The following is a 72,089-nucleotide window of genomic DNA, read 5'->3' on the forward strand; positions in this document are numbered from 1 at the left end:
AGGAAAAGGTCCGTTTACGACCGTACCGGGTACCGGAGGCTCGGCGACAAGCCATTTCTCACAAAAGGGTACTGGCAGGTACCTTTAACAGAGACAGCAAAAGAGAAGACCGCCTTTGTCACGCCGGAGGGGCTGTTCCATTATAGAGTGTTGCCCTTCGGGTTGCACGGTGCTCCAGCCACGTTTCAACGGCTGATGGATATCGTCCTCAGACCACATCTCCGGTATGCCTCAGCATATTTAGATGATATAATCATATTTAGCCAGGACTGGGAAAGTCACTTGTCGAAGGTTAATGCAGTGATAGACTCGCTCATGAAGGCAGGATTGACCGCCAACCCAAAAAAGTGCTCAGTGGGCCTGGAGGAAGCGAGGTATTTGGGTTATGTCATTGGACGCGGAGTCGTTAAGCCCCAAATAAATAAGATCGAGGCGATCCGAAATTGGCCTACACCCCTTACGACCAGGCAACTGCGGTCATTTTTAGGGATGGTAGGGTATTATATGCGGTTCATCCCACATTTCGCCACTATAGCTGCCCCGTTGACAGGACTCCTGAAAGGTAGGAAGTCGGTAATGGTTCGCTGGGATGAGCAGGCGGAAGAGGCGTTCTCCCGTTTGAAGTCGGCCCTATGCGGGTCCCCAGTTCTGGTGACGCCCGACTTCGGACGGGAGTTTATAGTCCAGACGGACGCCTCTGGAGTAGGCCTCGGGGCGGTACTCTCCCAGGAAATCAATGGTGAAGAACACCCCGTTGGTTTCCTGAGCCGCAAGCTCATCCCAGCGGAAACCCGGTACAGCGTGGTAGAAAGAGAATGCCTCGCCATCAAGTGGGCACTTGAATCTCTCATGTATTACCTGTTGGGGAGAAGGTTCCGTCTGGTGACTGACCACTCCCCTCTCCGGTGGATGAGCCAGGCTAAGGAGGGGAGCGCTCGGGTCACCAGATGGTTCTTATCCCTCCAGAATTTTAAATTCAGGGTTGAGCACAGGGCAGGTCGTCTGCAAGGGAACGCTGATGCCCTGTCCCGGGTACACTGCTATATGTGTGTTCACCCCGGTAGGATTGAACAGGGTCGTCAAGCCTTCAGGGGTGAACAAAGAGGGGGGATATGTAAGAGAATGTCTGGAGTGGTAGTGGATGGAAGGTATGTACCACCGGGGGTCGTGGCCCTGGTGGAGTAAGAGCAGGGTGGACGGGTTTCAGTTGTTGGTGTCAGTCTACACTGATCCTGGCAGGTTGGTTATCTCTGGCCTTAGTTGGGTAGGGAAGGAGTTAATCCTTCACTATGCTTGCTGGGTGTGGTCTGCCTGCTACACCCAGGGCTGTGGATATAGGTTTGAGGCTCACTGACTGTGGTGCTGCTGATGAAGTGTGGTTTCCTGTCTCACTGGAGGAAGCTGTATGGGAGGCTGATCGCTCGGTCGGGCTGAGCGCTGTAGTCCGCTCGTCTAACAAGAACTGCCCAATTGCTGCAGGCTCAGCGAAGGACCAAAAGAAGGGATCCTGTGGCCGGAGCCAATCCCTTGTCCAGGCCGACACGTGGCCTGTCTAACTTGCACGAACTTGGACAAACCCGCCCCATGACAAGGTGTAGTACTGACCACTGATGTGAGAGACTGTGTGAACAGGCACCAAGACGCCTGCAGCGTTTGGGGATCCGTTGTGGGAGGTGGGGTTTATGGACATTGCTGTTGTGTGAATTGCACAGTTTTGATGTGATGCACTGAAGTGAATAAAAGAGCACGGTTTGGACACAAAGCCTGTCTCCTGAGCCTCTATACTGCCACCGCTACCATCTGCCTACCAGAGCAAACCCCCACACATAACACATTAAAGGGATTCTGTCACCAGGTTTCACCCCTGTCAGCTAAAAATATGCTGATGTTCAGGGCGTCTTCACAATTCCTAATGTGGGCTTATAAATGTCATCTGTGGGCTTATTTAGCTAAAAAACAGCTTTTACTAACCTGTTAGTCAAACAAATTAGGTGCCCAAGGGGATGTTAATGGATGCAAGGTGCCGGCCGCACCCACCGCCGTTCGTGCCCAGCGCCGCCTTTCCGGACTTCTGCACCGCCTCTTAATCCTATGTGCCTCCCTCCCCCCTCCTCCTGCTGTAAGATCTCGCGCACACAGGGGTTGAGCGTAGTGCCGGCGCATGCACATTTCGCTGTAAGAAGCCAAATGGAGAAGTCCGCACGGGCGCATCACGGGCGCATCAGGCAGAGCCCTGTGCGCAAGCGCGAGATCTTACAGCAGAAGGAGGGGGGAGGGAGGGAGGGAGAGCGAGAGGCACAGAGGATTAGGAGGCGGTGCAGAAGTCCGGAAAGGCGGCGCTGGGTACGAACGGCGGTGGGTGCGGCCGGCACCTTGCACCCATTAACATCCCCTTGGGCACCTTATTTGTTTGACTGACAGGTTAGTAAAAGCTGTTTTTTAGCTAAATAAGCCCACAGATGACATTTATAAGCCCACATTAGGAATCGTGAAGACGCCCTGAACATCAGCATATTTTTAGCTGACAGGGGTCAAACCTGGTGACAGAATCCCTTTAAAGAAATTACTGTTTCTAGCTGTTGTGGACTGTGGACTGTGGACTGTGGACTAGCAGCTAGAAACAGTAATTTCTTTATGTGTTATGTTATTTAGACTGAGATCTCAGCATGCTTAGCCAGTCAGTAATTTCCATAGTGCTGTTATGATTTATGGACACAGCTCTCAGCATGCTTAGCCAGACTTCTATCTGGCTGTGCTTCTTGAGAGTCACAGTCCACAGGCTCAGAAACAGCTAAGCATGCTGACAGCTGTGTCCATAAATCATAACAGCACTATGATTGCCCTCCCTTCTAACTGGATGAGTTTATCTGATACCTGCCCTGCTCCAGAAGTTCCTGCTGTCTCGCGGGCTGGTGTGACTGAGCGCTGTGGGCCGTGTGATGGTCAAAACTGCTGAGCAGGTTGTACACAGCGCAGCGTGCAGGAGGGATAACCGCGGGCGCACTGAGGTCATATCCGGTAGGCCGGCATTACAGGAACCGCACCAGCTGCTCTGACGTCCTGCCGCCGGATATCCTGTGACGTATATCCGGCGGCAGGACGTCAGAGCAGCTGGTGCTGTTCCTGTTATGCCGCGGCCCGCCGGATATGACCTCAGTAGTGATGGGAAGTTCGGATCTTTCAGATGAATCGGTTCGTGAATCAGATCTTCGGTTCACTTGCTGAGTCACTGACTGCTGAGCTGACTCGCAAGTGAACCGAAGACTCTAGGTGCCGGTGCGCATGCGCAGATGCTATCCATTCGATTCACTTGCTGCTGCTGACTCAGTCGGCTCTTCAGCTCTCTATGAGTGAGTCAGGATCAGGAAGAGTGATTGATTATAGTGATAGTGAAGGGAAGCTGAGGCTGACGCCGGACAGGAGTGTTAAAGATGTGTGAATTTTATTCTATATTCTGTATATCTAGGACTGTAATGAGTTAAACTTTTTCTTCTCCAAGTGCCTCCCCCCCACCCTTCTCTTTGTTTCAAGGCTGGAGAGGAGAGAGAGGGGGGCAAAGTGCTGTGCTGTAAGAAGTGTCTGATTTCTCATCTTTATACAGGTGTCCCATAGAGTGTGGTGGAGATGCGTAAGCCAATCATATGGCTTGATGATATATATTATTCACTGCCTATAGAGAAGCACCTCTTTGAAGTGTCACATATGACGTATGCAGTATTATTGTTAGATTGTCCGCCATTACAAAATGGCGATGGTAACGAGATGTTTACATTAGCTCTATTTTCATATAGTACAAAACTACTGGTTGCCTTCTCTTGACATGTGTATATTGAGCATTGACATTAAAATATAGCTTTTATTACTCACTTGTTAAAATTTGAGTGTACTATCTAACCTACTATTAAAACTATCTAATAGAGCCTCTGATGTACTGTGTTATTTACTAACTGTGCTATTATAATAGTGGTCTGGTAGCGGCGCGCTTGCTCCAGTCACCACTTAGTTATTTAGAGCGGAGTCTACATTTATCACAGACAGAGGTCTATACAGTCTAAAACCTCATACACTGCCCCCCGACATGTTTCGCCATGTTCATGGTGTCTTCAGGGGCACGGGCAGTCCACGTAGACTGCCCGTGCCCCTGAAGACGCCATGAACATGGCGAAACATGTCGGGGGGCAGTGTATGAGGTTTTAGACTGTATAGACCTCTGTCTGTGATAAATGTAGACTCCGCTCTAAATAACTAAGTGGTGACTGGAGCAAGCGCGCCGCTACCAGGCCACTATTATAATAGCACAGTTAGTAAATAACACAGTACATCAGAGGCTCTATTAGATAGTTTTAATAGTAGGTTAGATAGTACACTCAAATTTTAACAAGTGAGTAATAAAAGCTATATTTTAATGTCAATGCTCAATATACACATGTCAAGAGAAGGCAACCAGTAGTTTTGTACTATATAAAAAATAGAGTTAAAAGTGCCTCTACATGTGTATGGTATACTCTTGGAACAAATGTTTACATTAGTTCACATTCCAAAGTGGTATTCACTTCGCAGATGCAGGTGTATTATCTCCTCTCTCATCTCTTCTTCCTTTTTGACCAATGAAACAATGTTTAAGCCTCAGTGAGGACTGCCCTCTTCTGAAGATGTATAATACGGCTTACCTGATTTAAATAAAGTTAGAGATTGCTTTGACTAACTTCTGTGTCAGTGTTCAGTCTCTCAGCCACGCGTGGATATTAACCCCCCTGGGGGGGTACATTGATCTGGAACACCAGAGTGTATCTAAAATGCCCTAATTTAGGGCTGCTTTAACAAATGGCGCCTCCAACGTGGGGCCCCAAGGCGAAGGGAGCATCGACAGCCGACACTCAAGAGGCCCTAGGACTTGACGAACGGCAGAGAGGAGATGCCCGGCTTTCATAGAACGGTAAGAATACTCTTACCTGCCTTTCTGCCATTTAGTTCGTCACTTCATGTTGGCTTAGTCTGCTGTGAGGTGGTACCCATGTAAGTATAGTAGTCGGCTGTAATGCTGAAAGCCTGGGGTCCATAGAACCATAGTCTGAAATCATAGATCACTCTGGTGTGTATATGTTTTGTGTGTGTCTGTGATATATGCGAGGAGTGAGTTGAGCACAGACGGTAAAACCACAGACAAAGGGAGGGGACAGTAACCTCCTGGTTTGGAAGGGGGCGCTGTAGCGCCGAGGTGTGGGACAAAGAAACTCTGGCTGACCTGACCTCAGGAAGACGCGTAGAGCCGTATGACCTTTTTGATCTAATGGAAGACTGTAGAGACTACCTGACCTGACCCTAGGAAGATGGTAGAACCTCTCATGACCTTTTGATCTGGGGAAGACTGCGGTGATATTCTCTACCTGACCTGACCCCAGGAAGACGTGACGAAGCCCCGCCTGACCCCTGGTTTTGGGGAAGACGTGCGGAGAGTCCCGGCTGACTAGTCAGATGTGATAGTCAGATTTGAGCAAACCAGTGGGGAGGGTGAATCCTTTGTCTGCGGAGGAAAGGGTTAAAGGTGCTGATCACTCCTCTGTTTTGTGTGTGTGTCAGTTTGTAATACTGTTGTTAAGATGGGTCAGTCCAGAGAATATACTGCTCCTCAGATTGTAGCGAGAGAAGAAGGAAGTCAACATGTGAAGAATGATAAGAAGTTAAGGGAGATTATAGGATGTGATATGGAGAATTGAAAGTTAAAATGTGACAAAGAATGTTAGAGAAAGTGTGGCCCCGGACAGAAGGTCGCCTGGCTGGCAACAGGGATGAAAAACTGTAAGAAACTGTGAAGTTAGAGCTTACAGATTGAGGGCTCCGGTGATGTTGAAGGGGGAGTTTTAACGAGTGAGAAAACAGAGCAGTGTCAGGGAAAGCGGAATGATGAAGGATTATTAGGTGCCGCACAGGCATGGCACCGAGCGGCAAGTCGATTTATGGCAACTGGAGGGACAAAAAGATGGTCAGGAACTGTGAAATAGAGAGATTCACTTCCCCCCCGCCTTCACACAGAAACATTCCTGAGATAAGAGGAGCAGGAAAATGGGGGGAGGGAAAAATGGGGGCAGAGAATCGTGCAGAGTAAGTGATGTTATATGTGTAATATTATTATTATAGAAGACAAAGAATTGCCAGGAAAGCTGTGTTTGTCTGTGCTGCAAGTTTTGGGATGAAACAATGTGGGTTGGAAGACATAAATGATTCAGTGGAATGTGAATGGGTGTGGCTTTGAGTTGTAATTGAGGTGAATATGTGTGAAGACTGATTATGAGCTGTTAATGAAAATGTATATGAATGCGTATGGAGTACGGTATTTTTTTTTTTAAATAATATGCGCATTGAGGATTTTATTTTATTTTTTCTTGGAAGTTTTGGGGTTTTTATTGGTGCCAACAGCATTGATCGAAGTCAATGAAAAGTTTCTTATGAGAATGAAATTCAAGGGGGACTGTTAAAGATGTGTGAATTTTATTCTATATTTTGTATATCTAGAACTGTAATAAGTTAAACTTTTTTTTCTCCAAGTGCCTCCCCCCCACCCCTCTCTTTGTTTCAAGGCTGGAGAGGAGAGAGAGGGGGGCAAAGTGCTGTGCTGTGAGAAGTGTCTGATTTCTCATCTTTATACAGGTGTCCCATAGAGTGTGGTGGAGATGCGTAAGCCAATCATATGGCTTGATGATATATATTATTCACTGCCTATAGAGAAGCACCTCTTTGAAGTGTCACATATGACGTATGCAGTATTAATGTTAGATTGTCCGCCATTACAAAATGGCGATGGTAACGAGATGTTTACATTAGTTCACATTCCAAAGTGGTATTCACTGCGCAGATGCACGTGTATTATCTCCTCTCTCTTATCTCTTCTTCCTTTTTGACCAATGAAACAATGTTTAAGCCTCAGTGAGGACTGCCCTCTTCTGAAGATGTATAATACGGCTTACCTGATTTAAAAAAAGTTAGAGATTGCTTTGACCAACTTCTGTGTCAGTGTTCAGTCTCTCAGCCACGCGTGGATATTAACCCCCTGGGGGGGTACATTGATCTGGAACACCAGAGTGTATCTCAAACGGAAAATGCAAATGTGATCGCACTCTACATCCAGCATTCTGTCCTGCCTCCATGCAGGATGAGACATTGGAGCCAAATGGCCACTGGTAGGTTCTATATAAGCAGACTCAGTTTTATACTGACTTTAAAACCAGCCTCCAGGACAGATTGACTGGTCAGGTGTGCATGACTCAAAGGAGATCACCACGCCTCCAATATATACTACAAAGAAAAAGTGTGGGGGGTTGAGTCCGCACAACCTGTATGTAGGTGCACATCACTATGGTGAAATACATATACAAACGGAAAATGCAAATGTGATCGCACTCTACATCCAGCATTCTGTCCTGCCTCCATGCTGGATGAGACATTGGTGTACATTTTGGCCAAAGCGTAATAAGCCACTCACCACGTCAAGGTCGCCTCATTTGAGTGGTCCCTAACACTAGTTCCTACCTGTTTATGGGCCATGATAGCCACATAAAGTCCAGGGAATGCAGGTCAGCATGCAAGCCAAGCACACTCTGCTTTTAACCCCGTCCGGTGCCATTACAGCTTTCATCGGATCCAGGGATGCAAGTACCAACATGCATGCTGAGCCTACCATATACTTCTCCTGCAGCCAAATGGCCACTGGTAGGTTCTATATAAGCAGACTCAGTGTTATACTGACTTTAAAACCAGCCTCCAGGACAGATTGACTGGTCAGGTGTGCATGACTCAAAGGAGATCGCCACGCCTCCAATATATACTACAAAGAAAAAATGTGGGGGGTTGAGTCCGCACAACCTGTATGTAGGTGAACATCACAATGGTGAAATACATATACAAACGGAAAATGCAAATGTGATCGCACTCTACATCCAGCATTCTGTCCTGCCTCCATGCAAGATGAGACATTGGTGTACATTTTGGCCAAAGCGTAATAAGCCACTCACCACGTCAAGGTCACCTCATTTGAGTGGTCCCTAACACTAGTTCCTACCTGTTTATGGGCCATGATAGCCACATAAAGTCCAGGGAATGCAGGTCAGCATGCAAGCCAAGCACACTCTGCTTTTAACCCCGTCCAGTGCCATTACAGCTTTCATCGGATCCAGGAATGCAAGTACCAACATGCATGCTTTGCCCACCATATACGTCTCCTGGAGCCAAATGGCCACTGGTAGGTTCTATATAAGCAGACTCAGTTTTATAACCTGTATGTACAGTTGCAAGAAAAAGTATGTGAACCCTTTGGAATGATATGGATTTCTGCACTAATTGGTCATAAAATGTGATCTGATTTTCATCTAAGTCACAACAATAGACAATCACAGTCTGCTTAAACTAATAACACACAAAGAATTAAATGTTACCATGTTTTTATTGAACACACCATGTAAACATTCACAGTGCAGGTGGAAAAAGTATGTGAACCCCTAGACTAATGACATCTCCAAGAGCTAATTGGAGTGAGTTGGCAGCCAACTGGAGTCCAATCAATGAGATGAGATTGGAGGTGTTGGTTACAGCTGCCCTGCCCTATAAAAAACACACACCAGTTCTGGGTTTGCTTTTCACAAGAAGCATTGCCTGATGTGAATGATGCCTCGCACAAAAGAGCTCTCAGAAGACCGACGATTAAGAATTGTTGACTTGCATAAAGCTGGAAATTGTTATAAAAGTATCTCCAAATGCCTTGCTGTTCATCAGTCCACGGTAAGACAAATTGTCTATAAATGGAGAAAGTTCAGCTCTGCTGCTACTGTCCCTAGGAGTGGCCGTCCTGTAAAGATGACTGCAAGAGCACAGCGCAGACTGCTCAATGAGGTGAAGAAGAATCCTAGAGTGTCAGCTAAAGAATTACAAAAGTCTTTGGCATATGCTAACATTCCTGTTAGCGAATCTACTATACGTAAAACACTAAACAAGAATGGATTTCATGGAAGGATACCACAGAGGAAGCCAGTGCTGTCCAAAAAAAACATTGCTGCACGTTTACAGTTTGCATAAGAGCACCTTGATGTTCCACAGCAGTACTGGCAAAGTATTCTGTAGACAGATAAAACCAAAGTTGTGTTGTTTGGAAGAAACACACAACACTATGTGTGGAGAAAAAGAGGTACAGCACACCAACATCAAAACCTTATCCCAACTGTGAAGTATGGTGGTGGGGGCATCATGGTTTGGGGCTGCTTTGCTGCGTCAGGGCCTGGAAGGATTGCTATCATCGAAGGAAAAATGTATTCCCAAGTTTATCAAGACATTTTGCAGGAGAACTGAAGGCCATCTTTCCACCAGCTGAAGCTCAACAGAAGATGGGTGTTGCAACAGGACAACGACCCAAAGCATAGAAGTAAATCAACAACAGAATGGCTTAAACAGAAGAAAATACGCCTTCTGGAGTGTCCCAGTCAGAGTCCTGACCTCAACCCGATTGAGATGACGTGGCATGACCTCAAGAAAGCGATTCACACCAGTCATCCCAAGAATATTGCTGAAAGAAACAGTTCTGTAAAGAGGAATGGTCAATAATTACTCCTGACCGTTGTGCACGTCTGATCTGCAACTACAAAAAACGTTTGGTTGAAGTTATTGCTGCCAAAGGAGGTTCAACCAGTTATTAAATCCAAGGGTTCACATACTTTTTCCACCTGTACTGTGAATGTTTACATGGTGTGTTCAATAAAAACATGGTAACATTTAATTCTTTGTGTGTTATTAGTTTAAGCAGACTGTGATTGTCTATTGTTGTGACATAGATGAAGATCAGATCACATTTTATGACCAATTTGTGCAGACATCCATATTATTCAAAAGGGTTCACATACTTTTTCTTGCAACTGTAGGTGCACATCACTATGGCGAAATACATATACAAACGGAAAATGCAAATGTGATCGCACTCTACATCCAGCATTCTGTCCTGCCTCCATGCTGGATGAGACATTGGTGTACATTTTGGCCAAAGCGTAATAAGCCACTCACCACGTCAAGGTCGCCTTATTTGAGTGGTCCCTAACACTAGTTCCTACCTGTTTATGGGCCATGATAGCCACATAAAGTCCAGGGAATGCAGGTCAGCATGCAAGCCAAGCACACTCTGCTTTTAACCCCGTCCGGTGTCATTACAGCTATCATCGGATCCAGGGATGCAAGTACCAACATGCATGCTGAGCCCACCATATACTTCTCCTGGAGCCAAATGGCCACTGGTAGGTTCTATATAAGCAGACTCAGTTTTATACTGACTTTAAAACCAGCCTCCAGGACAGATTGACTGGTCAGGTGTGCATGACTCAAAGGAGATCGCCACGCCTCCAATATATACTACAAAGAAAAAGTGTGGGGGGTTGAGTCCGCACAACCTGTATGTAGGTGCACATCACTATGGAGAAATACATATACAAACGGAAAATGCAAATGTGATCGCAATCTATATCCAGCTTTCTGTCCTGCCTCCATGCTGGATGAGACATTGGTGTACATTTTGGCCAAAGCGTAATAAGCCACTCACCACGTCAAGGTCGACTCATTTGAGTGGTCCCTAATACTAGTGCCTACCTGTTTATGGGACATGATAGCCACATAAATGCCAGGGAATGCAGGTCAGCATGCAAGCCAAGCACACTCTGCTTTTAACCCCGTCCGGTGCCATTACAGCTTTCATCGGATCCAGGGATGCAAGTACCAACATGCACGCTGAGCCCACCATATACTTCTCCTGGAGCTAAATGGCCACTGGTAGGTTCTATATAAGCAGACTCAGTTTTATACTGACTTTAAAACCAGCCTCCAGGACAGATTGACTGGTCAGGTGTGCATGACTCAAAGGAGATCGCCACGCCTCCAATATATACTACAAAGAAAAAATGTGGGGGGTTGAGTCTGCACAACCTGTATGTAGGTGCACATCACTATGGCGAAATACATATACAAACGGAAAATGCAAATGTGATCGCACTCTACATCCAGCATTCTGTCCTGCCTCCATGCTGGATGAGACATTGGTGTACATTTTGGCCAAAGCGCAATAAGCCACTCACCACGTCAAGGTCGCCTCATTTGAGTGGTCCCTAACACTAGTTCCTACCTGTTTATGGGCCATGATAGCCACATAAAGTTCAGGGAATGCAGGTCAGCATGCAAGCCAAGCACACTCTGCTTTTAACCCCGTCCGGTGCCATTACAGCTTTCATCGGATCCAGGGATGCAAGTACCAACATGCACGCTGAGCCCACCATATACTTCTCCTGGAGCTAAATGGCCACTGGTAGGTTCTATATAAGCAGACTCAGTTTTATACTGACTTTAAAACCAGCCTCCAGGACAGATTGACTGGTCAATATCTGTAAAGTGCTGCCCCCCAGGGCTGACTGTGTCCCAGGGCTTGGGGAATGCAGAGTGGTGATGTGGCCTTAATAGTTTTGTCTGTCACGGTGCTCCTACCTGGATACTGTCTCTCCCCATGGTTAGATTCCGTAGCATGCAAAGGAGCTGCAGTTGGAGGAATAAGTCGAGTCCAGATGGTAAAGTTCAACAGTTTTACTTAAATATACTTGCATCCAAGCAATATTCTTGGCTTCAGTCTGGTTACTGGACTTTTTAGCAGTTCTGGTACCTTTGAGTGGGGTAACTTTGACCGTTGACCCCGTCATAATACCCAGTATATGAACTGCCTGGAGTCGGGGTGCTCTATTAGCTGCTTCCTCCTGCTGTAGTAGGGCGCGGGGGGGGGGGGGGGGCACTCCCCTCACTGCGCCATGTCTGCTCTCCTTTCAACTCACAACTCAACAATAGGGTCCTGCAACCCTTCCCTTGGTTGGAAGCAGGACAAACCCACTTCTGCTCAATAGGGAGGAGAATAGAATGGTAAGTTCCATTCTATCTAAAGTTACTCTCTGCCAGATACAATGCCACCTGCTGGACAACCATGCACAGTACATGAACATAACAGTTTTATAACAATATTATTAAAGTACAGTATAGGTGGACCTGGAATTACATACAGAGATGACCTTCTTTGCTAGCCATTACAGACAGTAGATAGGTGTAAGAATGCTAGCGCCCCCTCTGCGGTACTACACATCCAGTTGTCTACCTAAGGTGGACGCTCCTGCACAGAGTGGTGGCACGTGTGTGTTGTGATTGTTTCAACCTTTTCTCTATAGATGCAACTTCACTGTGATCACAGTCTTCACAGATTATAATTAGAGATGAGAGAATTTTAAAAAAATTCTATTCAGACGTTTTTCTGAATTTTTCGGAAAAAATTGCGTCGATCCAAATTTATTTGCGGCAAATTACGTTGAAAAAGGTTATTTCTGGGCTGCAGAGAGCCTTTATACAGTAGTGGTGTAGAACACTGTGCCTTGCAGTAACACACATAGGGAGTCTTCTGTGGTAGTAAAATAATACTGTGAGTCCGTATGACATGCAGATGACTGGCGTCGCTCTTATAATCACTGCACACTTCACTTATTTGGGCAGTCATGGAGCCAAAACTGACAAATAAGTCAAGTATGAACTTAGCCTCACAGGTCGATGTTAGCACCAAGAAGAAGCTCACTCCTTTTACACCGTCATCAGCTGATTCCACATAGATGTCTACAGAACCTGTTCTATTAAACACTTATACAAGTAGAGCCCCTGACAGAGTGGAGAGGGTGTCAGCAGTAAGTTTGTGTTGATATCACTGATTCATTTTCCCCATTCTCTGATATGTCAGAACAATAACCCACAAAAAACGGATCCTGTCTGTGGAGCATCCGCCTTCACTCGGTCAGCATTTGCTCAGTAATCCATCAGTATTGCTAATGCAAAAAAACAGGAGTGGATCTAAAACAGAGATGACACGTGAATATAAAATTTGCATGTCTTCAGTCTTCTGCTTTTGGCTACCAAATCATAAGTCAATTCTGATCGGACCATACAGGCCTTAAAGCTGCTACACAGACAGGATCCGTTGTGCCCCTCATTTTTCCTTCCTTCTGACAGATCAGAAGAAGTGTCAAATAAATGATGATGTCAGCCAGGCCGAAAGCCAAAATAGTGGCCCAGTCATGAAGTGGGGAGGATGGGAACAGCACGAGAAGTCCACAGAGTGGACCTATGACAAAGTGGTGAGGTGGAAGCAGCATGAGGAGACCACAGAGTCTGTAGGGGGCGGAAGCAGCAGCATCAGGAGGAGGCCACCGAGTGAAACAATGACAGAGTCTGGAGGTGGCAGCAGCATGAGGAATTATGTATGAATGGCGTGGCACTCTTTTCTGCTATGTTTCAGGTGCATGTCGTTATGGCTTCCCAGCCTAAACTTAGTAGTAGATGTCCTGATAAGTTCTATATATGTCCTTAACTATACCATTCAGACAAGAGGATCTGCATACGATATACACTAGGGTGGATGCATCTGTTTTGTCACATTTGCCTTGTAGTTAACTCTTTCTATTAGTTATCCTGTATACTGAGCATACCACGAGCTAAAATATACATAGCTGCTAACATCAATTTGTAACCCTGCAATTTGCAATTTTTACTTATACGATAAGTCCGGTGGACACATTCTATGATAGGAAAACAATGTGGAGACATTGTAGTTTGAACTTGAGAGCTGTAATACTACATTGGTGTTTGTATGAATATGGTCGCCCTTGACGTCGTTTCAATATGACTATTTTGTATTGTTTGTATTATTTTGCAGTGTTTGAAAAAGGTCATTGTTTGGACCGAAATGTCACTTGAATGTGAAGTTGCCTTACAAATAAAACCTCTATTCTAGCACCATGAGAGCTAGGAAGAAAGACGAGACAGAGGGGATATGATAGAAACTTTTAAATACATAAAGGGAATCAACAAAGTAAAAGAGGAGAGAATATTTAAAAGAAGAAAAACTGCTACAAGAGGACATAGTTTTAAATTAGAGGAGCAAAGGTTTAAAAGTAATATCAGGAAGTATTACTTTACTGAGAGAGTAGTGGATGCATGGAATAGACTTCCTGCAGAAGTGGTAGCTGCAAATACAGTGGAGGAGTTTAAGCATGCATGGGATAGGCATAAGGCCATCCTTCATATAAGATAGGGCCAGGGGCTATCCATAGTATTTAGTATATTGGGCAGACTGGATGGGCCAAATGGTTCTTATCTGCCGACACATTCTATGAATGCAGGTGCAGCATGCACGCCAAGCACACTCTGCTTTTAACTCCGTCCGGTGCCATTACAGCTTTCATCGGATCCAGGGATGCAAGTACCAACATGCATGCTGAGCCCACTATATACTTCTCCTGGAGCCAAATTGCTACTGGTAGGTGCTATATATGCAGACTCAGTTTTATACTGACTTTAAAACCAGCCTCCAGGACAGATTGACTTGTCAGGTGTGCATGACTGCATGGAGATCGCCACGCCTCCAATATATACTACAAAGAAAAAATGTGGGGGATTCAATCAGCACAACCCTATATGCAGGTGCACATCGCTATGGCGAAATACATATACAAAGAAAAAGACACAAATGCAATAGCACTCTGCAACCAGCATTCTGCCCTGCCTCTATGCTGGATGAGGCATTGGTGTACATTTTGGCCAAAGCGTAGTAAGTCACTCACCACGTCAAGGTCGCCTCTATGGAGTGGTCCCTAACACTAATTCCTACCTGTTTGTGGGCCATGACAGCCACACAAAGTCCAGGGAATGCAGGTGCAGCATGCACGCCAAGCACACTCTGCTTTTAACCCCGTCCGGTGCCATTACAGCTTTCATCGGATCCAGGGATGCAAGTACCAACATGCATGCTGAGCCCACTATATTCTTCTCCTGGAGCCAAATGGCTACTGGTAGGTGCTATATATGCAGACTCAATTTTATACTGACTTTAAAACCAGCCTCCAGGACAGATTGACTGGTCAGGTGTGCATGACTGCATGGAGATCTCCACGCCTCCAATATATACTACAAAGAAAAATTGTGGGGGATTCAATCAGCACAACCCTATATGCAGGTGCGCATTGCTATGGCAAAATACATATACAAAGAAAAAGACACAAATGCAATAGCACTCTGCAACCAGCATTCCGCCCTGCCTCTATGCTGGATGAGACATTGGTGTACATTTTGGCCAAAGCGTAATAAGCCACTCACCACGTCAAGGTTGCCTCTATGGAGTGGTTCCTAACACTAGTTCCTACCTGTTTGTGGGCCATGACAGCCACACAAAGTCCAGGGAATGCAGGTGCAGCATTCGCGCCAAGCACACTCTGCTTTTAACCCCATCCGGTGCCATTACAGCTTTCATCGGATCCAGGGATGCAAGTACCAACATGCATGCTGAGCCCACTATATACTTCTCCTGGAGCGAAATTGCTACTGGTAGGTGCTATATATGCAGACTCAGTTTTATACTGACTTTAAAACCAGCCTCCAGGACAGATTGACTGGTCAGGTGTGCATGACTGCATGGAGATCGCCATGCCTCCACCTGGAAAGGTTACATAGCGTGGAGATGGCAGCAGCAGCATCAGGATACCACAAAGTGGCTAGGAGACATAGTGTGGATAAGGCGGCGGAAGCAGCAGTATCAGGATACCACAGAGTGGCAAGGTGACATAGTGTGGAGATGGCAGCAGCAGAACCAGGATACCACAGAGTGGAAAGGTGACATAGCGTGGAGATGGCAGCAGCAGCATCAGGATACCACAGAGTGGCAAGGTGACATAGTGTGGAGATGGCAGCAGCAGCATCAGGATACTATACAGTGGCAAGGTGACATAGTGTGAATAAGGCAGCAGCAGCATCAGGATACCACAGAGTGGAAAGGTGACGTAGCGTGGAGATGGCAGCAGCAGCATCAGGAAACCACAGAGTGGAAAGGTGACGTAGCGTGGAGATGGCAGCAGCAGCATCAGGATACCAGAGAGTGGAAAGGTGATGTAGCGTGGAGATGGCAGTAGCAGCATCAGGATACCACAGAGTGGAAAGGTGACATAGCGTGGAGATGGCAGCAGCAGCATCAGGATACCACAGAGTGGCAAGGTGACATAGTGTGGAGATGGAAGCAGCAGAATCAGGATACCACAGAGTGGCAAGGTGACATAGTGTGGAGATGGCATCAGCAGCATCAGGATACCACAGAATGGAAAGGTGACATAGTGTGGAGATGGCAGCAGCAGCATCAGGATACTATACAGTGGCAAGGTGACATAGTGTGAATAAGGCAGCAGCAGCTTGATACAAAAATTTGTTCGCAATCAGTCGTTTGCTGCTGTATATCGGGTTCCCACCCCAGGCAATATATACACAAAATTACAGCAGATAAAATGTTTTTTTTTCTGTGTTTGCTCTTTTATTTTGTTTTCAACAGAAGCAGAGTAACATACGGCAATATGTGTGAACGTTTTTGGCTATGCAAAGCCTTCTTCAGACACTGAGAGATTACAAAATAAAGCCATATGTAAATACTACATTCAAATAACAACATATTGTTATAAATGTAGAGTAAAAAAATAATAATAAAATAATATACAAAAATAGTACAATATATATTACAGATGTCAACACAATGAAATAACCGAAATATAGATAATTTCTTGTCCGGATCTCGAGGTCACTGGAGCGATATCCACTTTTTCACATAAGAGGGAATGTACGTCGTAGCATCCTAAATAACTCACAGCGACACAAAATCATCTAGAAACCATATCTTAAGGATCGGCCTAATGTAAGTGCACCTAATTCAATAAGGCTGCGTTCAATAATTCCAAAGACAAAAACTCAATGTACTATTAATGACATGAATGACGCCATATATACCAGGTCATCAGAAATGAGCATTTATTTCCATTATGCGATTTATCAGACAACAATAATTCTCCATATGAGGAGGAGACCTTCCATCCACCTTCCATCCCTTTCCTGTGCCGCAGTGGGTGTAGTCAGAAAAGAAGTGAGGTCACGCCAAAGGTATAGGAGCTGTGCTCCAAAACTTGAAGGGGTGTGCATCCCTGTCTCCGCAAGTAGTAGGTGAACTTGGTCAGGTGGTACCAGAGTAAATGGATCCAACCGTGACCTAGTTCAAAAATAAAACACTGTAGAAGGCGCCACTCCCAAGAATGTGGAAGAAGTGAATGTAGTAATTAATGCCCCCTTGTCTCCGGAGGGTGGTGGTAATACAGAATATTCTCCAGGGGAGGTAATGTAATTCTGAAAATTTGAGTACTCACTTCACAGAGGGGGGATAGTCACAGGATAAAGCTCAAGACACCCATGACTAACTGCCCCCCTGGCCAGAATCGCATATCAGATGGTACCAATTGATGGCAGCCGACACCAAGGCTTCTGATCAATGTAGTTTATTGCAGTAAAAAAATGGCCCAACGCGTTTCAGAGGTCTCACAACCCTCCTTCTTCAGGGTTCTTTTTACAAGGTCTCCTGTCCTTTAGGAGAAGATGCTCTCCTAAAGGACAGGAGTAGGGATGAGCAAACCCGAACTGTATACCGAATTTTGGGGGTGTCCGTGACACGGACCCGAACATTTTCGTAAAAGTCCGGGTTCGGGTTCGGTGTTCAGCGCTTTCTTGTCGCTTTTTGAAAGGCTGCAAAGCAGCCAATCAACAAGCGTCATACTATTTGCCCCAAGAGGACATCACAGCCATGCCTACTATTGGCATGGCTGTGATTGGCCAGTGCAGCATGTCACCCAGCCTCTATTTAAGCTGGAGTCACGTAGCGCCGCACGTCACTCTGCTCTGATCAGTGTAGGGATAGGATGCAGCTGCTGCTGTTAGGGCGAGATTAGGAAGGGATTTACTTACTGAAGTGATCGATATACAGCTGTGTATCATACAACCTCTGCTATTCAATTGCTCACTGTTTTAAGGCTGCCCAGAGCGTTTTTCAGTCACTTTTTTTTCTGGGGTGATCGGCGGCCATTTTGTGTCTTGTGGTGCGCCAGCACAAGCTGCCACCAAGTCCATTTTTAACCATCAATAGTGTGTTGTTTTTTTTGCTATATCCTACATCAGGGGCTTGGCTGTGCTTGCTATTTTATTAAAGGGGCAAAATATAATTGCAAAAATAGCAGTACCCTAAATCTGGTGTTTCAGCTGTGGCTAGCCAATTGTAATACTGTCTGCTGTCTGCCGAAGCCCAGTTTTTGTTCTGGGTTGAATACAATTCCCAACTTAGCAATTCCCTAAATATTTTTTTTCTGCTGTATCAGGCCAAGTTTAAATCTATCCATAAAAGGGTATATTACATTGAAGGTGCGGATAGTGTCATCCTCAATAACTTCACACGCTACCGTGCATTTCCAAGTCTAATTCTGTCCGTAAACGTATATCTGTCATCCAGCGCCTAAATACTAGGCCTACAATTTATATTCAGCTAAATCTGTTGTTACTGCTGTGGCTGGTCAATTTATTTAGTGTCCGCCAAAGCACAGTTTTTGTTCTGGGTTGAAATACAATTCCCAACTTAACAAGTACCTAAATCAGTGGTTTCTGCTGTATCAGGCCAATATTAAATCTATCCATAAAAGGGTATATTAGATTGAAGGTGCGAATAGGGACATCCTCAATAACTTCACACGGTACCGTGCATTTCCAAGTCTAATTCTGTCCGTAAAAGGGATACATGTCATCCAGGGCCTAAATACTAGGCCTACAATTTATATTCAGCTAAATCTGTCGTTACTGCTGTGCCTGTATTAGTGTAATACGGTACCTAAATAGATAGCCAGATAGTGTTAGGTGCCTGAAAAAAAAGGCCTGAATTTGAATTCAATACATTGGGCCAAATAATGTTTTTCTTATTGTGGTGAAAGGTAACAATGAGGAAAACATCTAGTAAGGGACGCGGACGCGGACATGGTCGTGGTGGTGTAAGTGGACCCTCTGGTGCTGGGAGAGGACGTGCCCGTTCTGCCACAGCCACACGTCCTAGTGAACCAACTACCTCAGTTCCCAGTAGCCGCCAGAATTTACAGCGATATTTGGTGGGGCCCAATGCCTTCTGAGGATGGTAAGGCCTGAGCAGGTACAGGCATTAGTCAATTGGGTGGCCGACAGTGGATCCAGCACGTTCACATTATCTCCCACCCAGTCTTCTGCAGAAAGCGCACAGATGGCGCATGAAAACCAAGCCCATCAGTCTGTCACATCACCCCCATGCATTTCAGGGAAACTGTCTGAGCCTCAAGTTATGCAGCAGTCTCTTATGCTGTTTGAAGACTCTGCTGGCAGGGTTTCCCAAGGGCATCCACCTAGCCCTTCCCCAGCGGTGGAAGACATAGAATGCACTGACGCACAACCACTTATGTTTCCTGATGATGAGGACATTGGAATACCACCTCAGCACGTCTCTGATGATGACGAAACACAGGTGCCAACTGCTGCGTCTTTCTGCAGTGTGCAGACTGAACAGGAAAACAGGGAGGAAGACTGGGTGGAAGACGATGCAGGGGACGATGAGGTCCTAGACCCCACATGGAATGAAGTTCGTGCCACTGACTTTCAGAATTCGGAGGAAGAGGCAGTGGTGAGACCTAGCCAACAGTGTAGCAAAAGAGGGAGCAGTGGGCAAAAGCAGAGCACCCGCCGCCAAGAGAGTCCGTCTGCTACTGGCCACCGCCATCTGGGACCGAGCACCCCAAAGGCAGCTTCAAGGAGTTCCCTGGCGTGGCAGTTCTTCAAACAATATGCTGACGACAAGACCCGAGTGGTTTTCACACTGTGCCATCAGAGCCTGAAGCGAGGCATTAACGTTCTGAACCTTAGCACAACCTGCATGACCAGGCACCTGTATGCAAAGCATGAACTGCAGTGGAGTAAACACCTTAAAAACAAGGAACTCACTCAGGCTCCCCCTGCTACCTCTTCTGCTGCTGCCGCCTCGCCCTCTTCCTCCGCCTCTGGAGGAACGTTGGCACCTGCCGCCCAGCAAACAGAGGATGTACCACCAACACCACCACCTCCGTCACCAAGCATCTCAACCATGTCACACGGCAGCGTTCAGCTCTCCATCTCACAAACATTTGAGAGAAAGCGTAAATTCCCACCTAGCCACCCTCGATCCCTGGCCCTGAATGCCAGCATTTCTAAACTACTGGCCTATGAAATGCTGTCATTCAGGCTGGTGGACACAGACAGCTTCAAACAGCTCATGTCGCTTGCTGTCCCACAGTATGTTGTTCCCAGCCGCCACTACTTCTCCAAGAGAGCCGTGCCTTCCCTGCACAACCAAGTATCCGATAAAATCAAGTGTGCACTGTGCAACGCCATCTGTGGCATGGTCCACCTAACCACAGATACGTGGACCAGTAAGCACGGCCAGAGACGCTATATCTCCCTAACTGAACACTGGGTAAATGTAGTGGCGGCTGGGCCCCAGGCGAAGAGCTGTTTGGCGCACGTCCTTCCGCCGCCAGGGATCGCAGGGCAACATTTTTTGCCTCCTGTTGCCTCCTCCTCCTACTCGGCTTCCTCCTCCTCTTCTTCCACCTGCTCATCCAGTCAGCCACACACCTTCAACACCAACTTCAGCACAGCCCGGGGTAAACGTCAGCAGGCCATTCTGAAACTCATATGTTTGGTGGACAGGCCCCACACCGCACAGGAGTTGTGGCGGGGTATAGAACAACAGACCGACGAGTGGTTGCTGTCGGTGAGCCTCAAGCCCAGCCTGATGGTGTGCGATAATGGGCGAAATCTCATTGCAGCTCTGGGACTAGCCGGTTTGACGCACATCCCTTGCCTGGCGCATGTGCTGAATTTGGTGGTGCAGAAGTTCATTCACAACTACCCCAACATGTCAGAGCTGCTGCATAAAGTGCGGGCCGTCTGTGCGCGTTTCCGGCATTCACATCCTGCCGCTGCTCGCCTGTCTGCGCTACAGCGTAACTTCGGCATTCCCGCTCACCGCCTCATATGCGACGTGCCCACCAGGTGGAACTCCACCTTGCACATGCTGGACAGACTGTGCGAGCAGCAGCAGACCATAGTGGAGTTTCAGCTGCAGCACGCACGGGTCAGTCGCACTGCGGAACAACACCACTTTACCACCAATGACTGGGCCTTCATGCGAGACCTGTGTGCCCTGTTGCGCTGTTTCGAGTACTCCACCAACATGGCCAGTGGCGATGACGCCGTTATCAGCGTTACAATACCACTTCTATGTCTCCTTGAGAAAACACTTAGGGCGATGATGGAAGAGGAGGTGGCCCAGGAGGAGGAGGAGGAGGAGGAAGAGGGGTCATTTTTAGCACTTTCAGGCCAGTCTCTTCGAAGTGACTCAGAGGGAGGTTTTTTGCAACAGCAGAGGCCAGGTACAAATGTGGCCAAACAGGGCCCACTACTGGAGGACGAGGAGGACGAAGATGAGGAGGAGGTGGAGGAGGATGACGATGAAGCATGTTCACAGCGGGGTGGCACCCAACGCAGCTCGGGCCCATCACTGGTGCGTGGCTGGGGGGAAACGCAGGATGATGACGATACGCCTCCCACAGAGGACAGCTTGTCCTTACCTCTGGGCAGCCTGGCACACATGAGCGACTACATGCTGCAGTGCCTGCGCAACGACAGCAGAGTTGCCCACATTTTAACGTGTGCGGACTACTGGGTTGCCACCCTACTGGATCCCCGGTACAAAGACAATGTGCCCACCTTACTTCATGCACTGGAGCGTGATAGGCAGATGCGCACGTTGGTAGACGCGCTACTGAGAGCATTCCCAAATGTCACAGGGGAACAAGTGGAAGCCCAAGGCGTAGGCAGAGGAGGAGCAAGAGGTCGCCAACACAGCTGTGTCACGGCAAGCTCCTCTGAGGGCAGGGTTAGCATGGCAGACATGTGGAAAAGTTTTGTCACCACGCCGCAGCTAACTGCACCACCACCTGATACGGAACGTGTTAGCAGGAGGCAACATTTCACTAACATGGTGGAACAGTACGTGTGCAGGGGGCGTCATTACAGACAAACGCAGCCGCCTGTCTACAGCCAATGTGGACAAGCTGACGTTCATAAAAATGAACCAAGCATGGATCCCACAGGACATGTCCATCCCTTGTACAGATTAGACATTTATAACTACCTCCCCTTAACCATATATTATTGTACTCCAGGGCACTTCCTCATTCAATCCTTTTTTTATTTTCATTTTACCATTATATTGCGGGGCAACCCAAAGTTGAATGAACCTCTCCTCTGTCTGGGTGCCGGGGCCTAAAAATATCTGACAGTGGCCTGTTCCAGTGTTGGGTGACATGAAGCCTGTTTCTCTGCTATGACATGAAGCCTGAATCTCTGCTATGAGACCTCTCTCCTCTGTCTGGGTGCCGGGGCCTAAATATCTGACAATGGCCTGTTCCAGTGGTGGGTGACGTGAAGCCTGATTCTCTGCTATGCCATGAAGCCTGATTCTCTGCTATGGGACCTCTCTCTCCTGTCTGGGTGCCGGGGCCTAAATATCTGACAATGGCCTGTACCAGTGGTGGGTGACGTGAAGCCTGATTTTCTGCTATGACTTGAAGCCTGATTCTCTGCTATGACATGAAGCCTGATTCTCTGCTATGGGACCTCTCTCCTCTGTCTGGGTGCCGGGACCTAAAAATATCTGACAATGGCCTGTTCCAGTGGTGGGTGACATGAAGCCTTATTCTCTGCTATGGGACCTCTCTCCTCTGTCTGGGTGCCGGGGCCTAAAAATATCTGACAGTGGCCTGTTCCAGTGTTGGGTGACATGAAGCCTGATTCTCTGCTATGACATGAAGCCTGAATCTCTGCTATGGGACCTCTCTCCTCTGCCTGGGTGCCGGGGCCTAAATATCTGACAATGGCCTGTTCCAGTGGTGGGTGACGTGAAGCCTGATTCTCTGCTATGCCATGAAGCCTGATTCTCTGCTATGGGACCTCTCTCTCCTGTCTGGGTGCCGGGGCCTAAATATCTGACAATGGACTGTTCCAGTGGTGGGTGACGTGAAGCCTGATTCTCTTCTATGACATGAAGCCTGATTCTCTGCTATGACTTGAAGCCTGATTCTCTGCTATGACATGAAGCCTGATTCTCTGCTATGGGACCTCTCTCCTCTGTCTGGGTGCCGGGGCCTAAAAATATCTGACAATGGCCTGTTCCAGTGGTGGGTGACGTGAAGCCTGATTCTCTGCTATGCCATGAAGCTTGATTCTCTGCTATGGGACCTCTCTCCTCTGTCTGGGTGCCGGGCCCTAAATATCTGACAATGGACTGTTCCAGTGGTGGGTGACGTGAAGCCTGATTCTCTGCTATGACTTGAAGCCTGATTCTCTGCTATGACATGAAGCCTGATTTTCTGCTATGGGACCTCTCTCCTCTGTCTGGGTGCCGGGGCCTAAAAATATCTGACAATGGCCTGTTCCAGTGATGAGTGACATGAAGCCTGATTCTCTGCTATGGGACCTCTCTCCTCTGTCTGGTTGCCGGGGCCTAAATATCTGACAATGGCCTGTTCCAGTGGTGGGTGACGTGAAGCCTGATTCTCTGCTATGACATGAAGCCTGATTCTCTGCTATGACTTGAAGCCTGATTCTCTGCTATGACATGAAGCCTGATTCTCTGCTATGGGACCTCTCTCCTCTGTCTGGGTGACGGGGCCTAAATATCTGACAATGGCCTGTTCCAGTGGTGGGTGACGTGAAGCCTGATTCTCTGCTATGACATGAAGCCTGATTCTCTGCCATGAGACCTCTCTCCAATTGATATTGGTTAATTTTAATTTATTTTATTTTTATTTTAATTCATTTCCCTATCCACATTTGTTTGCAGGGGATTTACCTACATTTTGCTGCCTTTTGCAGCCCTATAGCCCTTTCCTGAGCTATTTTACAGCCTTTTTAGTGCCGAAAAGTTTGGGTCCCCATTGACTTCAATGGGGTTCGGGTTCGGGGCGAAGTTCGGGTCGAGTTCGGATCCCGAACCCGAACATTTCCGGGAAGTTCGGCCGAACTTCTCGAACCCAAACATCCAGGTGTTCGCTCAACTCTAGACAGGAGACCTTGTAAAAAGACCCCTGAAGAAGGAGGGTTGTGAGACCTCTGAAACGCATTGGGCCATAAACTACATTGATCAAAAGCCTTGGTGTCGGCTGCCATCAATTGGTACCATCTGATATGCGGTCCTGGCCAGGGGGGCAGTTAGTCACGGGTGTCTTGAGCTTTATCCTGTGACTATTCCCCCCTGTGAAGTGAATACTCAAATTTTCAGAATTACAACACCTCCTCTGGAGAATATTCTGTATTACCACCACCCTCCGGAGACAAGCGGGCATTACTTACTACATTCACTTCTTCCACATTCTTGGGAGTGGCGCCTTCTACAGTGTTTTCTTTTTGAACTAGGTCACGGTTGGATCCATTTACTCTGGTACCACCAGACCAAGTTCACCTACTACTTGAATCTTCCCATTGAGAATGAAAAATATTTTTTTCATCTCCCCATAACACTTGTGCTGCCTTCCCTCAATCTCTATCAAACAGCACTTAGATTGTGGTGCTACTTTAATTTAACCTACCCTCACTATAATTCTCTCCACCCTTCTGGCGCCTTTTCCCCAGGGCTCTTAGCCCTGGTCGAACCTCTCAACCTCTTTTTTTCTTTCTCCTATTGCGTCTCCACCAGATTCAGTTTTAAAGGAAGGAGCAGGATCGCACCATAAAAGGTGACCGGATCCTGCTGAGAACACATGGGACACCGTGCGTTTCACTGGCCGGATGTACATCGGCCGGTGGAACGCATCGGGACTCATTTCTGATGACCTGGTATATATGGGGTCATTCATGTCATTAATAGTACATTCAGTTTTTGTCTTTGGAATTATTGAACTCAGCCTTATTGAATTAGGTGTACTTGCATTAGGCCGATAGCATTACTATTTTGCTGGATTTCCAATCCTTAACATATGGTTTCTAGATGATTTTGTGTCGCTGTGAGTTATTTAGGATGCTACGACGCACATTCCCTCTTATGAGAAAAAGTGGATATCGCTCCAGTGACCTCGAGATCCGGACAAGAAATTATCTATATTTCCATGATTTCATTGTGTCGACATCTGTAATATATATTGTACTATTTTCGTTTCGTATATTATTATTTTTTTTTTTTCCTCTTTATTTATAACAATATGTTGTTATTTGAATGTAGTATTTACATATGGCTTTATTTTGTAATCTCTCAGTGTCTGAAGAAGGCTTTGCATAGCCGAAAACGTACACACATATTGCCGTATGTTACTCTGCTTCTGTTGAAAACAAAATAAAAGAGCAAACACAGAAAAAAAAATTTTATCTGCTGTCATTTTGTGTATATATTGCCTGGGGTGGGAACCCTATATACAGCAGCAACCGACTGATTGCGAACAAATTTTTGTATCAAGTTGCCTTCCCATATTTGGAACGCATCAGTCCTTACAGATGGCAGACAACACCTTGTCCTTTGCTGATGAAGAGGTCTCAAGAGCTCTGTCACAAGTTACGCTATGAAGCGAATTCCTACAGACCCCTGCTGCGGAACTGCAGGCACGAGATCTAGAACGCGAGGCTAAACGGCTCCATAATTACGAACTGCACAGCGTAATGCTGGCTAAATACATCAAAACAAAGAAGATCCCTCGGGGCTTACGTATACGTACTCGCCCCACCTTCTTTAAGGATAACTCTGAATACTGTTCAAAATTTGAACAAATTCTAAATAAGTGTTCAACGGACATAATGACACTAACATTGATGTACCTACAAACAGCAATCTCTGACATGAGAGATAAGATCCAGGCTATTGAGTCCCAACTCCAAGATCTAATGCCTAGAAAAAAATACACCAAACTTCAAGACAAAATTACATGTATCCTCACGGAGAGACGGAAGGAAGTAGAGAGCACTAAAAAGAAAAAATTCCTTAGAGACACAGAGGATTACCGCAATAATAGAGTATATCATTGGCCCGACTCTACAAACCGTAACCGATACAATGTGGATTCAATGATGTCCAACTCCAGCATTGAATCACTACGTCGGGAGTGACCGAAAGACCAACAACGCCCGACAAATCCATGGAGGGGCTACAGGAATACACCATCCCAAGCTCAACAATCCACATTGGTGACTGCAAGATATCAGGTAGGACCTTTCACCTTTATTACTGACTCCTCTACACCAGAATCCCTGGTTGTCAACATTTCATCAGTTTCCCTGAGCCCGGCGGAACTTATACTGTTACAAAAAGGTTTATCCTTTTGTCCCTCCTACCCAATTAACACTTTTCAATTGGATCTTGACCTACAACCTCTTTATCGGAATATTCGTCTCAGGGTACATTTCTCTGAGACGAATACCACAACCAAGAACAAGGAAGAAAGAGGAGCATTGATCTCCTCTTTAAACCTGGGATTACGTACTAAAAGCACCTATATGCCACCCAAAAACTACCCAGTGGTTGAGACTTTTGTTCAATTAGTACAGAGAGATGTTTAAATTTTCTGTAAAAAGGTTAAGGAGGGACATTTTAGATACATTAATAACATGCAAAACACAGAAAGACAGGCATTGAATTCCTTAATACGCTCAAAAGACTTAGTTTTTAAACTAGCGGACAAAGGTGGAGCCCTAGTAGTAATGGACAAGAGCCAATATACTACAGAAGTAAACTGCAAACTAAATGACAAAACGGTATATCAAAAATTAGATTATAATCCATCACCAACAGTCTCTACTTCCATCAGGAATACTCTTCATCACTACCTCGATAAGGGGGTAATAGATAGTTCCACAGTCGAATACCTCACCAAGTCACACCCTATAATTCCGGTCTTTTATATCTTGCCCAAGATACATAAGAATTTACAACATCCACCAGGACGGCCGATAGTGGCATCAACCGAGTCCATTTTGTCACCTCTCTCCATCTTTCTGGAAACGATCTTTACCCCTTTGATCAAGAAGATCAAATCTTTCCTACTAGACACAACATCCTTTTTTACTTTAATTCAAGAGCTAGGGCCCCTACCAACAGGGATCATCCTAGTAACCTGGGATGTGTCCAGTTTGTATACCTCAATACAACATGAGAAAGGTATCACGGCAATTGAAAAACTACTATCCAATTCCGATTTGCACACAGAAGTCATATCTTTATGTATTGAGCTCCTCAAACTGGTTCTTTTCAATAATTTTTTCATGTTTCAGGATAGTTTCTATTTACAAAAACAGGGTACCGTGATGGGTCCAACGTGGCACCTCCCTATGCAAACAGTTTCATGGCCCATTTTGAGGAAACCTACATATATACCAACCAGCTATACATCAAACACATAATAACATGGAAAAGGTATATCGATGATGTTTTCTGTATTTGGGCAGGCCCAGAAGAATCCTTACTCTCCTTTCATCAGTATATGAACTCAATTTGGCCAGAATTACAATTTACTATCCATTACAGCAACACTTCCATTGCTTTTTTAGATACAAGTATCTCCATTAATAACACAAGAGGAACACTCTCCTCAGATCTTTTCTGTAAAACAACTGATAAAAACAACTTACTCCATTACACCAGTTTTCATCCCCCCGCAACATTGAAATCGCTTCCTATTTCTCAATTCAAAAGAATTGATATGATTGTCCGAACCCCCTAATACACAAAATTAGACAAAAAGAGATGGAACCACAGTTCAAAAATAGGGGTTACCCACATCATATTTTACATAAAGCAAAAGAAAGAAAAGCCAGACAACCAGGTATAAATAAGAAAATTCCATTTGTACATACAGTACAGACCAAAAGTTTGGACACACCTTCTCATTCAAAGAGTGTTCTTTATTTTCATGACTATGAAAATTGTAGATTAACACTGAAGGCATCAAAACTATGAATTAACACATGTGGAATTATATACATAACAAACAAGTGTGAAACAACTGAAAATATGTCATATTCTAGGTTCTTCAAAGTAGCCACCTTTTGCTTTGATTACTGCTTTGCACACTCTTAGCATTCTCTTGATGAGCTTCAAGAGGTAGTCCCCTGAGATGGTTTTCACTTCACAGGTGTGCCCTGTCAGGTTTAATAAGTGGGATTTCTTGCCTTATAAATGGGGTTGGGACCATCAGTGGCGTTGAGGAGAAGTCAGGTGGATACACAGCTTATAGTCCTATTGAATAGACTGTTAGAATTTGTATTATGGCAAGAAAAAAGCAGCTAAGTAAAGAAAAACGAGTGGCCATCATTACTTTAAGAAATGAAGGTCAGTCAGTCAGCCGAAAAATTGGGAAAACTTTGAAAGTAAGGGCCATTTGACCATGAAGGAGAGTGATGGGTTGCTGCGCCAGATGCCCTGTCCTCCACAGTCACCGGACCTGAACCCAATCGAGATGGTTTGGGGTGAGCTGGATCGCAGAGTGAAGGCAAAAGGGCCAACAAGTGCTAAGCATCTCTGGGAACTCCTTCAAGACTGTTGGAAGACCATTTCAGGGGACTACCTCTTGAAGCTTATCAAGAGAATGCCAAGAGTGTGCAAAGCAGTAATCAAAGCAAAAGGTGGCTACTTTGAATAACCTAGAATATGACATATTTTCAGTTGTTTCACACTTGTTTGTTATGTATATACACTCACCTAAAGAATTATTAGGAACACCTGTTCTATTTCTTATTAATGCAATTATCTAGTCAACCAATCACATGGCAGTTGCTTCAATGCATTTGGGGTGTGGTCCTGGTCAAGACAATCTCCTGAACTCCAAACTGAATGTCAGAATGGGAAAGAAAGGTGATTTAAGCAATTTTGAGCGTGGCATGGTTGTTGGTGCTAGACGGGCCGGTCTGAGTATTTCACAATCTGCTCAGTTACTGGGATTTTCACGCACAACCATTTCTAGGGTTTACAAAGAATGGTGTGAAAAGGGAAAAACATCCAGTATGCGGCAGTCCTGTGGGCGAAAATGCCTTGTGGATGCTAGAGGTCAGAGGAGAATGGGCCGACTGATTCAAGCTGATAGAAGAGCAACGTTGACTGAAATAACCACTCGTTACAACCGAGGTATGCAGCAAAGCATTTGTGAAGCCACAACACGCACAACCTTGAGGCGGATGGGCTACAACAGCAGAAGACCCCACCGGGGACCACTCATCTCCACTACAAAAAGGAAAAAAAGGCTACAATTTGCACGAGCTCACCAAAATTGGACTGTTGAAGACTGGAAAAATGTTGCCTGGTCTGATGAGTCTCGATTTCTGTTGAGACATTCAAATGGTAGAGTCCGAATTTGGCGTGAACAGAATGAGAACAAGTATCCATCCTCTGATGGCTACTTCCAGCAGGATAATGCACCATGTCACAAAGCTCGAATCATTTCAAATTAGCTTTGTGCCCTGGATGTGCATCCCTCAAATCTCCATCAACTACAAGATGCTATCCTATCAATATGGGCCAACATTTCTAAAGAATGCTATCAGCACCTTGTTGAATCAATGCCACGTAGAATTAAGGCAGTTCTGAAGGCATAAGGGGGTCCAACACCGTATTAGTATGGTGTTCCTAATAATACTTTAGGCGAGTGTAATTCCACATGTGTTAATTCATAATTTTGATGCCTTCATAGTCATGAAAATAAAGAAAACTCTTTGAATGAGAAGGTGTGTCCAAACTTTTGGTCTGTACTGTATATATATATATATATATATATATATATATAGTTCATAGCACACATTGTGATCAAATTGTGTGAACCCATCTGTATGAGGTGATCTCCTGCATATAAGACCCTACTTAGGGTATGGCCACATGATTAGGTTTCCTGATGCAGTTTTGGAAGCCAAATTCAGGAATGGATCATAAAAGGAGAGAAAGTATTAAGGACAGATGTGACTTTTCTTTTTGGAATTCACTACTGACTGTGCAGCCAGACCTTGAACAGACTCACCTCTGCTGGGTCCACTAGAAATGACCTCAGGTCAGATAGGATCCAGAGATATTCTGCCTTAAGTAACAGCCTTGTACAGATTGGAGGAGAGCACAACCAAGACTAAGACAAAATGTGCTATGAACTTTCTATTTGTATGTACAGTCGTGGCCAAAAGTTTTGAGAATTACATAAATATTGGAAATTGGAAAAGTTGCTACTTAAGTTTTTATAATAGCAATTTGCATATACTCCAGAATGTTATGAAGAGTCATCAGATGAATTGCATAGTCCTTCTTTGCCATAAAAATTAACTTAAAGGGCTTCTGTCACCCCACTAAAGTCATATTTTTTTTTTGGCTAGTTAAATTCCTTACACTGCATAATATATATGAATATATAATGCTCTTACTCACTTTCCTTCAGCAGTTTCTTAAAAAAATGGACTTTTATAATATGTAAATGATCTCTCTACCAGCAAGTAGGGCGGCTACTTGCTGGTAGCAGCCGCATCCTCCTATCATGATGACGCCCCCTCCTCATGTTGATTGACAGGGCCAGCGAACGCGCTCGTCCTCTGGCTGGCCCTGTCTGCGATCAAAATCTGGCACCTGCGCCGTACCTGTCTTCAGTCGGCGCAGGCGCACTGAGAGGAGGACGCTCGCTCGGCCGCTCCTTCCTGAGTGTGCCTGCGCCGGGTGTAGATGTGACGTCATCGGCACAGGCGCATTGAGGATGGAGCGGCCGAGCGAGCGTCCTCCTCTCAGTGCGCCTGCGCCGACAGAAGACCGGTACGGCACAGGAGCCAGATTTTGAACGCAGACAGGGCCAGCCAGAGGACGAGCGCGTTTGCTGGCCCTGTCAGTCAACATGAGGAGGGGGCGTCATTATGAAAGGAGGATGCGGCTGCTACCAGCAAGTAGCCGCCCTATTGACTGGCTAATGATACTCCTCATGTATACTCAGTGCCCCAAATGAGATGAAATAGTACCTCAATGAAGCAAGCAGCCAAGCAAATTTTCTTTGCTCAGCTCTGTTAAAGGGTGGTTACCCAGAAAGAGCTGGCTTCCTGGTATGAGATGCTCTTTTTTTCTTCCCTTTTGGGAAGGAGACCAGCTTGCATGTCTCTTTTCCTCTCTCTCTCTCTCTCTCTCTCTCTCTCTCTCAATCTTGCCCAGAGTCTTTCAAGAAAAAAAATATATCAGCCTTAGGAGACCAGAGAGTGTTACATACTAACTTTCAGGGCAACTGGTACTGTACATATTTGATTAGGGTAGAATGGATTTGTAACCAAATTAAACTTAAAAAATCAAACAAACAGGGAAACTGACCCAAAACACATTTTAAGAAATTTGCTCATCTCAACTATGAGGCTGTTTTTACTTTGGACAGAATATAGTTGGATCTCACCTGCCATGAGATCATTTTGAAGACCTACAACCAGGAGAGGTGAGTAGTGATGGACGAACATCGGCCGGGACAATCAAATATTCGCGAACCGAGCGTTCGCGGTGGACCCCATTGACTTTAATGGCAGGCCACCAAATACTTACTAGAAGTGCACAAATAGTCCCACAACATGGACAGTGACATACCAGAGGGGGAACAATGGCAAACATTTCCACAAAATATATATATTTTAATCAGGGGCCGTTTTTATGTGTCTTAAAGGGAAACTCTCATAATGTGCCCTGCTGGAGCATAGAAATTTTTTATTTTAGGCTACGGGAGTACAGGCCCCAAAAATTACGCATACACCTGACAGAAAAGAACAAGTGATTATGTTGCTGGAGGTACATTAGGCAGTCACTGGTTAACAATTTTACTGTAGGCCAGTGGAGTACAGGCCCCAAAAAATAGGCATTCACCTGACAGAAAAGAACATGTGATTATGTGGCTGGAGGTATATTAGACGGTCACTGGATAACTATTTTGCTGTAGGCCAGTACAGGCCTCAAAAAAGGCCTTTTATGCCGCTGTATATACATAAGACAAGGACCATTCTTTGTTCTGTGTGGTGGCTGATATGTGTGGGCTGGCATGAGGAAATTCAATTACACATGGTCGTCACAGGTGTTAAATTCCTCCGAGATCCATGCCTCATTCATTTAAAAAAATGTGAGGTAGTCCACACTGTCGTGAGCTAGGCTTATCGGTTACGATCCCCCCTGCTGTGCTGAACGTCCTTTCGGACAGTACACTCGACGGGGGGCAAGCCAAGAGTTCCATGCAAATTGTGCCAGCTCTGCCCACAGGTCAAGCCTGCACACCCAGTAGTCAAGGGGTTCCTCGGTTCTCAGAGCGTCCACATCGGCCATTAACCCGATGTAGTCGGACACCTGTTGGTCTAGGCGTTCCCTGAGGCTAGATCCGGAGGGCGGATGTCGATGGGTTGGCTGCATGAATCATCTCATATCGGAGGCTACCAACACATCTTGAAACCGGCCTCTTCTTGCAGGCACTGTAGGATTAGTACACGCACCTGGTCCACAACAGCAGAATGCAGCATCTCTCACAGCAAGGGCTAGAAATGCTGCATTCTGACAGCCCTCTGTGATGCTGGTAACATGTCCACCATTTTGTGTTTGTACCGGGGGTCTAAGTAATTTGACACCCAGTACTGGTCCTTGCCCTTTATGCTTTTTATACGGGGGTCCCTCTTCAAACACAGGAGCATGAAGGCCCCGATTTCCTTGAAAAGTTTAAAGTCCCCTCAAAGCCTGCTCTTCTTGCTCCTCCTCTTCCAACCAGCCACCATCCTCCTTTGACTCCTCTTCAAACTCCTGCTGACTTGTCTCAGATGGAGTAGCCCCCCCTGGGAATTCATTCAGCATTGTGACTTCCTCATCTTCCAGCTTCTGTGACTTCCTCATCTTCCAGCTTCTGCTCCTCGACGGCTTGATCAATGACACGATGCAATGCACGCTCAAGAAAGAAGGTGTAAAGTACGATGGCGCGGTGAAAAGAAACCAAGCTCCACAGAACCTGTCCTGTTGCAGAGTTCATACAGTTAGTAATTAACGGCACGTTGCTGCTGGAGCAGTCTATCAAGCATATACAAGCTGGAGTTCCATCGCGTCGGGTTGTCACAAATCAGACATCTGACGGGCAGGTGTCGCTACTGAACGTCAGCAAGGCGAGCTATGGCCGTGTAAGATCTTCTAAAATGGCCCAAGATTTTCCTGGCCTGCCGCAAGATGTCCTGGACCCTGGGGTATTTGGCATCGAATCGCTGCACGACTAAGTTGAGGACGTGTGCCATGCACGGCACATGTGTCATTTTGCCCTTTTTCCAACGCGCTCAGCAGATTGGCACCATTGTCGCACACCACTTTACCAACTGTCAAATTAAGTGGGTTTAGCCACTGATCGGCCTATGACCGCAGAGCTGAAAAGAGTGCAGGACCGGTGTGGCTTTTGGCTTCCAGGCACAACAGACGCAGCACAGCATGGCAACGTCTCACCTGGCATGTCAAATAGGTTCTGGGGAGCTTGGGGGGGCGCAGCGGAAGAGGCAGTAGCAGTGGAAATATAGGAGTCAGCCGAGTAGGAGAAGAAGGATGGAGTAGGAGGAGGAGAAGAAGAGGAAGGCCTGCATACAATCCTTGGAGGTAAAACCAAATCCACACGGGTGCCATGGGTTACATGATTGATGGCCGTCAGAAGGTTCACCCAGTGAGCAGTAAAAGTTATGTACCTTCCCTGCCCGTGTTTGCTAGACCACTTGTCTGTGGTCAGATGTATCTTGGCACCGACACTGTGTGCCAGAGATATATTCACTTGCCGCTAAACGTGGCCATATAACTCTGGGATACCCTTCTTGGAGAAATATTTCCTTTAGGGAACTTTCCATTGCGGTGTGGCCACAATTTTTTCTAAAGGCCACCGACTCCACCAGTTTATATGGCAGTAGTTGGCAGGCTAGCAGTTCCGACAAGCCAGCGGACCACGGAAGCCTGCCTTCTGCCAGATGAACGTGACGACGGCACGGTCAAAGGTGGACAAATAGGAGGAGGACAAATAGGAGGAGAGAGGAGAAGGAGAAGAGGCAGGACGTGGAGCGCCGGGAGTATGGCTTTGTGGGTTCTGACGGCGTTGCTCCCACTGGGCTCGGTGATGGGAGGCCAGTTGCTTTCTTATGGCGATCGTCCCTAGGTGAGTGTTGGGCTTACTGCGACTTATGCATTGACAGCACAGGCTGCAGATAGCAGCACTATTGTCAGCAGCTGACACGTTAAAAAAAAGTCCACACTGCAGAGTCATGTGCCAGTATTTTGTGGAAGCATTCATAACAATCCCCTTAATTAGTATTTTGTGGAAGCAGGTGTATCGCAGGCCTCAATCAGTATTTGTGGAAGCAGTTATATCAAACCCCTTAATCAGTATTTTGTGAAAGCAGGTATATCGCAAGTCTCTATCAATATTTGGTGGAAGCAGGTATATCGCAACTCTCAATCTGGATTTTGTGGAAGCAGGTATATCAAACCCCTTAATCAGTATTTTGTGGAAGCAGGTATATAGAACCCCTTAATAAATATTTGGTATAAGCAGATATATTGCACCCCTCAATCTTTATTTTGTGGAAGCTAGTATATAGAACCTCTTAATCAATATTTGGTGCAAGCAGGTATATCACACCCCTCAATCAGTATTTTGTGGAAGCAGGTGTATTGTAGGCCTCAATCAATATTTGGTGGAAGCAGGCATAGCAAACCCCTTAATCAGTATTTTTTTTAAGCAGCTGTATCGCAGGCCTCAATCAATATTTGGTGGAAGCAGGTATATCAATCCCCTTAATCAATATTTTGTGGAAGCTGGTGAATTGCAGGCCTCAATCAATATTTGGTGGAAGCATGAATATCAATTCAATCAAACAAACAGTATTTTGTGGAAGCAGGTGTATCACAGGCCTCAATCAATATTTGGTGGAAGCAGGTATATCAAACCCCTTAATCAGTATTTTGTATAAGCAGGTATATCGTACGTCTCTATCAATATTTGGTGGAAGCAGGTATATAGCAACTTTCAATCTGTATTTTGTGGAAGCAGGTATATCAATCCCCTTAAATAGTATTTTGTGGAAGTAGGTATATCGCAGGCCTCAATAAGTATTTTGTGGAGGCAGATATATCAAAACCCTTAATCAATATTTTGTGGAAGCAGGTATATCGCACCCCTCAATCAGTATTTTTTGGAAGCATATATATAGAACCCCTTTATCAATATTTTGTGAATGCAAATATATCGCACAGCTGCTCAATCAGTATTTTGTGGAAGCAGGTATATCAAACCCCTTAATCAATATTGTGTGGATGCAGTTGTATCGTAGGCCGCAATCAATATTTGGGGGAAGCAGTTATATCAATCCCCTTCAGATTGGCCTCAAAATGGGGAACTCAGTACAATCTGCTCTGTCCAATTTATACGAATTGGTCCAGGCAGTCTGTAAACCGCCTTTAGGGCGTGACATATGGGTTGGCTGTGACTTTTATGACCGGTCAGTCACGCTGAAATCTGGTCTAAAAAGGATTTCTGCCCATAACTCTACACAGGAGAATGCCTGCCCAATAATTGTGGGCTCATTTTTCATCTCTCAGTTTTGGGGTCACAGGGGTACCAAACACAGGGTGTCCACGTGACCCCAATGAGAAGAACAGATTTTCTGATACAGGATTTAACATAAGAGGGTGGTTTTTGGTATGTGTGGCACCGTCACCTCCTGACCGTTAAATTGGCATACATGAATAATCTCTATTGAGCTGTATTTTTGAGTTATGACCGGAGTAAGATTTTGGGATTTTCCCAATGACAGCAAGGTATGGAGAGCAGCTTGCCCCCACCCTCCGGAAGCTTGCCCCTATCATAAAGTAATAAACCCCTTTGAAGCTGTCCACTATACAGGCATGTTTATATAAAGTGTCGTGGAGGCCAGTGATGATTGTCACCTCTGGGTCAGGGACTAAGAACTTTATGGCGGTGGTCTGGTTTAGGATGTGGGGGAAGATGGAGAAGGAGAGAAGGGACAGTTATTTGTTTGAATAAGGGGGAGCTCCGAGTCAGAGAAGGGACAGTTATTTGTTTGAATAATGGGGAGCTCCGAGTCCCCAGAACACAGTTCAAGCACTCATGCTCAGTGTGCCACAGTGTACGCAGGTATATCAATCCCCTTAATCAGTAATTTGTGGGAGCAGGTGTTTTCTACCCTACACCCTGGTCTCTATGTGCACCATCTTCCCATCCTATAACATAATTACCCTCCCCCCAGTCCCTAGTTTAAACACTCTTCCAACCTTCTAGCCATCTTTACCCCCAACACAGCTGCCCCTTCCCCATTGAGGTGCAGCCCGTCCCTACGATAGAGCCTGTAGCTGTCAGAGAAGTCGGCCTAGTTCTCCAGGAACCCAAACCCCTCATTCCTACACCCGTTCTGGAGCCACTTGTTAACCTCCCTAATCTTCTGCTGCCTTTCTTGTGTGGCTCGTGGTACAGGCAGCATTTCGGAAAACACTACCTTTGATGTCCTTGCCTTAAGCTTTTGACCTAAATCCCTAAAATCATTTTTAAGGACTAACCACCTTCCTCTGACTTTGTCATTGGTTCCGATATGGACCATGACCGCTGGATCTTCTCCAGCCCCCCCCCCCCAGTAATCTGTCATCCCAATCCGCGATGTTTTGAACTCTAGTGCCAGGAAGACAACACACTGTTCGACGATCACGGTTTTCGTGATAGATTGCTCTTTCTGTACCCCTAATATCGCACCCCTCAATGTGTATTTTGTGGAAGCAGGTATATAGAACCCCTTTATCAATATTTGGTGGAACCAGGTATGTCGCACCCCTCAATCTGTATTTTATGGAAGCAGGAATATCGCAGGCCTCAATCAATATTTGGTGGAAGCAGGTATAATGCAACCCTCAATCAGTTTATTTGGGGGCAACAGGTATATCACACCAGTTGCAATTAGTTATTCCAATAGCGTTTGACCCTCTATATAGCTGCGGTATCGCAGCAGAACCAGACACAACATTTGTGGCCCTATTAGCTAGCGTTAGGTGTCCCTAACAGTCTGTCCCTGCTCCACAAAGCAACCTCTCTCTACACTGGCAAAACACAGAATGTAAAATGGCAGCCAATGTTTGGTGTTGTGTTCCCATATCTATGAGGTATTCTTGATGGGACAGATAGGCTCAAAGATAATATGTGCACAATAACCTCACAAACGTGTACAGTGAACATATGCAGTGTCCCACTCACTGATGGTCGTGAACCCCTGTATAACTTTGGGCATATGTAAAACAAATGAATTGTTGTATCAAGCTGTAATTCCTTTATAGCAGGCTGTTTTAATGTCATTATATATATATATATATATATATATATATATATATGAGGGTTTGCTAATGCAGTGGAGAACAGTAGAGTAGAAGGAAGGAAGTTAGTTATGTGTGAGGAGGTGAACAGTACCAGTCCAATAGGTAGCTGCCACTTTAGCCCCTTGGCCCCGATCAAGCTGAGGTTGTGTGGACAAATCTCTTACAGCTACCTAGCACAGACCAGAGAGTCAATGTATGGATATAGAGCAAGTCTAGTGGAGGTAGATGCAGCATTAGTTTATGGACTCCACAGCACCAGTGACCGGGAGAAGCCTAAAATCGCCTGGACACAGCCGGACGACTAGGCGCAAAGTTGTCTGTTACCACATGCCTCTATGGACATTGTGGACCAGAGTATATGAAGGCATCCTATACAAATTATGGAGCAGAGGTTTTTGCCTGGGAGACCGCCCTGAAATTATTATATCCAGTACCTGAGTGCTAGAGTGTGGACCTAGTGTAGACAGATTTAAGAAAGAACCTTTCCTGCCTTTGGAAGGACAATCTTAAGAAACCCATTGTCAAGCCTGTCACTAGGATTACAGCTGAGATAATATTTGGAATATAGCCGTTGCCATATAAATGAACTGTACTGATGACCCTGAGGCAAGTGACTAAGTAAAGGTTCAATTGCTTTATCCATTGATAACTCGTCCATTTTACCACTTTCCTTTGCACCTAACGGTGCTGGTGTCACGAACACAGGGACCCTGCCTCCAAGGCACCTAAAACCCATTCCACCAAGGGCACTTCAACCACCATCTGGTGGGAATCCCTGGACAACAGAATGTGCCCCGAAGGAACTGGTGCTTTTCTTCCATTCACTGCACGCCGGCCCAGGGAGCGCTGCTAACTATAAGTAAAAACTACTACTACCCCCATCGGCCCACTGTAGCTCACGTGTTGCCCCTGCGTCCCGGTCGCTGCACATATAGTAAGGCATAATAACCCATATCTTCGTATCAGTGTTGATGTATACCTTAATGAGAATCTGTCACCAGTTTTATGCTTCCCTAACTAAAGGACACTGGGCCAGTTTCTTTAATTGACCCATCCATGCCAAAATCTCGTATTAAACCCCTTCAGTGCATCATAATGAGTCCCAAATATTCAAGAGCTCCTGGCTTTCCCCACCCACCTGCTGTTGATTCCGCCTGCTGATTGTCAATCAGAGGTAGGTGGGCGAGGAGAGCCGTGAGCTCACGAATATGGGGACTCATGCGCATGCGCTGGAGCTGCTAGGATTTAAAAGTGAGGGCATCAGAAAACTGGTGACAAATCTTTAATGCACGCAGAGAGCTGCTGCTCCTTGTGTGATTATACTTGTGGGGGGGGGGAGATTCTCTTGACTTTATACCTCTATATACAAAATCTGGTGAAAAAAGATGACATTTATGTGCCGCAAAAATAACACTTGAAAATTACTAAAACAATGACAATGAATAAACCAATTAATCTGTAGGACTTCAGCTCTGAAGCCAAAATAATTCTAAATGAAAAAAACAACACAGGATAAGTAATGTATGTACACAGTGACTCCACTAGCAGAATAGTGAGTGCAGCTCTGGAGGATAATACATGATGTAACTCAGGATCAGTACAGGATAAGTAATGTATGTACAGTGACTGCACCAGCAGAATAGTGAGTGCAGCTCTGGGGTATAATACAGGATGTAACTCAGGATCAGTACAGGATAAGTAATGTATGTACACAGTGACTGCACCAGCAGAATAGTAAGTACAGCTCTGGAGTATAATACAGGATGTAACTCAGGATCAGTACAGGATAAGTAATGTATGTACACAGTAACTGCACCAGCAGAATAGTGAGTGCAGCTCTGGAGTATAATACAGGATGTAACTCAGGATCATTACAGGATAAGTAATGTATGTACACAGTGACTGCACCAGCAGAATAGTGAGTGCAGCTCTGGAGGATAATACAGGATGTAACTCAGGATCAGTACAGGATAAGTAATGTATGTACACAGTGACTGCACCAGCAGAATAGTGAGTGCAGCTCTGGAGGATAATACAGGATGTAACTCAGGATCAGTACAGGATAAGTAATGTATGTACACAGTGACTGCACCAGCAGAATAGTGAGTGCAGCTCTGGAGGATAATACATGATGTAACTCAGGATCAGTACAGGATAAGTAATGTATGTACAGTGACTGCACCAGCAGAATAGTGAGTGCAGCTCTGGGGTATAATACAGGATGTAACTCAGGATCAGTACAGGATAAGTAATGTATGTACACAGTGACTGCACCAGCAGAATAGTGAGTGCAGCTCTGGAGTATAATACAGGATGTAACTCAGGATCATTACAGGATAAGTAATGTATGTACACAGTGACTGCACCAGCAGAATAGTGAGTGCAGCTCTGGAGGATAATACAGGATGTAACTCAGGATCAGTACAGAATAGTGAGTGCAGCTCTGGAGTATAATCAGGGCTTTTTTTCTGGCGGAATGCACCGGAACGGCGTTCCGCCACCTTTTGACATCGCAGCCTGCGATGTATCAGCGGGGAGGGACTGGGAGGAGGAGCTGGGGGCCGGTACGTTCACTGTGCTCCGGCCCCGCAACTCCAGTAGAGAATTATAAAATGTGTAATTAAATGAATAATGATTCATGCTGCCCCCTCAGTAGTATAACTTTCAATATATTGTACTCACAGGGCTACTGTTATCGTAATGCAGGCCGGCCGGGCAGACGAGTGGCAGCGTCACTGACTGACGTCACGTGCCTGCGCCGCCTACTTCATTCATAAAGTAGGCGGCGCAGGCACGTGACGTCAGTCAGTGACGCTGCCGCTCGTCATGCTCGGCCAGCCTGCATTACGATAACAGTAGCCCTGTGAGTACAATATATTGAAAGTTATACTACAGAGGGCCAGCATGAATCATTATTCATTTAATTACACATTTTATAACTGTACTGGAGCGTCAATGGGGGGTCTGTGGATGACACTGTTATGGGGTCTGTGGATGACACTGTTATGGGGTGGGGGGGTCTGTGGATGGCACTGTTATGGAGTGGGCGGGGGTCTGTGGATGGCACTGTTATGGGGTGGAGGGGGGTCTGTGGATGGCACTGTTATGGGGTGGGGGGGGTTGTGGATGGCACTGTTATGGGTTGGGGGGGTCTGTGGATGGCACTGTTATGTGGTGGGGGGGTCTGTGGATGGCACTGTTATGGGGTGGGGGGGTCTGTGGATGGCACTGTTATGGGGTGGGGGGGTCTGTGGATGGCACTGTTATGGGGTGGGAGGGTCTGTGGATGGCACTGTTATGGGGTGGGGGGGTCTGTGGATGGCACTGTTATGGGGTGGGGGGGTCTATGGATGGCACTGTTATAGGATGGGGGGTGGGTCTGTGGATGGCACTGTTATAGGATGGGGGATCTGTGGATGCCATCCCCAGATCCTCCACCCCATAACAGTGCCATCCCCAGATCCCCCATTAACAGTGCCATCCCCAGATCCCCCATTAACAGTGCCATCCCCAGATCCCCCATTAACAGTGCCATCCCCGTCTGGGGGGTTTCTTTGCTGGGCTGGACTTTTATAGCCCCCCCCCCCCAAATTTTACTTGTATCCCTGTTCTCTAAAGGGACGGTTTTAGGGGGCGGTCCTAGGGGTGGGTAGGGGGCGGTCCTAGGGGGTGGGTAGGGGTTGTCTTAGGGGCGGGTAGGGGGCGGTCCTAGGGTTGGGTAGGGGCGTGGTCAGGGGAGGGGGGTGAGTTCCACCACCTTTTCTCTGAGAAAAAAAGCCCTGAGCATAATATATGATATAACTCAGGATCAGTACAGGATAAGTAATGTATGTACACAGTGACTGCACCAGCAGAATAGTGAGTGCAGCTCTGGAGTATAATACAGGATGTAACTCAGGATCAGTACAGGATAAGTAATGTATGTACACAGTGACTGCACCAGCAGAATAGTGAGTGCAGCTCTGGAGTATAATACAGGATGTAACTCAGGATCAGTACAGGATAAGTAATGTATGTACACAGTGACTGCACCAACAGAATAGTGAGTGCAGCTCTGGAGTATAATACAGGACATAATTGAGGATCAGTACAGGATAAGTAATGCATGTACACAGTGACTCCACCAGCAGAATAGTGAGTGCAGCTCTGGAGTATAATACAGGATGTAACTCAGGATCAGTACAGGATAAGTAATGTATGTACACAGTGACTGCACCAGCAGAATAGTGAGTGCAGCTCTGGGGTATAATACAGGATGTAACTCAGGATCAGTACAGGATAAGTAATGTAATGTATGTACACAGTGACTGCACCAGCAGAATAGTGAGTGCAGCTCTGGAGTATAATACATGATGTTACTCAGGATCAGTACATGATAAGTAATGTATATACACAGTGACTCTGTCCACTACACATAACAAATAGAGCTATGTAGTACCAAAAACTGCAACCCCAAAACAGCTGATTGACAGAGGGTGTTGGACCCTTTCTTATCCTATCTTGTTGGTCTATCCTGAGGCTAATGGCGGGTTTAGACGGGCTGATGGAGCGGCCAATTGTCAGGAAGGGTGCATTCCTTCCTGACAGTCAGGTGCTCGCTCAAAGACACACTTACATGCAGTGATCTCCTTCACAGTATGAGGATGAGGGATCTCTCTAACGATCCCTCATCCCCATATAGAATCATTTTTTCAGGGCAGCGGATCACTGCCCAGAAACAAGGACTGGTGGTGCCTGCACAAATGACAGTATCACCAGATGAAGAGTGTTCAGCTCGTTCATCGGGTGATCGTCGGCAGATTTACACGGGCAGATTGTTGGGAACGAGCATTCACATGAATGGTTGTTCCCGATAATCTGCCCGATAATTGGCTTGTGTAAATTCACCTTTAGCCATCAATAGAAAAATCTTGGACAACCCCCTAATGACTGCCAAGGACAGAACAGATGGACCCTGTATCTTATGTCTCAAATTTACATATTTTTATTATTAGAAAATGTAAACTTTATTAACATTTATTCCTTTATTAACATTCATTCCAGATGGCCTTGTTAAATAATGTCACCTCGGTCATCCTTCTGGGACTCCCTAACCTTCACAGTTTCACATTTCCATTGTTCTTTCTATTCTTTATTATATATTGTGGGACCATCTTAGGAAACTTTCTCATCATGGTCTTGTATGTAGTGAGCAAAACCCTTCGGTCACCCATGTACTTCTTCATTACACAGCTGTCACTCTGTGACGTCCTGGTGACTTCCGATATTCTCCCGATTATTCTTCACACTGTCCTTTATGGAGAAACTACTATCACTCTCACCGGCTGCTTCATTCAGTTTTCTATTTTTACCACTTCTGAGTCTTCAGAATGTCTTCTGCTGTCACTGATGTCTTATGATCGATATCTGGCCATCTGTAACCCCCTCCATTATAACGTTATCATGAATCATATGTTCTGTGTGACATCAGTACACATTATTTGGTTGGTGGGATTTTTGGTGATGTTGATGTATGTCATTTCTATGTACAATTTAGAGTTCTGTGGACCATGCGTTATTAACCATTTCTACTGTGATTTTGAACCCATACTGCAGCTCTCCTGCTCTGATACATTTATAATTCACACCCAAGGTCTTATATTGGGATTTTTTTTTGCAATTGCACCTTTTTTAATAATTATGATGTCCTACGTGTACATCGCCATCACTATCCTGAAGATGTCATCCAATACCAAAAGACATAAAGCCTTCTCCACCTGTAGCTCCCACCTCATTGTAGTTTCAGTATTTTATGGAACCTTAATGATTGTTTATATGTCTCCTACAACAAGACAATCCTTGATCCTGAGTAAGGTCTTGTCTCTGATGTATACTGTGCTGACCCCTCTACTTAATCCTATCATATACACCCTGAGGAACAAAGACTTCAAAGAAGCTTTTCATAAATTCAAGCATGTTTTAAAGGGTCTGTTTACAATGTGATTCCCATGTGAGCCGGAGGTATACCTCAGGATAATATCCTAACATATGCTGTATCTTAACAGGATGCTGTTATCACACAATTGTATAGTGGTGTATGTCATCCATAGGTTCCTATTAAAGATTAATACATTTGTTAAAAATTGTTCGTTCTGATGTGCCTGAAGAAAGAAATTTGATTGGGGTACAAATCAATTTTAGCCAAGTATTTTTAATGGCTGAGAGAGGGAAAGAGAGAGAGAATGAGAGAGAGATTGAGAGATTGAGAGAAAGAAAGAAAGAAAGAAAGAAAGAAAGAAAGAAAGAAAGAAAGAAAGAAAGAAAGAAAGAAAGAAAGAAAGAAAGAAAGAAAGAAAGAAAGAGAGGGATAGATAACACTTTTCTCCTTATTGAGATTACTTTAAAGGCCAGGGGACAATACTCTGACAGAAAATAGGAAAAGAACAAAGTTCATCAGAGACGCGGAAGACTATCGTTCCAATCGAGTCTACAGGTGGAGGGATCCCAACTTTCGGCCACTACGAGACAACCGCCAACAACACTTCTCCGCAAGTTCCTCCGGATCCGAAAGCGACCGATCCTACAACCAATACAACTCCCAACCTTTTTTAGGACGAGGACGGACACGCCAACGCTACAACAGAAACGAACGCGGAGGGACAAAAGGCACAGACACCGACAACAGAATCCAGACTCGCTCTCAGGTAAAGTTGAGAACTTAGTTGTCAATATTTCCTCCATGAACCTATCTCCAGCACATATCTCAGTCTTGCAAAAAGGATTAACCTTTTGTCCTACCACTCCTCTTGACACATTTCATTTGGAATTAGAATTACAGCGATTCTTTCGCAACATAAGATTAAAGGCACATTTCAACCAAGCAGATCCCATACCTATCCCATCACAAGCCAGGATTCCAGACCCCCTATCATTGAAGAACTTAGATCTGAGACTAAAAAGCACATTCATGCCTCCCAGAACCTACCACCCAGCAGAAACCTATATCTCTTTCACATACCAATCCATTCAACAGATCATTAAGGCCCAACAGACTGGTAAATTTAAACACACCAATAATCTCCCCATAGAAGAACAAAGGGCTATCATGGAATTACAAACTAACCAAGACATCATCATTAAACCGGCCGATAAAGGTGGCGCAATAGTAGTCATGGACAAGTCCATGTACATTACTGAAGTGCAAAAACAATTGAGTGACTCTACTACCTACCTGCCATTACCATCCAACCCAACATTAACGTTAGCAAAAAAAATTCAGTCCACCTTATCGCACTATCAAGAATTAGGTATAATTGATAGCAAAACAACAACTTATTTAACCAAACAACATCCAATAATCCCAGTTTTTTATATCTTGCCCAAAATACACAAGAACCTCGAGAACCCCCCTGGAAGACCAATCGTTGCCTCCACAGAATCTATCCTGTCCCCCCTCTCCATTTACCTAGACCGTATACTTACCCCACTCATCAAGACGTCACGATCATTTTTATTAGATACCAATGACTTCATCTCCAAAATTAAACAGATCCAACCAGAACCAGATACCATTCTGTTGACCATGGATGTCAACAGCCTTTATACGTCCATTGAACATGATAAAGGCATCAAAGCCACAGCACACTTACTTGCTACTGCCTCTACTTTATCCCCCACACAACAGGAATTCTGCCTATCTTTGCTCACATTAGTGTTGCAGGAAAACTACTTCCTCTTTGGGGATCAGTACTATGTTCAAAAACGGGGTACCGCGATGGGGGCTAACGTAGCCCCGCCCTACGCAAACGCTTTCATGATCCACTTTGAGGAACAGTTTGTCTACACACATCATCTTTTTCAAGAACATGCGAAAATATGGCTCCGATTTATCGATGATATTTTCTGTTTGTAGAGAGGTCCCTTATCGAGTGCTTTGCACTTCCATCACCACCTTGACAATGTCTACCCAGAACTTGGTTTTACTATCATAACCAATACCGAGAAAATTAGCTTTTTAGATACCTTAGTCCTGAAGGATCCATCTGGTCACATTCAATTTGACCTCTACAATAAACCAACAGACAGGAACAGCCTACTACATTACACCAGCAACCACCCTAGAGCCATCAAAGCATCACTCCCTAAATCTCAATTCACAAGGTTAGAAAGAATAGTAACAGATCCATCAACTTTACAACAGAGACAGTTAGATATGAAATCTAAATTCAGACAGAGAGGCTACCCTGACCAACTGATTATCAACAAACCGACAATATGCAAACAAACTACCTCACAAACTACCATTCCCTCACCACGGATACCATGCATCCTCACATACCACCCCCTTGCCCCAAAAATCCAACAAACAATCAGAAAACAATGGTCTATACTGTCACAAGCATACCCCGAGATCCCAGAGTTTCAGTCTCCCCCCATCACTTGTTACAAAAGATCACAAAACATTAGGGACCACCTCATCCGTGCAGATATTGGACCTTTAAACAAAATACCAAAACAGCGTTTTTTACAGAATCCAAAATACGGCACCTTCCCGTGCCTACACTGTGCCCAGTGCTCGAGTGTGATCAAGGGCAACTTTATTACACATCCACAAACTGGCAAAAGATTCTCTATCAAAGGATACTATACCTGTGATTCCTCATTTGTCGTTTATTTAATTAAATGCCCGTGTGGACTTTGTTATGTGGGGGAAACCACGCAACAAATAAGGAATCGTATTTCAAAACATAAATCCACCATCAGGACTGAACAGTTTTTGTTACCAATCCCAGCACATTTTAAGGAGCACAACCACCAGATCTCCTCCTTACGCTATCAAGTTTTGGAACAAGTTAATACCCCACGGAGAGGCGGTAACAGGATTAAAACATTGAAACAAAGAGAAAGCTACTGGATTCACCGACTGGACACTTTATCCCCGAGAGGCCTTAACCGGGAATGTGACTTTTACTGTGATCTTTAAATACTCAATCTTTAAACATTTTTCTTATTTTTCGGACTGTGGACTGCTATGGAGCCATAATGTTATTTCTATGATATTAATATGCATATACTTCTCCTTTATTTCAGGCACCCTAGTCGGATATATTCATAGTCAATATACAAGTTGGTGAGAAAAAAAACTTTCCCTTCCCCCCCCTCCCTTCCCTTCCCCCGTACTTTCCTTCCACCCTTCCCTCTCTTCCCCTCCCCCTCCCCTTTTTCTCCCTTTCCGTCCCTCTTCTCCACCCCTCTCTCTCATCATAGATTATATTATAATATAATATAGTATAAGATTATAGTACATATAGATACGTATATGCTTAGATACTCATCAATGGAACCTAGAACTATATAATGTGATTTGTTCGCCTTTTGTTTTTTGTTTTTTGTCTTATTGTTTTTTGTTTTTTGCATTGTTTCTTGTTTTATTCCTCATATTCCAGCACGACGAGAACCAAAGCAATTACTTAATTATACTTTAAATTATTCCATCTATATATGTATGTGACCCCTTTCACCTGAGAAAACCTTCCCCATTCATTTCAATCATAGCTCTAGCACAGAACTATATATACTTTTTATTTTATAATATTCTTAATATCTTTCTCTACAACTCCTCTTCTTCCTTCTAATCTACCAGCAGAGCGATCCCCAGCCTATTATTCCCTTTTTCCTAGGCACAACATGTTATACATCCCCAGCATAAAAGCTATCTTCCACTTCTCTGCCCCAGCACCTAGTGCGCATGCGCATACTGCGGCCCGCGGTCACGCGGCTCACATGACGTCACCAGCGATCATGTGATCAACTGAACCCGGTCACAGATCACAGCGCCCGCATGACTTCCGGTCCTCTAGCATAAAATCCAAACAGACGCAGAGACACATATCGCCTGCATCAAGCCATTTGCTACCCGGCCATGGTGAGTCTATATGCCATATATCTATGCTACATATCCTTGCTATTTATGCACTAGGTACTTAGATTTAATTCGATTCATGCACAGACAATTCTTGTGATACTTACCACATCAATCTAACCTATCCATTACCCAGATCCTTGATTCAGTTTTATGCCCCACCAATCAGTAATAGTTCATGCTACAGCCCAGTCCTGATCACTAGGTCCTCCTCTAACAGAGACAGTAATTGCCTTACCTGTCCTGTATCCCTCTTACTTTATCTACCCTTTACTCTCTTTTTTATCAATGTCATAATCTGAGACCTGTATGTATACATATGTATGTGTGTGTGCATGTATGTGTGTGTGTGTGCAGAAACGCGCATACACACTCATATATGTATGTGTACAATTCCTCCTATTCTCTTATCGTTTCCTCCCTTACTATATGTCAACAGTATGCTATGGTCGGCACATCTAGACGCCAATAAAATCGTTATATTTATACTCCTTTACAGATCCCTTGAGAAAGGTCTTTGACAGGACCGAAACGTTGGGACACATTATGGCCTACAAAGATATGTGATTTATGCTGATATCATTATGATGGCGTGACCAGTCATATATTGACAAAATCTGTGAATACTTTTTTGTACCAATAATAAATTTGCAAAGCAAAAGACATTGGTGTGCCGTGGATTATCTCTAAATACTCTGGGTGACTGAGAAAAAGATGTGTAAATTAGCTTTCCTTCCCAAAAAAGAAAAAGTAAGCTAAGCCTCTGATGCCACTAAATGAAAAGTAGTCATCCTCTAAGTCATTGCTCAACCTTTTAAACAGCTGTTTCTGGATGACTGCCCCTTATCAGTGCAGAGCACAATGAACTTGCTTAACTAGGTGAGAGGCTTTGGTTTAGATACAGGGGTACTATTTGTCCTTATCAAGAGCACCCAGTAGGCCAGACAAAGCTATCCTATTAGTTAAAAGTTAAAGCTATAACTTAGCTACGCAAGTTCTAATTGTTCTGCAGATGAGATGCTGGCTAAGCTATTATCTAAGTTATGCTTTAAGGCCTGCTTAAAATATTGAGCTTTGACTTATAGGATAGCCACCTTGCATATGGTGGCATCAGGGCTTAGCTTTCTTTTCCTTTCCTCTCTCTCTCTCTCTCTCTCTCTCTCATGTCAAAATTCAAATGACTGTTCTGTCTTATTAGGAATAGTGATTACAGATCACGTCTGCCAGAGCCTTGGTATTTCTGTAGTGATAAATGTGGTTAAGTTGTATTACACCTTGTTTTTCCTGTTACAAAGACTACTGCATTGCATGTGGTGCAAAGCATTGTGGGAGTGCAAAGAATCCTGGGAAAGAGAAGCCTCCAGTCACCAAGGCACATTAGCAGAGCTGTCCTTCTGCATATCACCTTCTTGAACTTCACCATCCTTGTAAAAACATGAGAGATCTACCTTTGTTTCAGGAATATTGTGTTATGAAGAGCTGTTTAGTTAGTTATAATTGTTACTCAGGGAGTTACTACTGTTAGCTAGCCATGCAATCCTATGTATAGGCAGACATTTTACCATGTACTTCAGTGGTATGTTAATGTTATAGAGATGCTATCCATGCTTAATACTTATAAATGCTATTTGTATTCTTGTAGTCTTACCAAACAATCCTGTTTTGCCAATCAACAATCCTGTTTTATCAATCAATCACACACTTGTACAATCTCTCAACCTGACAACCTGTTGACCAATAAACAAGTTAGACTACAAAGAACAGTCCTCTTATTTGGAAAACAGGAATGGTTTATGCTGAATGTCAGACTGCACAGTGTGTGAACGTGTATGAAGACAGTACAATGACATATAATGCTATGGGTAAACAGATGGTAGATTGTAAGCTCTTTCCCTCTGGACCAGTCTGTTACTAAATTCATGCAAATTTTACTTGTGTTATTTTATATCATGTATGTGTAAGCCATCTTGATGTACAGCACCATGGAATTAACATTGCTTTCAAATTATTAATAATAACAATATTAAAGGTAGCTCGTGGTAACAGCCTGTTCAAAAACACGCTGCACTGTGAGATTTTTTTATGCTTTCTAAAATTGAAAAAAAGTTTAAAAAATATCCCTTTTTGGTGGAGGAGCCTGCCGGTTTCTATACACACATGGAATATATAATAGATCCACTAATTGCACCACCACAAAAACATGAGACAGTGACAGTGTGCCTGAGTTCCAGAAAAGTATAGAAGCAATGGCTTTTTATTTACAATAACCATTAGAAAATTATAAAAAAAAATTGGGAGCAGCAGTACAGTTTGGGCAAGGTAGGAGATGTGCGGCTGTGTAGAGGTAGTAGTAGTGGCTAGAGATGAGCGAAGTTATGAAAAATTCAATTTGGCTGCTTCCCCGAATTTTACAAAGAAATTTGATTTGTGACTAATTACTTTTTCACAAAGCACAATCCTTTGCACCCCTCCGTCATTTAACCCCTCAGATGAAGCGCTGATCGTGGCATCTGAGGCTACAGTTTTGGCCTTTGAGAGGTTATTCAGGGTATAAAAAAAATATTTACCTTATCCATTTGCTCACTTACAGGCCGCCACAGCCATCTTGATTGAAGTTCACGTGATGATTTGATGACGTCATCATTAGAGATCAGCGAATTTTTCAAAAATTAGATTCGCCGTTAGCTAAATTATTCAGAATATATTCACGGTGAATTACGTTAAAAAACAGGTATTTCCTGGCTGCAGAGAGCCTGTATAGTGGTGTAGAACACTGTGCCTTGCAGTAACACACATAGGGAGTCTGCTTTAGTAGTGAAATAATACTGTGAGTCCGTATGACATGCAGATGACAGGCGTCGCTCTTAGAATCACTGCACACTTTAATTATTAGGGCAGTCACGGGGCCAAAACTGACCAAATAACTCAAGTATGAACTCAGCCTTACAGGTCGTTGTTAGTGCCAAGAAGAAGAGCACTCCTTTTAAACCGTTGCCAGCTGATTCCACATAGATGTCTACAGAACCTGTTCTATTAAACGCTTATACAAGTAGAGCCCCCTGACAGAGTGAAGAGGGTGTCAGCAGTAAGTTTGTGTTGACATCACTGATTAATTTGCCCTTCCTCTGGTCCCTCCGAACAATAACCAACAAAAAACAGATCCTGTTTGTGGAGCATCCGCCTTCACTCCGTCAGCATTTGGTCAGTAATCCATCAGTATTGCTAATGCCAAAAAAAACTGGAGTGGATCTAAAACAGAGATGACACGTGAATGGAATATTTGCATGTCTTCTGTGTTTTGTACCCACTCCTGCTTTTGGCTACCAAATCATAAGCCAATTCTGATGGGACCATACAGGCCTTACAGCTGCTACACAGACAAGATCCATTGTGCGTCTCATTTTTCCTTCCTTCTGACAGATCAGAAGAAAGGTCACATAAATGATGATGTCAACCAGGCCAAAAGGCAAAATAGTGGCCCAGTCATGAAGTAGGGAGGGTTGGAACAGCATGAGAAGTCCACAGAGTTAACCGATGACATAGTGGTGAGGTGGAAGCAGCAAAAGGAGACCTCAGAGTGGCCCAATGACAGAGTGTGGAGGTGGCAGCAGCAGCATCAGGAGGAGGACACAGAGAGGCACAATGACAGAGTCTGGAGGGGGCGACAGCAGCATCAGGAGGATACCACAGAGTGGCAAGGTGACATAGTATAGAGATGGCAGCAACAGCAGGATACCACAGAGTGGCAAGGTGACATAGTGTGGATATGACGGCAGCAGCAGGAGGATACCACAGAGTGGCAAGGTGATGTAGTGTGGAGATGGCAGCAGCAGCAGGAGGATGCCACAGAGTGGCAAGATGACATAGTGTGGAGTTGGCAGCAGCAGCAAGAGGATAACACAGAGTGGCAAGGTGACATAGTGTGGAGATGGCAGTAGCAGCAGTAGCATCAGGATGCCACAGAGTGGCAAGGTGACATAGTGTGGATATGGCAGCAGCAGAAGCAGCAGGAGGAAACCACAGAGTGGCAAGGTGACATAGTGTGGAAATGGCAGCAGCAGCAGGGGAATACCACAGAGTGGCAAGGTAACATAGTGTGGAGATGGTAGTAGCAGCAGCAGCATAAGGATACAACAGAGTAACAAGATGACATAGTGTGAAGATGGCAGTAGCAGCAGCAGCATCAGGAGACCAAAGAGTAACAAAGTGACATAGTGTGGATATGGCAGCAGCAGGAGGATACCACAGAGTGGCAAGGTGACATAGTGTGGTGATGGCAGTAGCAGCAGAAGCATCAGGAGACCACAGGGTGGCAAAGTGACATAGTGTGGATATGGCAGCAGCAGGAGGATACTAGTGTCCAGCGCGAATATTCGAATTACGAATATTTATCGCGAATATTGCAACTTCGAGAATTTGCAAATATTTCGAATAAAGTGCTATATAATCGTTTTTCAAATATTAGTCTTTTTTTTTACCAAAAAAATCAGCAAGGTAATGATCGCGTAATATGCGAATATTATGCGATCAATACAGGCGTGCATCAAAAACAAATATATACAGTAGCACTATAGAATATAGTGCTAGATATTCGTATTTTAGAATATTCATAAATTTTTTCGATCTGAAGTTATGATTCCTCACTGTTTAAGTTGCTTGTCAAGCAACTTAAGCAGGGAAGAATCATGACTTCAGATGGAATAAAATGATGAATATTCTAAAAAACAAATATATAGCACTATATTCTATAGCGCTACTGTATATATTCATTTTTGACCTACGCCTGTATCGATCGCGTAATATTTGCATATTACGCGATCATTACCTTTTCCGATTTTTCGAGTAAAAAAATGTAGAATATAACGAATATTCAAATTTGCGTATATTCGACAAATATTCTACGAAATATTCGCAAAATATCGTGAATTCGAATATGACCCCTTCCGCTCATCACTAGAGGATGCCACAGAGTGGCAAGGTGACATAGTGTGGAGATGGCAGTAGCAGCAGCAGCAGCAGGAAACCACAGAGTGGCAAGGTGACATAGTGTGGATATGGCAGCAGCAGCAGGAGGATACCACAGAGTGGCAAGGTGACATAGTGTGGAGATGGCAGCAGCAGCAGGAGGATACCACAGAGTGGCAAGGTGACATAGTGTGGAGATGGCAGCAGCAGCAGGAGGATACCACAGAGTGTGGATATAGCAGCAGCAGCATCAGGATTCCATAGAGTGGCAAGGTGACATAGTGTGGATATGGCAGCAGCAGCAGGAGGATACCACAGAGTGGCAAGGTGACATAGTGTGGAGATGGCAGCAGCAGCAGGAGGATACCACAGAGTGGCAAGGTGACATAGTGTGAAGATGGCAGCAGCAGCATCAGGAGACCACAGAGTGACAAGCTGACATAGTGTGGATATGGCAGCAGCAGCAGGAGGATACCACAAAGTGGCAAGATGACATAGTGTGGAGATGGCAACAGCAATGTCACGGCTGAGGATGGGGAAAATCCTCAGCCGTGCGGTGATGGAAGATGTCCAGTTGCTACTCGCCAGGAACACAGAATCAGGGAGCAGGTCACCTCCTGTTGCGTCCCTAACGCTGACCCTGTCTCCTACCTGCATGGGCCGAACTTGATGGTAGGAGGACCCATGCACAGGAACCTCGGATCCCTGACTTACCCTCCGTCCGGTCCCTGGGCTAAGGAGCAGGGTAAGACAACCCACTCCTCCTAGGCACGGAGGATCACGAGTCTCACTGGCCAAGCAGCATGAAGAAGGGGGTACATAAACAGGACTATGGATAAGACAGGTGAACCAAACAGTTCCACACAAACCTGTCTCAGCCTTGCTGACTGGAACCCGTGCTAAGGAAAGGCTGTCCACACAGACAAAGGTAAACAGCACACATATGAAGACACAGAGGGACCAGGACATCCACAGCTGCACAAAAACCATAGACACAAGACATCAACAACACATCACAGAATTATAACTTATGACCGGAAGGGTGGCCCTTACAAGAAGATGGAAATCACAGGAGGCTGCAACAGCAAAGCATGACTGAAGCAACCTACTGTAATGACCGACGTCACGCACAGGGAGGAAAACAGGGAAAGCCCTGCCCAAGGGAGAGGGAAAGGTGGTGACCCCTAACTCACCTTGCGGCTGGCACCTGACTGCCCTGACGTCCCTAGACGGGTTCCTCCCCCGTGCGGCGATCACGTGCCTAAACCCTGGCTTTCCCTAATATGAGCCCTAGATAGTGAACGGGCCGGTGGGATCGCTAGTCCGCACCACTATCACTAAGAGGGAAACACCAGGGAGAGGACAGACAAAACAGACAAACACATACACCCAGGTGGGCGACCACAATAGACCAAAAAGGTCCAACAGGGATCCGGAGGGTAGCGTTCTGGACCAACTACCAGAGAACGCAGCAACACAGCTCCAGAAGGTCAGAATAGATGTCCAGGCAGGAAGCTCTATCTCTGGCAACCAGAGAAGTGTGAGAGAGGAATATAAGGAGGTCTGGGAGTGCTGGACAAGGAACAGCTGAGGAGAAGGAGCTACGGATCCCTGAGTGAGCCAAAAGGGTTTGCAAAGCAAACCCAGAAAGCTACCATAAGGAAAACAGCCCTATCTTAAATAGAGCGTGCAGCCAACCGCTGCGACTTCCTGACCCCGGGTATAACGGAGTCAGGCGTGGTTCTCGATACCCTCGTGACAGTACCCCCCTCTCTACGAGGGGCCTCCGGACACTCAGGACCAGGTCTCTCAGGATGAGAGGCATGAAAAACCCGAACTAACCTGTCGGCGTTTACCTCAGACGCAGGAACCCACATTTTTTCCTCGGGACCGTAATCTCTCCAATGCACCAGATATTGAAGAGAGCGGCGGACCCGACGAGAATTAACAATTTTCGATATCTGAAATTCTAGATTACCATCCACGACAACAGGAGGGGATGGCAGCGGTGATGGTTCTAGAGGTGGAACATATTTTTTGAGTAACGACTTATGAAAAACATTATGAATTTTAAAAGTCTGAGGTAACTCCAGGCGAAAAGCCACGGGGTTGATGATGGCTACAATTTTGTAAGGGCCAATAAACCTAGGACCCAGTTTCCAAGAGGGAACCTTCAATTTAATATTCCTAGTAGACAACCACACATAGTCATTCACTCCTAGGTCCGGACCTGGCGACCGTCTCTTATCAGCCATGCATTTGTATTTACCTCCCATATTTTTCAAGTTAGCTTGCACCTTCTGCCATACCGATGAAAGAGATGACGAAAACCGTTCCTCTTCGGGAACCCCAGAGGACCCCCCCTCTTTGAAAGTACAGAATTGGGGATGAAAACCATATGCACCAAGAAATGGTGACTTGCCAGTGGATTCCTGACGACGATTATTTATGGCAAACTCAGCTAACGGTAAATATGATGACCACAACTGGTTTTCAGACACAAAACATCTTAGATATGTCTCAAGGTTTTGGTTGGTACGCTCAGTCTGTCCATTCGACTGAGGATGGAAAGCTGAGGAAAAGGACAAGTGTACCCCCAAACGGGAACAAAAAGCTTTCCAAAATTTAGAAATAAACTGGGTATCCCGATCCGAAACAACATCGGAGGGGACCCCGTGAAGCTTCACGATTTCACTGACGAATACCTGAGCAAGAGTCTTAGCATTAGGTAGTGCGGGTAACGCAATGAAGTGTACCATTTTGCTAAACCTGTCCACTACTACCAAAATAACTGTTTTACCCGCAGACAAAGGTAAGTCAGTGACAAAATCCATTGACAGATGTGTCCACGGTCTATTGGGAATGACGAGTGGTAATAGAGACCCTGCAGGGTGACGAGTGAAACTTTTGCGCACGCACAGGTAGAACAAGAAGACACAAAATCCAATACATCCTGACGCAACCTTGGCCACCAAAAATGACAAGACAATAGCTCCAAGGTTGCTTTACTACCCAGGTGCCCAGCAAGTGCCGAATTATGATGTTCCTTTAATAATTCGAAACGTAAGTTCAACGGTACAAACAATTTCTCTGAGGGGCAAGAGACCGGGGCGTCCCCCTCTGCCTCTAACACCTTCCCCTCCAAAACAGAGTGTACCACAGAAACAACCACTCCTCTTTGAAGAATGGGCACCGGATCACTCACATTACCCCCTCCAGGGAAACAACGAGATAGTGCATCAGCCTTGGTGTTCTTTGCCCCAGGACGATAGGTAATCACAAAGTTAAACCTGGTAAAAAATAGCGACCACCTAGCCTGTCTAGAGGTGAGACGCTTAGCTGATTCGAGGTACAGAAGATTTTTGTGGTCCTTCATCACAGTGACGGGGTGGACTGCCCCCTCTAAGAAGTGACGCCACTCCTCAAACGCAAGTTTAATAGCTAATAGTTCCCTATTGCCAATATCGTAGTTCTTTTCTGCTGCAGATAGTTTTTTAGAAAAGAAAGCACAAGGACGCCATTTGCCAGGAGACGGACCCTGAGACAGCACCGCCCCCACTCCCACCTCTGACGCATCAACTTCAACAATAAAAGGCTGAGAGACATCAGGTTGGACTAGTACAGGTGCCGAGGTAAACCTCTCTTTTACAGAGGAAAAAGCAACTTTAGCGGCGTCAGACCATTTAGATAAATCAGTCCCCTTCCTAGTCATGTCAGTAAGCGGTTTTACAATAAGTGAATAATTTTTAATGAATTTCCTATAGAAATTTGCGAAGCCCAAGAACCGTTGTAGTGCTTTGAGGTTCTCAGGAAGATCCCAATCTAAAATTGCCTGGACCTTCCTAGGATCCATACGGAAACCTGAAGCAGATAAAAAATAACCTAGGAACTGTATTTCCTGAACGGCGAAGACACATTTTTCAATTTTAGCATATAATTCATTCGTCCGTAGGACCTGCAGTACTTGTCTGACATGCACCTCATGTGTTTTCAGATCAGACGAATAAATTAAAATATCATCTAGGTATATTACCACAAACCTGCCGATTAGATGACTAAAAATGTCATTAACAAATGTTGAAAGACGGCAGGAGCATTGGTCAGACCGAAAGGCATAACTAGATTTTCATAATGCCCCTCAGGGGTGTTAAACGCTGTCTTCCACTCATCCCCCTCCTTAATACGAATCAGATTGTAGGCCCCCCCTAAGATCAAGTTTGGAGAACCACCTAGCACCCGCAATCTGATTAAACAGGTCAGGAATGAGAGGTAGAGGGTATGGGTCTCGGATGGTTAACCGATTTAATTCGCGAAAATCTAAGCAAGGACGCAGGCCCCCATCTTTCTTTTTAACGAAGAAAAACCCTGCAGCCACAGGTGAAGAAGAGGGTCTGATGTGTCCCTTAGCCAAGCTCTCGGAGATATAATCTTTCATTGCTTGTCTCTCTGGACCCGAAAGATTATACACTACGTGCAGAATTATTAGGCAAATGAGTATTTTGACCACATCATCCTCTCTATGCATGTTGTCTTACTCCAAGCTGTATAGGCTCGAAAGCCTACTACCAATTAAGCATATTAGGTGATGTGCATCTCTGTAATGAGAAGGGGTGTGGTCTAATGACATCAACACCCTATATCAGGTGTGCATAATTATTAGGCAACTTCCTTTCCTTTGGCAAAATGGGTCAAAAGAAGGACTTGACAGGCTCAGAAAAGTCAAAAATAGTGAGATATCTTGCAGAGGGATGCAGCACTCTTAAAATTGCAAAGCTTCTGAAGCGTGATCATCGAACAATCAAGCGTTTCATTCAAAATAGTCAACAGGGTCGCAAGAAGCGTGTGGAAAAACCAAGGCGCAAAATAACTGCCCATGAACTGAGAAAAGTCAAGCGTGCAGCTGCCAAGATGCCACTTGCCACCAGTTTGCCCATATTTCAGAGCTGCAACATCACTGGAGTGCCCAAAAGCACAAGGTGCGCAATACTCAGAGACATGGCCAAGGTAAGAAAGGCTGAAAGACGACCACCACTGAACAAGACACACAAGCTGAAACGTCAAGACTGGGCCAAGAAATATATCAAGACTGATTTTTCTAAGGTTTTATGGACTGATGAAATGAGAGTGAGTCTTGATGGGCCAGATGGATGGGCCCGTGGCTGGATTGGTAAAGGGCAGAGAGCTCCAGTCCGACTCAGAAGCCAGCAAGGTGGAGGTGGAGTACTGGTTTGGGCTGGTATCATCAAAGATGAGCTTGTGGGGCCTTTTCGGGTTGAGGATGGAGTCAAGCTCAACTCCCAGTCCTACTGCCAGTTTCTGGAAGACACCTTCTTCAAGCAGTGGTACAGGAAGAAGTCTGCATCCTTCAAGAAAAACATGATTTTCATGCAGGACAATGCTCCATCACACGCGTCCAAGTACTCCACAGCGTGGCTGGCAAGAAAGGGTATAAAAGAAGAAAATCTAATGACATGGCCTCCTTGTTCACCTGATCTGAACCCCATTGAGAACCTGTGGTCCATCATCAAATGTGAGATTTACAAGGAGGGAAAACAGTACACCTCTCTGAACAGTGTCTGGGAGGCTGTGGTTGCTGCTGCACGCAATGTTGATGGTGAACAGATCAAAACACTGACAGAATCCATGGATGGCAGGCTTTTGAGTGTCCTTGCAGGCTATATTGGTCACTGATTTGTTTTTGTTTTGTTTTTGAATGTCAGAAATGTATATTTGTGAATGTTGAGATGTTATATTGGTTTCACTGGTAAAAATAAATAATTGAAATGGGTATATATTTGTTTTTTGTTAAGTTGCCTAATAATTATGCACAGTAATAGTCACCTGCACACACAGATATCCCCCTAAAATAGCTAAAACTAAAAACAAACTAAAAACTACTTCCAAAAATATTCAGCTTTGATATTAATGAGTTTTTTGGGTTCATTGAGAACATGGTTGTTGTTCAATAATAAAATTAATCCTCAAAAATACAACTTGCATAATAATTCTGCACTCCCTGTATAACCTGGTCTTGGGTAATTTTGCGCCGGGAATAAGGTTAACCGGGCAATCATAAGGACGATGAGGTGGTAACTTCTGACAACCCTTTTCAGAAAAAACATCCTCAAAATACGAAATAAATGTAGGTAGGGTAGTTATGGAGGCGACTAAGCAATTGCTATTTAAGCAATTTTCTCTGCACTGCTCACTCCACTCCAATATCTCCCTGGCCTGCCAATCCACTACTGGATTGTGCGCTACCAACCAGGGAAGACCCAGCACTACCGGAGTGGGAAGCCCCTCCAGAACATAACCTGAAAGCATCTCGTTATGGTGGTCCCCTACCCGAAGGTGTAAATTATGAACAATGTGGGTGAGGTTTCTCTGAGACAGGTGAGCAGAATCAATAGCGAATATGGGAATGGGTCTCGGTAAAGTACAGAGAAACAAACCCAAAGTGCGGGCAAAATGGGCATCTATCAAATTTACCCCTGCTCCACTGTCTAGAAAGAAAGAAATAGTCTCCGTCTTATCACCAAAAATAATAACCGCTGGCAACACAAATTGCGATGTACGTATGGAGGAAACGTATACCCCCCGGCTGACATCCTCCACACAGCCTGGGGTTAGTAGTTTTTCCGACGGTCTTTTGTTTCTGAAGAAAGAAGGACAGACATTAATGAAATGACCCCTTTCCCCACAAAAAAAACAAACCCCACGCCTACGGCGAGCCTCAGGAGGACGGACCTGACGAGTAGTTCCTCCTAGTTGCATAGGCTCGTCTAAGTCCGTACAGACTAACTGCTGCTTGGGAGGGGTTACCAATTGCTCCGGTTTTTTCAACCTGTCCCTAAGGCGTCTCTCTATACGGATAGAAAGGGACATAACCGCATCAAGGGAAAAGGGGGTCTCATATAATGCAAGCGCATCCTTAACCCTTTCGGATAACCCAGAGCAGAACTGACTCCTGAGAGCCGGGTCGTTCCATTGGGTATCCGTAGCCCACCTACGGAATTCAGAGCAATACTCCTCTACCGGCCGCTCTCCTTGTAAGAGTCTCCGTAATCTTGATTCAGCCAGTGCGACTCGGTCAGGGTCGTCATATATGAGACCCAAGGCCCTGAAAAACTCATCCACTGAACGAAGAGCCTGGGAATCAGTAGGTAAAGAGAACGCCCAGGACTGCGAATCCCCCTGAAGCAGGGAAATAACAACCCCCACCCGCTGATCTTCATTACCAGAGGAGTAAGGGCGCAGTTTAAAATACACTCACCTAAAGAATTATTAGGAACACCATACTAATACGGTGTTGGACCCCCTTTTGCCTTCAGAACTGCCTTAATTCTACATGGCATTGATTCAACAAGGTGCTGATAGCGTTCTTTAGAAATGTTGGAACATATTGATAGAATAGCATCTTGCAGTTGATGGAGATTTGAGGGATGCACATCCAGGGCACGAAGCTCCCGTTCCACCACATCCCAAAAATGCTCTATTGGGTTGAGATCTGGTGACTGTTGGGGCCATTTTAGTACAGTGAACTCATTGTCATGTTCAAGAAACCAATTTGAAATGATTCGAGCTTTGTGACATGGTGCATTATCCTGCTGGAAGTAGCCATCAGAGGATGGATACATGTTCTTATTCTGTTTACGCCAAATTCGGACTCTACCATTTGAATGTCTCAACAGAAATCGAGACTCATCAGACCAGGCAACATTTTTCCAGTCTTCAACAGTCCAATTTTGGTGAGCTCGTGCAAATTGTAGCCTCTTTTTCCTATTTGTAGTGGAGATGAGTGGTACCCGGTGGGGTCTTCTGCTGTTGTAGCCCATCCGCCTCAAGGTTGTGCGTGTTGTGGCTTTACAAATGCTTTGCTGCATACCTCGGTTGTAACGAGTGGTTATTTCAGTCAACGTTGCTCTTCTATCAGCTTGAATCAGTCGGCCCATTCTCCTCTGACCTCTAGCATCCACAAGGCATTTTTGCCCACAGGACTGCCGCATACTGGATGTTTTTCCCTTTTCACACCATTCTTTGTAAACTCTAGAAATGGTTGTGCTTGAAAATCCCGGTAACTGAGGAGATTGTGAAATACTTAGACCGGCCCGTCTGGCACCAACAACCATGCCACGCTCAAAATTGCTTAAATCACCTTTCTTTCCCATTCTGACATTCAGTTTGGAGTTCAGGAGATTGTCTTGACCAGGACCACACCCCTAAATGCATTGAAGCAACTGCCATGTGATTGGTTGACTAGATAATTGCATTAATGAGAAATAGAACAGGTGTTCCTAATAATTCTTTAGGTGAGTGTATAACTTACAGGCCTCATGGAATGTCAAAAACTTGTCCCTTCCCCCAGAAAATCTGTCAGGGAGAGGGACCTTGGGTTCCGCAACAACCTGGTTACCAGTAGCAACCGCTGGGCTTGCGGTCTGTTGTAATTGCTGCTGTTGCTGGAGGACCGACGCCTTCAATCCTACCACCTCCAAAGACAGGCCATGAAATTGTTTGGACAGAGCAGCAATTTGATCCATACTGGATTCTAAGTAGGTAAAACATTTTTTTTTTTTTTACCTACACAAAATAAGGGCCAGAGATAATGACCGACGTCACGCACAGGGAGGAAAACAGGGAAAGCCCTGCCCAAGGAAGAGGGAAAGGTGGTGACCCCTAACTCACCTTGCGGCTGGCACCTGACTGCCCTGACGTCCCTAGACGGGTTCCTCACCCGTGCGGCGATCACGTGCCTAAACCCTGGCTTTCCCTAATATGAGCCCTAGATAGTGAACGGGCCGGTGGGATCGCTAGTCCGCACCACTATGACTAAGAGGGAAACACCAGGGAGAGGACAGACAAAACAGACAAACACATACACCCAGGTGGGCAACCACAATAGACCAAAAAGGTCCAACAGGGATCCGGAGGGTAGCGTTCTGGACCAACTACCAGAGAACGCAGCAACACAGCTCCAGAAGGTCAGAATAGATGTCCAGGCAGGAATCTCTATCTCTGGCAACCAGAGAAGTGTGAGAGAGGAATATAAGGAGGTCTGGGAGTGCTGGACAAGGAACAGCTGAGGAGAAGGAGCTACGGATCCCTGAGTGAGCCAAAAGGGTTTGCAAAGCAAACCCAGAAAGCTACCATAAGGAAAACAGCCCTATCTTAAATAGAGCGTGCAGCCAACCGCTGCGACTTCCTGACCCCGGGTATAACGGAGTCAGGCGTGGTTCTCGATACCCTCGTGACACCTACTGAGCCATTACAAAGTGAGAGGCTTTATAGGCCTAAGAGGCCACACCCAACGGTCAGACACACCCAGTGACATCACACACACTGGGAAGGGAGTTAACCCTTCCAGCACCACAGGAAAGGGAAAACACCAACTTAAAGGGAAAGTGTCCAACACAACAAACACACTGTGGTTGTTGCCGCAGGCAACGACATGGGTGGCAACCGTGTCCTGGGAGTCAGCCCCAAGGCCGGGACACTGCCACCACATGTACACAACGACAAACATTGCCACGGGCAACCACAGTGCAGGAAAGGTGTCCGTGCACACCACACACTACACAGAGTTCACACAGACAAACGACAGTGCATACATACACGCACACAAACTCCAAAGGGACCGCACACATACCTGTTGTCCGCGGCAACCGCACTTGAGGCAAACAACATCAAGCCTCAAGCTGCGGTTGAAACAACAACCCAAACCTCGGGCAACTGTATGTGGCTCCCAAGGAGTCACGGCCAAAACCATGGCCGTGACAAGCAACTGCATCAGGAGACCACAAAGTGACCCAATAACAGAGTGGGGCGGTGGGGGGCAATACTAGTACCCGCTGATGAAGGTGGGTGAAAGAAGGAGCACTTGGGATTAGATGTGTGGCATCAGGCGGGTTGCAGCATCTGAGTAGTAGTTGAGGCCGGTAGTCAGAAGAAACCGGTCTCTTTTATCAAAGTGTTGGTGTGGCACCATGGATGATCTAGTCTGATGCATCAGGAATTGGTGGTTGTAAATCCTGGCTGATGCACACCTGATTCATCTTGACAAAGGTCAGTCTCTCCACATTTTGGGTGGACAGGCGAATTCTTCTTGGGGTAACTATGTCCCCCGCCGCACTAATCACCCGCTCTGATGCCACATTACTAGCCGAGCAGGACAGTTTTTCCAGGGAAAACTATGATAGTTGCAGCCACAAATCCAGTTTGGCTGCCAAGTAGTCCAGCGGATCTTCAATGTGTGTTGGGGGAATGCTCCATGTCTTTCTGCTGCTGCTGGTGAGTAGTTTCTTCACTATGCGGGTGAAGAAAGCTAGTCATCAGCGACTGTAGACACAGGCTGCTGCTGATGGAGCTGGTACTGCTCCTGCCACCCCACCCCTCCCCAGCAGCCATGGCAGTGGAACGTGAGCGCAGAGGGCCCCCCAGTCAGACCTGCGAGAGGATGGACGATGGTGCAAATAGGCAGCGGCCAACTCACTACATAAGATGTCTCTGTAGTAGTTCAGTTTGTCCTCCCTATCAGTGGGTGTAAAAAAGGCCCCCATTCTGGACCAGTAGAGAGGGTCCAACAAGGTGGAGAGACAGAAGTCATCCCTCTGCCGAATGGTGACAATTCGACTGTCACTACCAAGCAAGTGAGCATGCATCGGGCCATTTGCGCAAGTAACTCGGAGGGACTCCCTGCCTTCATCTCTACTGCATACTACCACGGTGTGTCTGGGCCCTCGGTCACATCTTCCTCATCGCCCTGGAGCTCCTCTGGCTGCTCCTGCTCCTCCTCTCCTGTCACCTTAGTAGAAAAACCACCCATTTGGCTACACATTGCTTGTGCTCCAATGTCCTCCCCCTCCTCCTTCATTTCAGCCCCCACAAGGCTCATGTGCCCTTGAGATCTAGGCACCACCTCTCCAGTCCCCTGACCAGCCATTGTTACCAGCATCTGTCCCAGCAGTGAAGCAGTGGAATGACATTTTTCATCCTGTAGTCCTGGTGACTGACAAATAACATGGCGTCCTCAAAGGGCCTGAGCAAACGGCAGGTGTCACACATGAGCTGCCTCTGACTGACATCGAAGTTACACAGGGGAGTACTCCTATCCGCTTGCATCAGCAAGAAATTGTTGATGGCCTTTCTCTGCTCGTATAGTCTGTCCAACATATGGAGGGTGGAATTCCAATGGGTGGAAACGTCGCACATCAGCCTATGTTGGGGGATGCCGTTCTGCCGCTGCAGCTCAAGGGGGGGGGGGGGGCTTTGCGGTGTATGAGTGGCTGAAGTGCATGCAAAGTTTCCTGGCCATTTTTGGATGTCTTGTAGATGGGTGGAAGACTTCAGGAACTGCTTGACAACCAGATTGTACACATGTGCCATGCAGTGTGCATGGCTCAGCCTTCCTTGACCCAGCGCCGACACAATGTTCTTCCCGTTGTCGGTCACCATGGTTCCGATTTTGAGTTGTCGGGGAGAAATCTAGGATTCGATTTCTTGACGAAGGACACAGAGCAGTTCCTCCCCTGTGTGACTCAGTTCGCCCAGTGAAACGAGGTGCAGAACAGCGTGACACTGCCGTGCACTGCACGTGTGGTATGCTGGAGGGGCACTGTGAGTTGTCCCTGCAGTGGAGGTTGAGGACATGGTGGAGGATAAGGAGGCAGAGGCGGACATTGTCGCAGGACCAATGGCGTGACAACAAGGAGGCGGAAGCCGCGTGACCTGGCCAAATTGCTGGTGTGGCTGTGCAGGAACCACATTCACCCAGTGGGCCGTAAATGACATGTACTCTCCCTGACCGTAGTTGTAGCTCCACACGTTGGCGCTGCCGTGCACTTTGGCAGACACCGACAGGCTCAAGGACTGGCCCACCTTCTGTTCTACATATTTGTGCAGGGCTGGTAATGCCTATTTGGCAAATAAATAATGGCTTAGGACTCTCCACCTCGGCTCGGCACAAGCCCTCAGTTCTCTGAAAGGTGCAGAGTCCAACACTTGGAAAGGGAGGGACTGCAGCACCAGCAACTTGGACAGGAGTACATTCAGCTTCTGCGCTGTTGGATGCGTGCACGCATACTGCTGTCTCTTGGCAATCGCTTCGGTGATCGATTGCTGACGGAATGACTGACGAGGAATAGGAGGAGGAGGAGCAGGAGCATCTGGACCAGCAGAAAATGGGAATGACAGACAGCTCCCTTCGGCTGAGGTGGTGGACCCTTGACTGGCTAAAATCTGGTGCGTGCCACCGGGTGATGCAGCGGTAGCTGCGGCAGGCTGGGCCACCACATCGGAGCCACGGTTCTCCCAGGCCACTTTATGGTGACGCTGCATATGTTAACGCAGGGCCGTGGTGCCAACATTGGCACCCTGTCCACGCTTCACCTTCTGCCTACATATTCTACATATGGCCACGTTCACCTCCTCTGGCAGCTTAATAAAAAAACTGCCACACCGCCGAGTAGGTGATTTTCCCCCCAACAGTCAGCTCTGACTGACTGCTACCGTCGCTGCCTCCGTGAACCCCTGCATCACTACTTCCCGGGCAGGTAGGCTGCTGAGAAGCAGGTTGTCTACCCCAGGCAAGTTTGGCTCCGGACCTGCAATTGCTGCCACCCTGCTGACTCCCTGCCATGCTACCAGCTTGCCGGCTCATCCACTGCCTCACAGGCAAGCTGCCACCCTCTTCTCCTGATGATGATGAAGCCCCTTCTGTACTCGGCTCCCAAGTGCGATCGGCTTCTTTATCATCGAGTACTTTCTGCACATCACTGATGTCGTCCTCAACGGTCTATGGGTCAGGAGCCTGACCGCTCGCAACACCTCCTCCCATGCCACTCTCCTCATCACTGCTTGCCCACCTAGCGGAGGAAGTGGCGGATGTCTCCTACAGATCTTGGATGGGCAGTAGCTGCTTACTGTTCTCTAGTAGCTCTTCCTCTCTGAAAAGTGGAGCGGAGCCTACAGCATATATTACTTCTTGCAGTGAGTGAACAGCAAAATAAAGAGGCAGGTTGAGGACAGGTGAGGGCACAGGGACTGCTCCCGGCCCATGTCAACTAAGGGTTGTGTCTGACAAACCCACCGACTTTTGACTGGAGGTGTCTGATGTCACTTGGGACAAAGTGGTTGACCGAGTCAACCATTCAAGAACCGCTGGGTTGCTGGTCAAGACACGACCGCTAGATGACACCGGGAGCTCAGGCCTCTCGCTGCAACTCCTGCTGCCACGCCCCCTTACTCTGCTGTGACCTCTGCCTGCGCCAGAAACATTTAGTCCTCTGCCACTCCTCTGTGCAGGGCCTGGCACTTCTCTGTCTGACATACTTTTAGCTGACATAAATAAATTAAAAGCAAATTAAAACACCCCTAAAAATATTTTTCTTTTTGTACTGAAATAGGCCACTAAACGCTTTTTCCACAAATAAGTGCAACACTAAAGTGCGTACCGTATTTTTCGTCCCATAAGACGCACTTTCCCCCCCAAAAAATGGGGGGGAAATGCCCCTGCGTCTTATTGGGCGAATGCTGACATTTTTACATAGCAGGCTGCGATGTATGAGCGAGCGGGGAGGGACTGGGAGGAGGAGCTGGGGGCCGGCAATTGCGGCGGGGCCGGTGCAGTCACTGTACCCCGCCGCTCCAGTGCCGCACTAGACAGAATAAAATGTCTCATTCAATGAAAAGTGATTAAACATGCCCCCCACTTTTAATATTACTGTACACCCTAACAGCTTCTGTAGAATGCAGGCAGGCCGGGCGGGCGGCAGCGTAACGCCCTGATGTCATGTGCCTGCGCCGCCTACTTTATGAATGAAGCAGGCGGCGCAGGCACGTGACGTCAGTGAGTGACGCGCCGGCCACCCAGCCTGCCTGCCAGCGTTGTACAGAAGCTGTTAGGGTGTACGGTAATATTAGGAGTGAGGGGGCATGTTTAATCACTGGTACAGGTTCTGCTCTTGGTACAGGTTCTGCTCAAGAATATCCCTGTATTTAGCACCATCCATCTTTCCCTCAACTCTGACCAGTTTCCTAGTCCCATCCCCACACCGTGATGCTGCCACCACCATGTTTCACTGTGGGGATGGTGTTCTTTGGGTGATGTGATGTGTTGGGTTTGCGCCAGACATAGTGCTTTCTTTGGTGGCCAAAAAGTTCAATTTTAGTCTCATTAGACCAGAACACCTTCCACCATACATTTTGGGAGTCTCCCACATGCCTTTCGCAAACTTACAACGTGCCTTTTTGTTTTTAGCTGAAAGAAATGTCCTTCTTCTGGCCACTCTGCCATAAAGCTAAACTCTATGGAGAGTACAGCTTTTTGTCGTACAGATACTCCAGTCTCTGCTGTGGATCTCTGCAGCTCCTCCAGGGTTACCTTAGGTCTCTGTGCTGCCTCTCACATTAATGTCCTCCTTGCCCAGTCCATGAGTTTTGGTGGGCGGCCGTCTCTTGGCAGGTTTGCTGTTGTGCAATGTTCCATCCATTTGGTTATGATAGATTTGATGGTGCTCCTGGGGATCATCAAAGATTTGGATATTTTTTTATAACCTAACCCTGACTTGTACTTCTCAACAACATGGTCCCTTACTTGTTTGGAGAGTTCCTTGGTCTTCATGGCACTGTTTGGTTAGTGATGCCTCTTGCTTAGGTGTTGAAGCCTCTGGGGCCTTTCAAAAAAGGTGTGTATATGTAATGACAGATCATGTGACACTTAGATTGCACACAGGTGACATCATTTCACTAATTAGGTGACTTCTGAAGGTAATTGGTTGCACCAGAGCTTTTTATGGGCTTCCTAACAAAGGGGGTGAATACATACGCACATGCCAATTTTGTGTTTTCTATTTCTAAACAATAGTTTTTTTTATATATTTTTCGCATTTCACTTCACCGACTTAGACTATTGTATTCTGATCCATCACATAAAATTCAGATTAACAAGACATTGAACTTAAGGCTGTAATGTAACTTTAAGTCTCCTGGTAAGTGACTGGATCTTTAATATGGAGGAAATAATACAAGTATATGATGTAACTATGAGAATTACTGGTACAATGACAAATGCTATGATGATAATTGAAACTTGCATTTGGAATATGGAGGTGTCTGAACATGAATGCTGCAAGAGAGGATAAAGATCACAGAAGAAATGGTGAATAACATTAGGTCCACAAAACTGTAACAGAGATACATTAGTGATTTTCACAAATATCGCTAGGAAAGATAAAGACCAGGACAAAGCGTCCAGAGATAGACAGCACTTCAGGTCCATTATAGATGTATAACGTAAGGGGTTACAGATGGCCGAATATCGATCAAATGCCATGACTGTCAGAAAAAGGCATTCTGAGCCTAGAGCAAAAGAGAAACTTATATATTGAGTTATGCAGTATGGTAAAGGCATCAGCCGTGGCTCAATGAGTAAGAAATGGAGAGTATTGGGGACAATGGCTGTTATCAGTATAACATCAGATATGGAGACTTGTGTCATGAAGAAGTACATTGGAGTATGGAGGTTCTTGCTGATGGACACCAGGGTAATGACCACAAGGTTTCCACATATTGCCCCACAATAGATCAAATAGAGAAAAGTGAAAAGAATCAGCCTGAAACTTTCAGCATTAGGGTACCCCATGAGGATCACTGTTGCTATTCTGCTGACGTTGCTTCCAAGTTTAACCTTTAGAAACGGGGGAAAAAAAAAAAAAGAGAGATCATTCCATGTGATGCTGACTCATCGGACATAAGGTTCTTATCAAGAGGATCTGCCACAAGATTTCACAATATAAACTTCCTAAACATTGCTACATGGATATAATTTACCTGATGAGGCTGATGTACTTGATTTGCAAATCTATCTGTGGTAATTACTATATAATATTATTTAATTATATTTCTTCCATCTGATATTAAAATAGGCATTCTATGAGTCTAGCTCAAGACTGAAAGAACTCATGAGTTCAGAGAATTCATGAGCAAAAATTTCCTTTTTCAATGTAGCATGACTGAAAATCTGTCACGGCTGTATGTGAGCAACCAGAGCATGCACAGAAAATAGAGCTACTGACCGGACCCAAACTAGGGAGGATAAAGGTTACCCCTGTCAGACCCTCGAAAGCTCTCCCTATGCTGCTAAGCCCATGCCCGGATCTAAATGGTGGAAGGAGGCATGCCCGCGTACCTAAGACTGATGAGCACTGTAACCCCTACAATAGTGGAAGGGGCACGGCCACCAGTGCCCTGCTCAGTATATGGAGGGAACCGTGGTCGCCTCGGATCCAGTCAGAAAACACACAGATACACAACAATGTCTGCACACTTAGCTGAAGGGGCTGCAGCCGAAGTGAAGACGGATCCAAAGACAGGCTAGCAATATCCGGAGTACTTGCTGCAGCAGAACACAGGTCCAGTGAAAGGATAGCACGCAAGGGAAGATACTCAAGCAAGAGCTACAACCCAAATGAGAAATATAATCCACACCTACAATAGGAGGAGGGGGAATATAAAGGCAGGGAAATCAAACGGAGGAGAAACAGCTGGGAGGAAGGAAACAGAAAACTCCTCCCAGCTCTAGTAGTAACATCATCACAGGGGTGGAGAAACAGAGCTGTGAGAACGTCCCAAAGCTCTGGTAGTGACAAAATCTTCTTTTAGGTGATCTCCTCCCCTGCTGCCGAAATGTCACACGTCTTAGCACAACCTGCAGTCTCCTTGGTTGTGAAGTGAGAGACGGAGAGAACATCTTCCAGCAGCAATTTCAATGCAGAATTAAAGCTTCCGACCCCATCAGATGCTTTTTCTTAATGCAGCTCTGCAGGACAGTGTGAGACTGCAGCCGGAGCAGGAGAGGAGGTACACTGATAGGAGTTTTTTTATTTATTTTTTGCTAGATTGTCAAAGATATAGTTTAGGCTACTTTCACACGAGCGTTTTTGCTGAATCCGGCAGGGTCCAGCAAAAACGCTTCCGTTACTGATAATACAACCATCTGCATCCGTTATGAACTGAACCGGTTGTATTATCTTTAACATATCTTTAACATTACCAAGAGATACACATACCTAGTATAATATTATCAAGAGATGCTCCATTGTACTTGACAGTGTATGATGAGGCAAATATGTGAATGTAAAAGTTGCATAAATTAAAGCTACTACTACAGGGCACTGGGTCCACTGAGCTGTCAAAGAGGGGCCCATACATAATGCACCAACTGGCAGGCATTGCAAACATGACAACAATCTCTAAACTGCCTCCTTGGCGCACCAGGGTAATTCGGGGCAGTGCCAACCAGACACCATAGTAGGATGGATACATACTGCAGGCATAATGGTGGGCCTAACTAGGCTTTGTAAACCTAGCAGCCTGCATAGTGCCACCTGAGTGCACAGTATGAAAGAAAGAGCCAAGCTATGTCTGTGCCATATTGTGAGGGAAATATCTACGCCTCCCTAAACCAGTCAATATATGGGGTTAGTGCCCAACAAGGCATATAAACTATATGAAGCATTTATAACTAATCTGATCATTAAGACCCTGGGGATGTGTGGTCCATAGGCGGAACATCCACTGTGCCTCTTTTTGGAGCAATTACCTGTCAAAATCCCCAATGCGTGGTGGTCGCCTCACCTCTTCTCAATTCCCTGAAACTTAAGAATCCCAGAGTTCCCGTTGTGATATGACTTCACATAATGAGAAACTGGAGTATCTGTTTCATGCAGAACATAGAAATATAGAAACATAGAATGTGTCGGCAGATAAGAACCATTTAGATAGAAAGGGTTCTGTGGCTCACCAGACGGTCAGTATGGATGGAGGTGCTCTATCACCGGTACACCTAAAACCGTAAGGATATGTTACAATAGAAAAGAATTGTGATGGCACACTCGCATTTGGATTAAATACGGGGATTTTTTATTATTATATGAAGTAAAAAAGTATTTGATGGTGAATGTTTATATTATATAGATGATGCTATAAATATAACAATAAAAATAAAGATAACAATAAAAATTAAAAAATGAAAGATATATATATATATAAAATATGTGTATATATATATATATATATATATATATATATAGGTATGTTAGGGTAGAGTATAGAGTCTATTCGGCAAAGGTATATAATTCAATGGGTATTGATGGAATAGGATTCCCTAAAATTATGATTAAAAATAGGTAAAATAAAGTAAAAGTAGTGTCCAAAAAGTAGTGTCCAAAAAAAATATATTAGAGAATGTTCAAAGAGTTTTTTAAGAGGTCCTGGAATCAATAAATGTGGTCCGTACGGACATAAATCCACCTGACTGCCGATAAAATCCAGTCCAGGACTTATATCTAACCCAACAAAATTAGGGCAACACCCCTTAAAGAAGAACGCACATAAGACCTCACTTGCTCCGGATTCATCACTACGTGACCACTGAGGAAGGGACCAGAAAGTGTCCCGAAACGCGTCTGGTCAAGAGGACCACAAGGAAATCAATTACAATGAACTAAAATTCATCGGAAGAAAATACCTGCCACCGTGATATTTTCAAATTTCCCGCAGCTAAGGAGATTGGCCAATCAGAAAGCAACCATCGTGTGACGTCAGGCTGCATCACCATCACGTGAAGCATCACACGGTAAGGCAAGCGATCACGTGGGACGCCACGCAGGTCCTTGCAGAACGGGAGATACCGTAACCAACTGAAGATGGGTAAAGTAAACTTTATCTTTTTACCATTCCTCCATAAACAACATATGCTATTTGCCCGTGAGAACGGCCATATGTAATAACAATATCGGGAAATTTTACATCCAAATCCAAGTGAATTGGAAAACTGCCAGGAGAGTCGCTCTCTCTTTAAAAGGCGGACACCAACACTTGACAATTCGGTGAATACAGGTCCTAACTAGAGTTGAGCGAACACCTGGATGTTCGGGTTCGACGAGTTCGGCCGAACTTTCGAAAAATGTTCGGGTTCGGGATCCGAACTCGACCCGAACTTCATCCCGAACCCGAACCCCATAGAAGTCAATGGGGACCCGAACTTTTGGGCACTAAAAAGGCTGTAAAACACACCCGGAAAGGGCTAGAGGGCTGCAAAAGGCAGCAAAATGTAGTTAAATCCCCTGCAAACAAATGTAGATAGGGAAATGATGAGTTAACATAAAATAAATAAAAATTAAACAATATTAATTGGAGTGAGGTCCCATAGCACAGAATCAGGCTTCAAGTCACCCACCAATGGAGAAGGTCACTTACTATTATTTTGACCACAGCACCCAGACAAAGGAGAGAGGTCCCACAGCAGAGAACCAGGCATCATATCACCCACCACAGAAGTAGGCCACCATTTAGTTACTTTGACCCCTACACCCAGACGGAGGAGAGAGGTTACACAGCAGAGAATCAGGCATTTAGATCACCCACCACAGGAGTAGGCCACCATTGAATCAGACCCCGGCAACCATGTCAGATGGCACAAGCATAAGCTTTATATCAATCAGCACAGGAGAAGGCGACTTTGACAGACTTTGACCCCTACACCCGGACGGAGGAGAGAGGTTTCAAAGCAGAGAATCAGGCATTTAGATCACCCACCACAGGAGTAGGCCCCAATTTAATGGGACCCCGGCAACCATGTCAGATGGCACAACCATCAGCTTCATATCAATCAGCACAGGAGAAGGCGACTTTGAAAGACTTTGACCCCTACACCCAGACGGAGGAGAGAGGTTTCACAGCAGAGAATCAGGCATTTAGATCACCCACCACAGGAGTAGGCCCCCATTGAATCAGACCCTGGCAACCATGTCAGATGGCACAACCATCAGCTTTATATCAATCAGCACAGGAGAAGGCGACTTTGAAAGACTTTGACCCCTACAC

The sequence above is a fragment of the Bufo bufo genome, chromosome 1 (assembly GCF_905171765.1).
Source record: "Bufo bufo chromosome 1, aBufBuf1.1, whole genome shotgun sequence".
In the NCBI taxonomy this organism is placed as follows: domain Eukaryota; kingdom Metazoa; phylum Chordata; class Amphibia; order Anura; family Bufonidae; genus Bufo; species Bufo bufo.